Source organism: Nymphaea colorata, chromosome 6 (assembly GCF_008831285.2).
Source record: "Nymphaea colorata isolate Beijing-Zhang1983 chromosome 6, ASM883128v2, whole genome shotgun sequence".
Classification (NCBI taxonomy): Eukaryota; Viridiplantae; Streptophyta; class Magnoliopsida; order Nymphaeales; family Nymphaeaceae; genus Nymphaea; species Nymphaea colorata.
In genome coordinates this window covers 1,511,686-1,570,703 of record NC_045143.1, presented here as the reverse complement: position 1 = coordinate 1,570,703, position 59,018 = coordinate 1,511,686, and the positions used below count along the sequence as shown (strand labels likewise).

Genomic DNA, 59,018 nt, shown 5'->3' with positions numbered 1-59,018 from the left:
AACCGAGAATATGAACATGAATATCATAAAAAGTTAACCTGTGAATATAAGAAAGCAATCGACACCACCTTGTTTTCTCTATTTCAGTAAGCAAAGCCCTTATGGTAACACTTTTGCTCATTCAACGTAGTAGGAGAAACCGAAAACACTTCAGGGGAAGGGATGGGAGGTACCTTTGGTGGGACGGCTCACGAACGCCTCGGTGGCAGCTTCCTGCTCTTCGCTTGAGGTGGAAAAGGGCTTCTTCCATCGATCAACAAATGGGGAACGAATAACGGGCTCTCGGGCGCACAAATCCCTCGAAATCGCGATCCTTGCCAGCAGATTCCTTCTCCACATTGTCGATCCTGGCAGGGCGCAGGAAGAACTCGATATTTCTTCAGACGACAAATGGTTTTCAGAGGCAGAAGGGAGCGGTTCGCTGTCGTCTCGAAGGAAAAGCCTCCCGCCCGCCCCTCGCAGCCGCCACCAGCAGCTTAAAGCTGTGGAGCCACGGGGTCGACGAACTCCAGGTCGGGGTACGTACGATCCGAATCCGATTGTCCACTTCCAGATCCGACTTTAGAGTAGCGGATCACCCGATACGCCTTCGTCCTATCGACCCGCATCAGCCGATACGCATGCATCCCTCTCGCTGAGACAGGTTTCTCCAGTAATCCAGTTCCTAGAATGTAATTTAAATTTTTAATCTTTTCTAAATATTTTTAATATTAAAAATTTAAATATGATCTTGTAGGCGTAGACCGAGTGACGGATTGCTAGACATACAAATTACATGGATATATTCAATATGGTAAGGGGGTTTAATATAATTTCATGAATTAATAAGGTTCATATTTCTGAAAATTCATATAATTAGTGGCGGTTCTTGAAATGCCTAAGTTGGTAGCTTAAGAACTTGTTTTGGCCCCAATGTTCATGGAAGTCCTAAATAAATATGTTAACTGTTGGACAGTGATATATTTTGTGGGCACCTTAGAAGCTATATAGATTCGTTCCATAGGGTTAGAGGGAACATGATATCTATTGCAATTGAAAAGTTAAGCCTACGGTAATCTATGCAATGCTGCTGAACAGATTATTCTCTATTTTGCTTGAATATCTAAAATAAAATTGAAAAAAAGAAAAGCTTTTGGAAGGTCAGGAATCAACTATTCGTTAGAAGATTGGAAACTTAGCCTTCTAAGTTTGAAATTTGAAGTATGAGCATGATTTAAGCCTCAAGATTAATGAATGATAATTAGACTAAGATGGCGATTCTTGTACTCGTATTTCTACTGCTTTGAGCATTGAAGTTCATGAACTTAATCGTGCTCACGATATTGTTCAAGTATCACCATTAATACATCTTCGAGATCATTCGTCGCTACAAGTTTTGGTGAGCTTGATTTTGAAGATCTCACCCTCTTGCGCTTTATCTAGAACATGACGACATGTTCTTGTCTCATGAAAAAGGAGGCTAGATCCTTTGTCTATGCCTACATTGGATTGCCCACAGTAGCAAAGCTGAGTCGTGTTCGTAGTGGAATTTTCTTGCTATCCAGTCAAAAGCAAGGAGAGTGCGCAACATAATTAGTGCTGGTGGCAATTCCTAGGGAACATCTTGTTACAGTATGGAATAATGTTGTAGCATATTTATGTTGTGTTCACAAGACTTAGGTCACTTTCTTCACATGAGAAATCGCATTGGCGCTAGTAAGGCTTATGAGTTACACTTAAGGTGCATAAATTCACGAGACTTGGAAGAAGAGTGGTGGGCTCGTGTGGGCAGTTGCCCGCATGGACCTACATGTACAATTTGCATATTTCATTTTTAGTGCCCCTCTTTCAACATGGACTGGCACGTAATTATATTGGACAATATAGATTAAAAATTTTTTGCTATTACTTTATTAATATATCAACCGATACAAAGCTGTATTGAGCGATTTGGCTGATATTCATTCTGTCTCCATTTGATCCCGATGCTACCCTCTACATCAACTCTATGGCTACCACTATCTCTATTTCATATTTAATTTTCAACAACCATATATGGACTCATCATGGTTCATTTAGCTAAAAACTCACCATTAAATTCATTGACATCTATCTGATCTACGCTGATGGTTCCCTATAAATGTAAAAATCCCATTAAAAAAAAATCTTTCTCTTCATAGAAGGCAATTTCTTTTAAAATGGACCTTTAGAATTAATAATAAACGCGAAATCGACTGTCATAAACCGATCAATCCTTGCATTAATTCCAAATTGCATACGAAGATGTAGCATAGGTATTTGAATATGTAATGTGGACTTAGAATGATCTAATTATAGGCATGAGGCAGTGGCGGAGCCCGCAAATTTAGGGTGAGGTGCACTAATTCAAGAACTATATATGTATATATATATATATATATATTCAGAAGCCAGTGTAAAAACCAAACTTCTTAAAATTGATTGTTCAAACATTTTTTTCCACGATCCAACCATACGGATGTGATCTTAAGAATGTTTTGATAAGAAATACATATTAAGTTAATCCTTTTTTGAGTCAAATAGGTGTTTATGAACAGTTTAGATTGTTCAAATTTTGTTTAAATATGCTTTAACAACAATGATTTAGGAGGTCTGGCTTTTCTCTCTGACCCAAATAGTCTCAGATATACCAATTTTCCTACACACACGTGTGTGTGTGTGAAAGAGAACTCCAAAGAAAATTTTGAAACTATAATTCGACTCTTTTGATGAAAAATTTCTGGTTCTGTCCTCTGTCCCTGCTAGGATCTCCACCACAAGTATGACAGAAGGTTACTCTTTACAAATTTTACACAAAGCTTGCCCAGTGAACCATGAATCTAGCTCACAAGTTCGAAACCTCCATAATTAGTAGTACGTGTAAACACTATACGAAATGTGAGAAGTATGATAAGATATGCTCCAAAAAAGTCAATTAATTTCTGATTCTAGTGCAATGCATGTTGCGAAATAGTTCGCACCACTCAGCAACTGTTTCTGCTTCAATTCGAAACAGAAGTTTCTGTATGTCAATGGAGTTGCTTGACCAATACCAGTGTCGTGGTTCTTTGCTAGATTCTCTCGCTCCCTTTTCCTCAAGATCGATGAACTTTTTTTCGACAAGGAAAGAAACCTAGGGTGGTTAGGCAATCGATTCACGGCCTCAACCGTCCCTTCGCCCATCTCTTCGTTTTCATAGCCGACTGTCCAAAAAAATCTCCCCAACACCACACAGAAGAATATAGGGCCCTTCGAGAATGCATCACTATCGGTATTCCAACTATAAACATCGAGAATGCACCACTTTTGATATTTCAACTATTTGTTTAATCGATACAAATTGTGATTCAGATCTTCCGACCCATTTATATAGATTTGAAATGTGCCAGCTACCAAATATCGTCTGATGAATAAATATTTAAAAATTATAGCTAAATGCACCATAAATTATTGCTAAAATTGTCAATAAATCATCCCTATGCCATCAACTGTTGATAGTGCTTCGGTTGCATGGTGTTATTAGTGACTATATATATATATATTATCGTAACGAAAATGTATTGTTAACGAAACCCATTTTAATCTGCCAGTATATGCATGCGTAGCACATTAGTGAATGGTTGTTGGTTGATACCTCAGTTTCCCGCTTTTTATTGATAGACACAACTGAGATTATTCCTGTGAGGAAGAGCAAATAAAGTTTAAGGAAGATGAGCCGTTAACGTCATGTGGACTGTAGGATAAGAAAAGGTGAGCTTGACATTTGCCATTAATGTACAGTGATAGCCATATAATCGATGGAAAATCGCTTTTTCTTGTCTTTTTCTCCTCCTCGGCCACCTTTACAGTGGGTCAGCTCCTGTTGGCCAGGGACTGTCCATGCCTTCCCGTGCTCGGAGTTGGCCGGGGAATCCCACTTATCGATTCATCTGCATGCATGTGATTCAACATAAATCCCTTCGCAAGTGACATGCCTTGTTTTATGGAGTACTAAATATATGGTTAACAAATTTTCAATCAACTTGAATCACTAAACACATAGTTAACAAATTTTCAATTAACTTGGATCTACTGGGGTTGCACCATATAATTGAAACCAAGTCTATTCAAATGTAATATTAAAATTAATGTTTCATAGAATGAGTTCTATGAATCATACATCCCATAGAAACCCTACTTACCTCCACAGGTAGCGCATAGCAGATTAACCTTATTTGGGTTGGTGCGGAGCGGTGGAGTTTTACGTTAGTATGGTTACCCATTGGACTGGCTGATTTACCTTTAGTACCAGAAAAGCCAAAGAATTAGGAGAGTTCATGGGCTCGATCATGTTCACGTGATATTCCTAACCTTTCCTAAAGTAGCAAAATTAGCCTTTCTTTAGTGCTTTGCCGTCACGAGAGCTCTTGGTTCATCTCCCTTTGCCCCTGCACGTAAATGTTGTACATAACAATGTTCTAAATATGGGTATCTGCCTATAGCAACACCCAATTGTATTACAAGTGACCAATGTTGTATATTATATTATATATATATATCGATACTATATTGGTTTCATGCAGGAGAGACAGAAATTCTTTGCAAAGGGGTATTAGTAATAGATTTAAAATTTTTAAAGGTTATCAACATCTAAATGACAAAAAATTACCCCAAAGTGTAGACATAAAAATAGATAACTTTTTTGTGGCTTAATGTGAGCAATTGCCCACCCGTTTCCTACACCTGCCTCCGCCCCTGGTTTTAGCATATATTATCTCCCTACAGGTTGGCTTTCGGCCATGCATTATTATGTTGAAAAGAGGCTGTTACGATGCATGTTTCCCGATACTGCTATTGACCACACACTGTAAAAGATTTATCTTTCGGCCATTTTTTCACAATTATGATATGCAACTTGTGAGTTGTAAATGACCAAAATACCTTTCATTCGTCGAATTAACATCCCTCCCCTCCCCCAATTAAGGTGAAAGTTAGGATAGAAGGCGAAAGTTGAAAAAGGTAAAATCTCCAAAAAGTTTAATTTCTTTTTCACAAATAACTAAAATGTGTGTGGGGAGTGGTTTACAAACCAATACAACTGCGACCAAACTGGTTATATGCATGAGGCATCATGCATAGGCCCATGTGAGTAGGTTTGAGGAGCACATGTAAGGCTATGCACGGTGCACCCGAGCACACGTAAACCATCTCCAGCTTTACCACAACTGTGCGCTTAGGTTTATTTATTGGCCTATGCATGACCTTCACCATAAGTGATCTAATACGTGATCCATATGAGATCCAATACCCTGATCCAAAAGAGTAAGATGACAAATATCCAAACCAGGCCATCCGATTATGACCGGCAGGACCACACGCCACGTCGACACATGGGGGCCATAGTCAAACAGCGCCCCTTCCAGATGACGTGGCCCAATGGGAGCTCGCAGAACTGTAAGTCAAACACCTTCGAGCGACGTCATGAACCTGTGGATGACGTCATCGTCCCCTTCGACGTCCCTCTCTCCCCCTGCTCGTGCATAAATGCCTGGAGCAGCCATGGGTGGGGGTGGGGGACCTCCGACACAGCCCGAGAAGAACGATGGCACGCTCCCCGTACAGTTCCCCCTCAAGGCGTACGAAAGCTCGGCAGCTGCTTGTGCCGGATATGCAGAACCACTTGCCGGAGCTGGTACAGGCGCCGCCACCGGCAACCAATGCTCTCTGGGCTGCAGCTGCAGCGCCGCCGGAGGGTCCCGGCCAGCTGGATGGGTTGATCGCTCCGTCTGCCTTCCTGACCTTCTCCGGCCATGCGGAGACAGAAAATGCACCGGCAATGAATGTGCGTCGCTCCGGGCAAGAAGGATTAGCCGAACTGCAGCGATCCTCTGCGTTCCAGAGGAGCCTGAGCAGCCAGTCGCTGGAGCAGCTGAGCGTTCCACTCCTGCGACACAAGAGTGCGCCATTTCAACCCTTCCTTCGTTCTCCGTCGGAGAATTCCGCATTCAACTCTGAATTATCTAGCATCCAATCTGATACGCCGTCGATGAGAAGGGTCTTTAGTGCTGGTGATTTGCGGGTGAGTTCAGATCGCTTCTGTTCTCTGTTCTTGAACGTGCCAGTCTGGTATGTCGTCTGGCTTGTGGGCTAGAATCAGTTTGGTCCTTTGTTGGCCACAAGATGCATAGTTTACACTTGCTTTCTCATAATATAGCTGTGAATTTTTGTTTCTAGATGATGTATTCAGGACATGAATCCGGAAGCTCACTAGGACTCGAAAATTTCGTCAACGGAGCGCAGAAGGTCGCTCGGTATAACGCAGAAGAGAAGAAAGAAAGGATAGAAAGATACAGGAGCAAAAGGAACCAGAGGAATTTCAACAAGAAAATCACGGTAAGAAGGAGCGCCAGTATGTAAACTGATTTTGGAGACTTAGAAACTCTTCGACAGACTCAAATTGACCAAGTTTCAGTTTTAATTTCTGAACCTACTTCACCTGCTTGCTTTGTCCAGTACGCATGCCGCAAGACGTTAGCGGACAGCAGACCTCGAGTGCGCGGTCGATTTGCCAGGAACGAAGAACAAGGGGAGAACTCTACCCAGATGCAATGGAACCAGATTGAAGATGACGACGACGATGAAAATTGGATTCACCTCTTCGATGGGAACTACACACAAGTTCCTTGATAAGGAAAACTAGCGTCATGGCGGCAAATCATCTTATGCTTCCGCAGAAGATTCCTTAGCCCTGCTATAGTTAATTGACAATGGGTGCTGTATTAACTGTTGGGTAATCATATGGAAGTTGAGACTCAAATATTTTTAAGTAAACATTTCATTCTCTTGTAATTTTTCTAGATTTTTATGAAGATCTTTCTCTAGACTGCATGTTCTATATTTCCTTTTAATTCTTTTTTATTCTGTCAAGTAAATCCTCAATCGCAATTACACAGACACGCACACACACTCTCTCTCTCTTTCCATGAAAAGGGCCAATCATCTCTTATGTGTTGCTTCCATTCATTTGGACCCATATCTTGAGGAAGCCTCAAAGTTTCAACTACTGAGCAGTGTTCTTCAGGTCTTGTAATAGATACTTGCCACGAGGAAGTCAGAGAACTAATGAAGAGAGAGAAAAGAGCTCATACTAAATTTAATAAAGAAAAAGGTAAAAGAAGACGGCAGCATCTTCATGAAGTGATATCTGGGCATCAACTGTAGCATCTTTGTTTCTGGCGTGCTTGTTTCTTTTTCCCTCTAATGAAATCAATCATTTGTTTGGCACACATTAAAGACGAAAGCGAGGGAAAAGACAACAGAGCATGCACCTCATATAGTAGAAAAGCTTTCATGGTTTCACATACCATGGCTTTTCAAATATAAAATCAGCTGCACCGAAGCTCATGGCTGCCACTGCAGTTTGTCTTGGAAAGCAAGCAAGTTCGCACTGCACTAGAGCATAAAGGGGGACACGAGATAGTCCCAAGTAGGCACTCTAAGACCCTTTTCTTCAGAACCTAGCTAGTTGACGGTACCCATTAATTATGTATTCTAAGATGCCCTACAACTCTAATGGAGGAACAATGGTTTTTAAATGAAACTAGAGGAGAATCTGGGGAGCCACTTGCCCGAAGAGGCTGTGACCTTACAGTGAGGATCTAAGAGCCGAGAAGCTCCCTAGAGGCAGGAGAATTGGCATTCTAGATCTAGCAAAGATTACTTTAACTTCCATGAAGACACGGAGAATATTGATGTTGGAAAAGGTAATGTTTTTCTATGCCGCCATTGCTCGTAACTAGTTCTGCTGTTCTCTGTAAAGCTATAAAAAATGCAGAAGGAACCGCCCGGTGTTGGCAAAGGATGAGAACGACCTAGCATAAATGATACTTCTTGTTCATAGTACCTTAACTATCTTTCTTTTACGGGTGAATTGGAAAGCTTTCTCTTTCTTCACTGAAATAAAGTTCTGTTTTTCCCTGGAGCAGCTTTTTTCAACCTCTAGAGAGATGAACACAAGTGAAGGAATGAGAAATGAGATTTAATGTTGCTGTCTACTTTCTTTGTCTCTTTAGCTGCATCTCTAGCTTGATCCTTTCAGGACTGCTTTTGTTTAAGATAGACCAGATATATGGGACTGAATGGCACAACTTCTGCAAAGAAAGTAGATGTGTTCTGGAATAGCCAATGCGGTGTACAAATCAAAGCTTCGATCCATATATAGAAGATACGCTAATAACCGCGACCAGCTTGGATAAATGTCTCAGATAAATTTTCATATGTATAATATGATTTCATGATTGAGTTGGTTTTGATATTTTAGGCCTCAGTTTATGATATTTCCAGCTTCAAATTTATAAGTGTGAGCAGCAAACTGAAAAATCTAGGCCCACAAACTTTATAAAATAGTAGGGACTTAATAAGAATAGGCTGTTAAGAGTAAATAAGCAAAACGTAAATAAGAACGTGCTGAAGATCAAGGAAATCACTGAAGACGTTGAGGATCTTGATATCAATGGAAAGACAGACGAGAATTAAGGAAGACGTTGAGGATCTTGATATCAATAGAAAGACGAAAATTAAGGAAGGCGTTGGGTAGATTGATAAAATTGAAAGGGAGACACAACAGATTTGTTCCGATATAATCTTCCTTGTAATCCTTCATCCACTCCAAAAATAGTGGATCTTGTAAATCTCTTCTATATATATACTTGTAATAGCTCATTGTAAATGAAAAGTGAGAAATATGCTTTAGTGCTCTCATTTTTCACATGATATCATAGCAATACGATTCTATGGCATCACAAAGCTCGCAAACTGCCTCCATCAAATATCTATATCCTTTCAACCTGAACGTCGCCAATTTTGTTTCCATCAAATTGACCCAGTCCAATTTCCTTCTATGGCAGACGCAAGTGCTAGGACTAATTGAAAGTCAAGATATGACAAGCTTTGTCCATGGAGAAGCTCCCATGCCTGGTTGATATCTTCCTAACAGCAGCCATAATGGAGGTGATGTCACTGCAGCTGAACAAGTTTTGAATCCAGATTTCAACGCTTGGCAAAGATCAGATCGATTGCTGCATGGATGGATTACAGGAACTCTATCTGAAAAAATATTGGGGTTAGTCGTCGGCCTAAAAACCTCCAAACAGGTATGGGATACTCTAAACCACAAATTTGGTTATGAGTCGCATGAGCGAGAAATGCTCCTTATGCAAAGACTTCAGATGAATCGGAAAGACAATCTAAGTATTGCTGAATACACAAGAAATTTCAAAATTATATGTGATGAACTTGTTGTCATTGGAAAACCAGTTTCAGATCAATCTAAAGTTTTTTGGTTGTTGACTAGTCTCAGCCCAAAATATGAGTCTTTTAGAACAACCTATATGCGTCCTCTAACTCCACCATACTTGGAAGTCATTCCCCTGCTTGAAAGTCATGAGACGGTAAGAACTATTTATGGAGACATTTCAGGTACTTAGGTGGCTTTTATGAATCAACGAGTTCAAAATCAGAAATATAAGGGATATAAAAATTAGTCGTTCAATTCTAAAGGACGTGCGTTTCATCAAGCCAGCCAAGGTACTTCATTCAACAGCGACAAAAGAGAAAATAATAACTAGTCCAATGCCTCTCAGAAGGGAGTCATGTGCCAAATCTGCCATAGAAGAAACCATTCCGCACTTAAGTTGGCATCACTTCAAGCAAACGTTCCAGCCCAAACAAGTTCCTTAGGCATTAGCTGCAATGAAGATTGCGGATGGTCAAGATCAACAATGGTTCCCAGATACTGGAGCATCTGCTAACATCACATCGGAAGCAGGTAATCTTAAGATCTCAACTAAATATCATGGTTCAGAAAAAATAATGGTAGGCAATGGTCAGAAACTTGACATCACACATGTGGGAAATGCTACTGTTAATGATGGGCAAAATTCCATTATTCTCAAGAATGTTTTGGTGGTTTCATAAATAAAAAAGAATTTAATTTCAGTCAATCAATTAACAGTAGACATGCCATATATTTTTGAATTCTTAGATAATAGTTTTCTTGTAAAGGACAAGAGGAATCAGCAGAATGTGGTGTCCGGAACTAGACGTGATGGTCTTTACATGCTGGAAAATATAAAAGCAACGCCAAAATTTCAAGGAGATCACAAGGCTTTTTTCACAGTTAGATTTCGAGCAGCAAATAGAGAAGTGTGGCATCATCTTAGCCACATCAATCAGGAGATAGTAGAGTTTTTGGTTAATAAAAAGGCCATCAAAATTCTTGGTTCATCTAGTAGCAGAATTTTATGTTCCAACTGTCAATTAGCTAAGTCATGTCGAACATTGTGATGAATTTCTTGGGCATGTGAACTGTGATCTATGGGGACCTGCTCCCATCATCGGCTCTCAACAATATAAGTATTATGCAATTTTTGTGGACGAATCTACTCGTTTCATTTGGTTTTATCCAATGCGGTTCAAGTCAGAATTTTGTGAGATTTTAAAAATTTTTCACAAATTTGTGAAAAATCAGTTTAGGAAAGAAATAAAAAATTTTCAAACTGATGAAGGTGGAGAATTTAATAGTAATGCCCTTGCTTTATTTCTGCGTGAATGTGGTATCCAACACTTAAAGGCATGTCCTAAAACCCCTCCTCAGAATGAAATGATTGAACGTCAACATCGAACCATAGTGGAACTTGGACTTGCTATGATGTTTTATGCTAGCATGCCAACAAAATTTTGGGTTGAAACGTTCTCTACAGCTGTGTGGTTAATAAATCGACTGCCCACACCTACTCTCAATATTAACTGTCCATTTCAGCTTGTTTTCAACAAGGGGCCCGGATGCATGAGAGTCTTTGGAAGCCGATGTTTCCCTTATCTTCGAGATTATGCCAAGAACAAGTTGGAGCCTAGATCCTTACCCTTGCGGTTTTATAGGGTATAACTCAGCACATAAAGGATATAAATGCTTATACCCACCAACGAATTAGATTTTCATATCCAGAAATGTTTTTTTTTTATGAAAATGTATTCCCTTTTCACCAATCTCTCATTCTCAAGAAGGCATCACCTGCAAGGCATGGCTTGATGACAACCAATCAGTTGAAGAAGTTTCTAAGTTTGGCTCTAACGATGAACTTGAAACTGACTCCATTAGGACTCGTCTTCAAGTAGCAATGTCCCAATTGCTATGGGTGAAAACTCTTCTCACGTTGATACAGATTCTAGCTCTTCTCAAGAGGTCATCACTGATTTCATGTCACATCCTTAATCGGGTCCACAACTATCATTTCTTACCAATTCTCACTCCATGGTCACTAGGGCAAAAGATGGCATCGTTAAACCAAATCCAAAGTACTTCATTGCCCTTCTGGTTCCTTTGGAACCTAAAACAATCAAGGAGGCACTCAAGCATTCAGGATGGGTAAAAGCAATGGAGAAAGAAATAAAAGCATTGAATTTGTGCAAAACATGAACTCTAATAGCCCGAACCGGCGATATGAATGTCATCTCCACTAGATGGGTCTTCAAAACTAAGCTGAAAAGCAACGGAACCTTGGATCGTATAAAGGCTCAACTAGTTGCTCGTGGGTTCAATCAAATTCCTGGAATTGACTTTATGGAAACTTTTTCACCAGTCATCAAACCAGTCACAATTCGCATTGTATTGACTATCGCCTTATCTCGAAATTGGGATAATAGGCTACTTGATGTCAAAAATGCCTTTTTACATGGAGAGCTACAAGAAACTGTTTACATAGAACAGCCACAAGGATTTGAAAATCTTACCAAACCAGACCATGTATGACGACTTTATAAAACTCTCTACCGACTTCGACAAGCTCCAAGGGCATGGTATGATAGGTTTGGATTTTTTCTACTCTCCAAAGGTTTCTTTTGAAGCATTTCAGATTCTTCTCTCTATATTTGTCATCATAAAAAGGGAACCATCATTCTATTATTGTATGTGGATGATATTATCTTGACCGGCAACAATAATCTTTTTATTCAAGAATTCATCATTGAACTTAATAATGAGTTCTTGATGAAGAATTTATGAAGCTTGCATCACTTAGTATTGAGGTTCTCAAAACATCTGAAGGTCTTTTTCTCAATCAAAAGCGGTATGCTTACAGCCTCTTATAACTAACAACTTGTAAACAAGATGTAACCCCTCTAGTTCAGAATTTTCGGCCACCTTCTAAAGATCCACTGTTTGTCAATCCTACACTCTATCTTAGCTTAGTAGACAGATTGCAATATCTCACGTTCACCCGTCCTGACATCACCTATAGTGTCAACTATGTCAGCCAATATATGTAGCAGCTTACTCAAAGTCAGTTTATGCTTGTTAAAAGAACTCGGCTGTATAATTTCACCTCAGTCAATTTTTCGCTTGCATGCTTACTCTGATTCAGATTGGGCTGGTGTCAAGAAACACGACATCCACAACTGGTTTTTGCACATTCATTGGCACAAATGCTATCTCCTGGACAGCTAAAAAACAACCAACAATGGCTCGATCTACAACTGAAGCAGAATATAGATCGATGGCCTTTGCAACAGCCAAGTTAACGTGGCTTTCCTTCATTCTCAAAGATATCGGCATTCATATTACTGATCCCCCGTAGCTATACTGTGACAGTATGTTTGCCTTACAAGTCAGCATTAAACCAGTGTTTCATTCAAGAATGAAACATGTTGCCATTGGTTATCATTTTTTACGAGAGAAAGTGGCGTTGGGGACCTTAGTTACTCAATATGTTCCTTCATCTCAGTAGGTTGCCGATATTTTTACAAAAGCCTTCTCTAGATCTGCCACCGAAAATCTCAGAGGCAAATTGGGTGTCGTTCACCCACCACCCAGTTTGAGGGGGCATGATAAGAGTAAATCAACAAAACGTGATTTTAGGGATATTAAAAAAAAGAATGTGCTGAAGATCAAGGAAATCACTGAAGACGTTGAGGATCTTGATATCAATGGAAAGACGAGAATTAAGTAAGAAGTTGAGGATCTTGATATCAATAGTAAGTCGAAAATTAAGGAAGGTGTTGGGGAGATTGATAAAATTGAAATTACTGAAATTACTTAAAAGGAAGACATGGCAAATTTGTTCTGATATAATCTTCCTTGTAATCTTTCATCCACTCCAAATCGTGGATCTTGTAAATCTCTTCTGTATATATTCTTGTAATAGCTCAATGTAAATGAAACGTGAGAAATATTCTTTAGTGCTCTCATTTTTCACATAGGCTGCTGGTGTCCTCATCTCAAAGGAAATTGGTAGCTCCATGGCTGCAGATTTACTTGAGTTGGAGGCCTGTCTTGAAGGATCAGCCCATGTTATAATAGTTGTGCCCTTGGAGCTGACCCTTTTCTCTATATGCAATCTTTGGGTTATTAAAGAGTAATATGCCTTCAAAGAAGGATCTCTGATCATGTTGGTAGTCCAATCAAACCAAGAATTAGCACTGGGGACTTGGTCTGGATCGGTCACGAAACAATCTGAATACCTTCGACCCCACAAGTACCACTGATCAGCTTTGTTTTGAAGAAGATTTAATCAACTTAACAAAGTGCAGATCTGGATTTTTTGATTGTGAAAAATCAAACTCATACATTTAGTGAAAAAATCACCGCGTTGGCATCATGGTCGATTGATCAAGTTCCCATCTTCGTAACAGGACCTTGAACCTCTGGTACTAGAACCGAGGGTTGGTTATCTCTTTGCTTTCTTAATGCTGCGACTATCAAATTTCCTTCCCCTTGCGATTCAGGAGTAAGCGTTGAACCTAAATAATTTCCTAGTATTTTAGCTTAATCAGCCAAGCTGTAAATAAATCGTAGAACACAAAGTTACAGTAATCTGACTGATGGAAAATACGTTACTTTAAAACTACAAAACTTAAAATTTTATTCATTTGTAAAATCGACTTGGCACCGACTTTTTATTATAAAACATAGTCGTCGCGCGAAGCTCGGAAATCCGATCTTCTTTTCGTTAGTATTTATTCAGAAGTTCGATGGCATGAACGTCCATGGTCAAGCTTTTTAATCATTATCTAAAGGCTCTCTCGCCTTCTTTTTTTTTTTTTTGTGTTTCTTGATGTGGTTCTACTCTCGGTCTCTCGCTAATGGGTGCAAAATAAGGAGTATGCCTGTTAGTCCATCATTTCCAGTTAAAATCTAATCGAGTGACGAGATAAGAACTTTTTACTGAAGAAATCGCTTTCCCGAAAGAATAATCTAAAGAAATGGGTTACATTATTGAAAATGACCGACTTTTCTTTCCCCGGAAAATGACCGACTTTATCAGAAGCTCTTGCTGAGTAACTACTGTAAAAACTGAAGCGCGATGTCCCATATAGAGGAACTCGGAAAGATAAGGTTCTGTTTTGGGATTATGGTCAAACCTCCAAATTTCTCTCTTCCGATTCTCTCTCTCTTTTATGTTCACTGTTTTGGTGGAGCCATCGTTGCGTTTCAATCACCATCCTCCGTCAGAATGACCCTTTTCCTCCTTTGTGCATCAGGAATCACCCTCCTCAGATGAAACTTGCCAACCTCCACTCCCAACTAGGGGAGGCTGTTTCCTTGATAGAAGAATCCCCTGAAAAGGGAGGGTGGGGGGAGAGGGAGGAGAAGGGGAGAGGAGGAGCTATTGACGACGGCCTCCTTATAGAGGAATTAAGGGAGAAGTATTCTCAAGGAGTTGGGAGATTCCTGGAACTCGAACTGAGCGATGGAAGCGGTATGGATGGAGTTCCTCAAGGGAATGGTGAAACCAGTGGCCGCCACCACGGTGGTCCTCATGGCAGTGGTTCTATCTTTTATTCAGAAACTGGACCTCGAGAAGGAGATGATATATTCCATTGCTCGGGCGTTCCTCCAGCTCTCTGTCATTGGCTTCGTCCTCCAATTCATCTTCAGTCAGAAGAATAGCGGTTGGATCGTCCTGGCTTACCTTTTCATGGTGAAACATCTCTTTCTTCTTTATTTCCTTCATGCTTTCTTCTTTAATTTTCACAACTTTTTTCGCCCTTTGGTATTATTTCTTACCAGCAATCCGACTCATCGTCGTTTTCTTGTTCTTTTATATCCTCTATTATCGTGGTTTCTTGTTCAATATCTCGTACTTACTTCCTGCAATAATTGCTGGGTACTTGCAAATTCTGGGCACTTCATTCTCTAATCTTGTTGTGCAGAAGGAATTGATATTAGGGGATGGTTATCAGTGGAATGGTGGTGCTGATCCAGCATCCATATTCGGATTATTATTGTTTTCTTGCTGCCCGAGTATGTTCTTTTTTTGTCCGTTCTTAGTTCTTGATGTTTATTTATCGTAAATGCACTTTGAATCTGAAGGAATCATTTTATGTTGACGTAGACGCGCATGGAGAGAAGCCACTTAGTTTCAAATAATTGGGATTATTTGAATGCCATAAGTTAGATGATTCTAGAAAAAGAATTTCCACCTCAACTTTGACAGAGATAAGTGTGAAATTTGATACGAATACTATTATGGTGACAGGCATCTGCTCAGCACAGTGTGATACCACGCTAGCACCAATCCACAAGCCTGGTCTACTGAGGACCATGAACCCAATCATTATTTTACGATTTCTTTTGAATTATATATTAGGTTGTTCAAGTTCAAAGTAGCTAACCTAATGCCCGCACGGACACTGTCAACTAGATGCAAATTAATTGAGTTTTGGATGACTTTGTTTCTTTTTCCCCTTTGCATGAGAAGCATGCAACGATTCCATACTTTGAAACCATTAGTTGATTAAACTATAAAATCTCCATATGAATGTGTAGGACTCATCCAAGTATTATACGCATAAGATCAAGAAAAGAAGTCGATTGTCATGGTATGTATCTGAAAACCTTATTATAAGTATGTGTTCCGTAAACAGAAATTGCATTGAAAGAAGACTGGGAAAAATGTGCAAAGGAGAGTGTCGAAAATGTATTCCTTTCTATTCATGAATAAACAACCTGTTCTTAGACCATGCAAGAGATATGTAGTCCATTCAGTCATCACTGGAATTTGCTTATTTTGCCTCTACCCACATGTTTCACCTACCTCACAACTCGCCTTTTATGGTTTGCAGTAAGTTTCAAACAAAAACTTTCCAAATATCAAGCAAGATCAATTCAAGCTAGGTGTAGTATGAACGATCAGATGGGAGGCCAAAAGTTCATGTTAAAGTATACTAAGCCTTACAATGTCATATGACTTTGATACATAGTGCGTACCAATGCTATTAAGGCAATCCTTCTGAATATTTAAGATCCTAATGTTATGTTATCTTTTATGATGGCATCCTAAAATTTTGTGCCCAAATCCCAAGGGTTTGGTTAGGACCGAAACTTACAAGATAAACATTATGCATTGAGTATAAACTTCTGTGAAATATCAAGTGTATTTTCTTGCATTAGTTAAGAGAAGTTTTTTGAGCGGTCACAGTTTTCTGACAAGTAGATAGTTGGATTCTTCTCAGAGTTTGCTGCTGAAAACGTTTAATCATGTTTTATGTTGGCTATAATGAACCTTTCTCTGTATCATCAATCATGTATCTAACTTTTATGATCTTTAAGTAATTCGAAATTTTGAAGGAATAATTATTTTTTGGGTTTGTATGCTGTATCATTTGTTTCCAATTTTTATTTCTTTTCCAGATACTTGGGCTATGCACAAGTCTGAGTGATTGTAAGGCTGCTAATATGGCTTGAGAACGACTGCCAAATTGGCCTCTAGGCATGCACTGTTATATGATTGTTCCTCTGCTGCTGTCATCGATGTCACTTTCTTTTCTTCCCATTTTTTGGCCAGGAAAATTTTCTCCTTAACACAAGTATTTTTCTCCTTTCATCTTTTCAGGTTTCTGTTGCTGGTTATACAGCAGGTCAACGGGCTAAACATGTTCCTCATGGGAAATATATTGCTGCAACATCCATTTTAGTTGGAACCTCCATAACCATGTTCTTGCTTGTCGTATTAAATGTTTTCCCATTCACGCCGCGGTACATCATTCCTGTTGCTGGGATGATGGTTGGGAATTCGATGACTGTGACTGGGGTTGCTATGAAGCGGCTTAGAGATGATGTCAAGACACAAAAGAACCTGGTATGTGCTAAAAATTACTACTTGGCAATGTCACAGGGTTATTATTCTCTTTTGGATCTTCCATTGCTTGCAAGTCTCCAGTGCTACTCTGTCATGGTCAGCGAGTAAATCATGCAGCTCGCTGTATCTGCTTAGTGATTGTAATCTACTGCATTTGCATGCCTGACTTAGTTTACGTTGTTTACTAACATACAAAATCAATGCCTGTAACTAATGAACCAAGAATTCTTTTTCCATGGCAGGCCGGTGAGCAAATGATTGTTTTTCTGTTATGAAATCCATTTCATCAGTTCTCTGCTCAATAATGATCTTATGTGCAGGTAGAGACAGCATTGGCACTTGGTGCAACACCACGTCAGGCAACACTACAGCAGGTGAAGCGGGCCTTGATTTTAGCTCTTTCGCCAGTACTGGATAATGCAAAGACTGTGGGGCTAATCTCCCTTCCCGGTGCGATGACTGGTCTCATTATGGGAGGGGCTTCACCTCTAGAAGCGATTCAGTTGCAAATAGTTGTAATGAACATGCTTATTGGGGCATCTACGGTCAGCAGTATCATGTCCACGTATCTATGTTGGCCTGCCTTTTTCACCAAAGGTTACCAGTTGCAAACCAAAGTCTTTGCAGCAGAGTAGAAGCTTGTATTTTGCCCTTAACATGGATCTCTCCCGTGCCCCGCTAGGAACCATCAAAGGAAATAACTTTCAGCAGCTTGATTTGCAGTTCACGATGCATATTGTCTGTTCCAGAGTGCTTTTTAGTAGCTTTTTAACATATTCATGTTAGTAAATGTACCTTGGTACGATGGTGTAGCCTCTCCTTGTAGATCTTAATTAATTTCAATTTTTGGAGCAACTGAGACAATCAGCAAAATCCAACTGTAGCGAGAATGTGGAAAGGTTCTCATTTGAAGCACATACAAATCGCTGTCGTCATTGAGCTTTGTGTATTTCATGGAGGCTGATCAGTTCCATGTTCCTATTACGGATGCATGTATCTCCGCGTGTCAATGCATGGAGTCTCGTTTTTTTCTTGATTTCTTCCAATTGGAGTGAAAAATGGTCTTCAAAAGAGCATAGCCTACATGGCCCAAGAACTGATGTTTCGCGACACTAGCAAACTAACAAGTTTTCATTAGTTAGTCTATTGTCCGTAATGAGCTTGTGTCGTGCATGTTGGAATTTGATGGAAGATTCCTCCCCTGGATGTTCAGTCAGAAGTTCTTTTTGTATTTACAAAAGCACTATTATTATCCTTTTTTTTCCCAGTTATTTGTCACGATGTGACGGCTGGTTAACACATTTTTCTTCCTAAATTGACTGAAGTCAGACTTGACAAGAGTGAGCAATTCCATCGTCACCATTGTTGTTGATTGCAGGTTCATTGGTTCATACACACACACACACAATCACGTTCACTCAACAGCTGGTTTTAAATCATATAGATCAACTTCAAAATCATGTTTCCTTAAGAGTGTGTCCCAGATTTTACCAAATTTGTCAGCACTTTCTTGGCGTTTTTATAAAAATTTTGACTATCAAGTGTTTCGCTTATGGTCGAACTCAAGAAACAAGACATTTGAGACAAATTGTATGTTCTAAAACGTTGATGAATACATGGACGCATTTAGGGGGAAAAAAGGAATCGTTAGTGTTAATATTGATTTAGATTGGTTCTAATGTGAAGGGCCAAAGCTTTAAGAAGGCATGTATCGAGAACTATAGTTATACTTCCTTGTTTCTAGTTTCGACCTAAGTCTAGAACTACGCATTGAAAATCCGACCTTACTTTGTACATAGTTCTGTTTGGCATCTTACTTTTGCTTCGCAATCAGTCCCCTTGGGCTCTAAACTCCATCTTTTCGTACTCGGCGCACCGAAAGGAGTGTATCCTCCATAATCAAGAATAACTCTCTCTCTCACCCCCACAACACACACACACTGATGTGCACAATACGCATATATAAATGTTCAACTCATAAATCTTTATGACTAGAATATCAAACATGAGTAGACACAAGCAAGAAGAAAGATCACAATGTACAATCTCTAAGCAATCACCACCACTGTCTGATTAAAAAGAGATTTCAAAAGGACCATTATTGGATATGCCACTTGATAATATGTAGGAGATATTTTTAAGAACATCACTTCCACTTCTTGAACTTGCCATGCTTTCCAAACTTCCCGTGCTTCCCATGCTTGAACTTGCCGTGCTTGAATTTACCATGGCCATACCCACCATGGCCATACCCACCATGGCTCATAATTCCACCATGCCCAGAGTGAGAACCATGACCCAGTTGGTGAGCTCCATAAGCTGCTGCTGCAGCTGCTGCACCTCCTGCTAGCATTACACCCATGCCGGGAGAGATGCCATGCCCTCCTGAACCATGCCCTCCTGCAACAGTTCTACGTTAGATTAAAGGATCTGACACTTTTTCCGGTCCTATACACTTCAGTACAGCCACAAGTACGTTTCTGCAAATTAATGCCATTCGCATGCACATAGTTTAAGCCCAACTTACCACACCAAACTCCAAGACCAACATCAGCCATCCTTTTCAGTCACCAAATGGACCTCAACATTGAATTCATAAAAGGCATCGTTCAACAACCAACACCAGTATGTCTCTAATGGCAATCCTCAATTATAAACTATTGGTTATCTGAAGTCCAGACATTCAGAGATCCATGTGGACACATAGGGACAGTCAATGGAGTAATAGAGATAAGCTCTCTTGACCCTATGAGGGCTCCTAAACCACATGCTAATGCAAAGCAGAGGTAGTAGTTTTCTTCTCATTCTGACCCTAATCATCAAGAGCAGCCATTAGCATCTCTCTGCAAGATTTAGCGTAAAATCCCCTGAGCTAGTAGCAGAAAACAAGATACCATGCTCAAATGCCATAACTCAATGCATGTGAGCATTCACAGAGTTTAATAAAAAGCATGCAATCAGTGGGTTCATGCAATTACATATAGGTGTCATCCTATTTTAGAGAGTTTGGCAAGTGATATACTACGAGTCCCACCTCCAACTGAACACCCTTACCGTCAAGAGGTGCATGTTAGTCATGCTACTGTTATGTTCAACCAAACTCTGAACTTGAAAAATGGATGGCTAATACTGCCATATACAGAAAAATGATGAAAAATATGAGACAAAAACTTCCACATAAGTGAAACCTCTCCCAATATACTCTGATTTACCGAGAGAATTTTTTTTTGCAAAGGACTCCATCATCAAAAGGAAATTAGAAATGAAACAAAAATTTTCCTTGATAGTGGAATTGCAGAAGAGACCAAAGAAACACAAAGTTACACGAGTGTGAGGTGCAGCAAGGGTATATATGTGCTTGTATGTGTGAATGCATGTACAAGAAGCTTATTTGTACATGTAGAGAAGAATTACATGTAATTGAACTAAAGTACATGGTCTATACACAGAGTCAGATCCAACATCTGGCTTATGATGAGCAACGACCGACCCTGAAAGTTCAGATTTAATTGGTACAGGAAAGTCTACATTAAGATTGCCCTACAGTTTAGGAGTGCCCCGTAAACTTTTTGAATTTTATTGTTTTGCTTCAAAAACAAAATTTTCAAATTCAATTCATGAAAACACAAACAAAAGGGCATGGATGTCATTTAGTTCTTTACAGAAAAGGCAGCAATAAATGCATAGGTGCATATAAATATACCTACACAGAGAAACACAAAACACACATTATGCAATGGTATTGATTTGTGCTAATTATATGTTAGTGTGCCCCAAACAAAATTTCTAGCTTTGACATTGTAAAATGACATCATGCATGAACAGCCACAGCTTTGCACCGCACCAGCAGCTAAGTCAACTTGAGTAGAACCCTTTGCTGTGTGTTTTAAGTTTTAACTGATTGTAAGCCCAAAAGGATCAAACAAACAAAAAAAATCTGATAACAAAGCCAACATTCACAAAACTCGTATATAGTTCATACTAGCTGTGCATTCAATCTGTTGAAACTTAATGTAACTTCTTAGAAACTTCTAATTTTAAAATTAAACAAGTGTCATTGGATTAAGTAATTGCAGTTACTGAATAGTCTCTCAATATGCAGTATGTTGTCATTCTGGACGTATCAGCCCAACCAAAACATGTTTATGGAAGTCAACAGCCTCATATACACACATAAAGACGTGCAAAAACAATGATTAATAAAGGCAACTACAGGGATAAAATGGATTAAGCTAGATTAACCGTTAAAAAAAAAGCAATTAGCAACAATATCGGGCTTATGAGAAATAACTTGAGATGCTTTATGTGGCACCAAGGAGATGTGGCACAGTGGCAAGCATGAATGCTGAACAAAAATAGCTTTCTCACTAGAACCCAACACTGCCCAGAAAAGACTACATGGAGAATAAATTAATCTCGTATTCAGGCCATACCATGCTGTGGGTAAGGTGGAGCTCCTGGATATGGATTGGGAGGATATGCACCAGGCGGGGGATAACCAGCTGGAGGGTATCCTTGTGGGGGGTATCCTTGTGGGGGGTAGCCTTGTGGAGGATAACCCTGAGGGGGGTACCCCCCTTGAGGAGGGTATCCCTGTGGAGGATATGCACCAGATGGGGGGTACCCATGCCCAATTCCATGAGCGAGGTTTGAGAACAGACCCTTGTCACTAGTATCTGAACCATCAGGCTTATCTTTTCCACCACCCATTTTGCATTACAGTGGACCTGAAATAAAAGCCAAAAACAGCCAGTATTAACTCCGCTTAGTAAGAAAGCAAGACAGATCTAGCATATAGGTCGACATCAACCCAAATAACCCAATAGCAGTGACTGCTAAAAATAGCATGACTGTTGTGCACGAAGTTGCAGTATCTATACAATTAATTTTAGAGAGTCATACAGACAAGTTCAGGATGTTAAACTATCTCAACACCCATACAGAAACTACCCAAGACACTTTTTTTCTAGACACCAGAAGCAATCTTTATACTGTTTGCATTTTTAGACTGTTGAGGCTATACCTAAGATCTATGTGACACGGATAAGTCATTTTTGCCCAGGTACCCATGTTGGTATGTGGGTACGGCGACACGGGTACGTGGGTACGGCTGCATTTAAAACATGTAAAATTATATTTTCAAACTTCATTTTTTCTCTAATTTTGATTTTCCCTTTTTTATATTTCCCTTCCACTAAGATTCTATATTTTCCTCCCATTTTTCTTTAATTTTGAGAATTTTTGTGGATTATAAGTCTATTAATGCTTTTTTTCATTTTATCATTTTTGAGAATATAAAATTCGCCGTACCCGCGTACCCACAAATTTCAAAATTGCCATGTCCAAATCCATACCGCTGTACCCGAACCCGTACCGTACCCTCACCCATGTGACATAGTCTAAGATACACCACCAACACTTGATCATTATCCCTTTAAAAAAAGCTTTACTTTCCAAAACCCAAAAATGGTTCTTCAATTTGCAAATTCTGACGGCAAAAGGAAAGAATGACCTCCAAACAGTCAATCTAAAACAAAAACAGCTACAAGCAAAGCCACCCATGATAAAGCTAGATAAGGGGAAATAGAAAGAACAGAAAGCATAATACAAAAAAACTAGAAGCAGCAAAGTCTACTAGGAATATCAACAAAATTAGCAGACTTGCATAATTGTAATTGCTATTCACAGAGCATAAATTATTAATTAAGCATAAAATTATTAACCACTTTATAGTTTATAGTTGCATGTGAGACCAGCAAGTGTGCACCACAGTTTCTCTTTGAGAATGTTATATGTAGCATTCATTGCTTTAAATTATGAATCCTAACAATCTTAAACTACTATACTCACGATACAAAGCAGTTTTATCAAATCTATCTCATTCTTATTAGCACTCTGAGATATGACCTAGCTTTAGATCTCAGAGATGGAACTCAAACCTTTTGGAAACACTTGAACTTTGAGATTTGCACATAGATAGTTCAGACCACAGGAAATGCGTCTTTAAAAAATGATAAAAAATGTTATTTTTTCAAAACTAAAAAATGATTTTTTTGGGCTTTTATTGCATTTTTATTATTTTTTTATTTTAGTTTTACTTTAAAACTTAAGTTAAATTATTTATCTTCAAACATAATTTCGATCATTTTATCTATTCTTTTTTGTGTTTTCTTGTTAGTTTTTCAATTATATTACTTTTTCCTAATTTTTAGGATTTTTTTTTCTAAAAAATTGTCAAACTTTTGGTGAGACTTTCAGCTTTGTGGACAAACTATACGAGAGAAACCTTGCCCTTTGAAGACGCGTTGGCCATATTTATGACTATGGTTCACACTCTGTACGAAGAAAACCTTAACAAAAGAAATGGAACAGTTCAAAATAAGAACTTAAAGAAAGGCCGGCAAGAAGAAGCGTCCTTTTTCCTGCTTCTTAATCCACACAAAGATATTCGTGCAAGGAAAGTGGAGAATAAAAGAAATGTCATATACCACTGTTTACATTCGGACTAGCGAAAATTTTTCCAGGGAACGTTGAACAGCCACCAGATAAAAAGCAGCCATATTTGCAGAACAAGATACATTCTTGACATAAGATGCACACAAGCAGAACCACACATGCATTCCGAGAACAAAATTGTTGTGGCCACCAGACTTTCATGCATCGACTAGCTCCAAGATGATGTTTAAGTTGTCCTCACAAGCTCCTTGCCGCTCTCTTACTAACATAAAACAATCTAATTTATGCACTAGAAATGATTTGAACTTACTAATTTAAGGAAACGACGAAATTGATACACGAATACGCTAGATCCAATACGTGGCGACCAAATGTACAAAAAGCTGTACATGCAACCGTACTCTAAGTTTCTAATCATGCGTCAAGAACACCGACAGACGCACAAACAAAAGGAAAGGCAAAGGAATTGTGAAACTTTCACTTGCAAACGAATGAAGATTACAAAGAAAGCACAAAAACTCCTGCCAAATTTTCAGCAACGTTTCCTGCTAAATCTATCGTCAAACGCCGCAGGTCCTCCCAAGCGGAGAAAGAGAGAGAGCAGAATAGCAACTCCCACAATAAAGAAATTACAGTTTCAAAGTTATTTTTGGCTGCAATTAATCAAATCGCGTCAATTCAAGAACGCCGACTACACGCATCAATACATCCCGACTTGCAACGTCCTTCCAAGATATTTGCCTCTCCCTGATCAAAACTTCATTCTTATGACCCAGAGATGCAGGAAGTCGAATTCTATAATTTCATCGAACAGAGAAACCGGAAGAAGGACCCCAGATCGATCATCACATGCAACGGAAACAACAACAGCAACACAAGCAAATGGAAAAGGAAAAAGGCATACCCCACGCCGACCAAATAGAAGCTCAAATGAAGATGGAGAATTCTCAGAAAAAGAGAGAGAGAGAGACAGATGCGCAGAGACCTAACCCGTCGGTCCTCCCTTCCTCCTCGGCGGAAACGAACCCCTGAACTTGGGGAAACTCTGATTTTTCCTCAGCCGCCGGAGAGCGGTGGCTCTTATACATTTTCGGAGGGAAAGGGAGAGGAGAGCCCACGCATTCTACGCGTTAGTCGCACGCGACAGTTAGGAAAGTTGGGGTCCAGTTCGCTCTAAATCGATCCGTTTTCTTCTCAAGATTTTATTTTTCTTTCATGGGCTTATAACCTTACTGAATTTTGAATCTTAGAAACCAATTCTTGCTAGATCTTTCCTCAAAGTTGTTATTTAATTGGTATGAATTTATCCACTCTAGATCTTAGCAGTCTTAATCACGGACCAATTTAAAAATGAAAATGATATCTCTGCTCCATCGACCAACATGATTTGTCAAAGAAGTTCTGCCAAAACTTTTGGCATCTCTTCTAATTGTTTCGTGCAAAGAAAACAAATTTTTTTACTCTTCGTATGGTCAATTAACAGGCGGAGATGTCAAACCGCATTAAGCAATTGACTTTGAGGAAAAGTTGCAGGAACCCACCAACTCTCCCCCTCTCCCCATTAACAGTCACCGCTTCCCTCACGCCACCAATTCAAGTTACTCGTTGGAACTTGAAAAGTGGATTTGCTTGAGAAGAAAAGCTCTGCCGTTCAATTATCCGGCCGACATTTGATGCTTCCTTTTTTTTTACGACCATTAATTTTATAGCGTTTGAAAATGTTCCCACGATCGACTCATTTCACAGGCAACCGCGTCCACGACGAGTGGTCGTGCAGCTCTCGCTCATTCACAATCCACGATCTTTCAACTTATCCGGCAAATCTTTAAAATCCATCGTCAAATGGTGGGACAGTGGGACACTTGAATTGAAAAATGCATCTTAGATCTACCGAACCTTCCAAGCAAGTTATAGGAGAAGCTTCGAAACTAAGGAACTGCAAGATTAACAGGGCTAAGGGGCCAACAAAATAAATTCGCCAACGCCATCCTTAATTGTAGCAACTGCAGCGATATTCATTAATTTTTTGAAGAATCTTAGTGGAAAATAATTAAATCATCAGAAACAGGTGAAAGAAAACTAGTGGCCATCCATATTATCTTATCTTGTTGTGCGACTAAGACGTGCATGATCACCGGTGGGAGCCGAATAGCACCAAAAAATTCTTTATAAAGGTCCCATGTCCTGTGAGACTATTATATTATACTCTCTCTCTATATATATATATAATATGAAAATTGATGCTATCGTATGTTGGATAGCTGCAGAATAGCTCAAATGTAAAAATTCATTGCTAAAAAAGAGCTATAAATCATAGTTAAAGCTATAATAAACTATTGCCGTATTATAAACCATGGTTCATGCCAATTTAGTGACTGTTTTATAGTGACAACTTTCTAAATTTTATCAATCTGACAACCTTTGTCGCACTGCAGCATTGAACTGCACACTAAAGTAAATTGCACTTTCCACATTACGTGCCATTGATTTGCTTAGAGATTTCAACCACCAAAGAGAAGTAAAGCTAGTATTTAAAACTCTGATTAGTGTGTGTGTTGTGTGTGAGCGAGCGAGAGAGAGAGAGAGGAGTCATTATAATAGGAGAATAATGGTTTGAGATGAAGTTAAAGGAAAACATTGATAATCCTTTCAAGGAGCCAAAATGATGTAATGGACATCTGGAGATAGTCGTGCTACGTAATAACAAAGGAAAAGAGCGGCAACGAACAATCGTGAAACTTTGGTGCCGAGGAAGAAAGGGGAGAGAGATTAATAGTACAAGAAGTAAAATGAACGGACAAAACACATTATTGGTGAAGGGTAAAATGGCATTTGCTTTTTAAACTATAACAGTCCATCTATTGCAGTAGTTCCTTGTTGAAGACTTGCTGAATGTAAGCGGTTAAATGAAAGAACTCAAAGCTAGCGTGGATGGTCGAGCCCAAGCCAAACTTAGTGAGAAACGAGGAGCAAAGCCTTCCCTGTTCTCCTTCCTTTCAAGGTGTAGAGCTACTTAGGTTAGTATAATGCTTCGCTTTTTTCATGTTGAAAATTTTAAGAGATCTTTAATGACTTATAAAAGGAGTTGTTAAGTGATTGATTGTTTTGGTTTGTTAGAAAGACATTGCCTTGTCAAAATAAGCCAAATCAATCTTCTTGTTAAGGAATCTTAGCCAAGATTAGTTGTTCCTTGATCTTAGGCAAGATTGAAGGTTTCAAACGAATATCGCTAAAGGCAGAGATTATATGTATCATGAGTTGACAATATCTTCTCTCGTTTTTCCTCTCTCTCACTCTCTGGTTCTCTCCTTCCACTGAATTTTAACTTGGTATAAGAGAATGGTTAAAGATGAGCAATAACCTGTGATGCCTATGCAGCAATTTTCAATTTGACAGACCAAGGAGACACATAGTGAATCTCCAACGATAATTCTTTCAACCTTCAGGCAGCACCTTTGAAGTGTGGCGATTCTAACGAGCCCAAGCTCGCCCCTGGAGGTAATCCCTACAGGCCAGAATCATTGGATTTCCAGCCATCCCTCTTTCAGCCAAAGAAATCCCGACGCCCGTTTTTTAGATCACCGTCACCAGCACCGGCATCCATTCACCGCGATATTACTCAGGCTGCATCTCTGGTCTGTTATGGTTTCAACGAGCCCAAGCTCAACCAGAACCGAGGATTGAGCCGACCGAAATCTACAAAACTCTCGCCGCCTCTTTGCTGTTCCTATGGCATTAAACGCAGACTTCCGCTCCTCCGTTCTTCTACACAGCGCTGTCACCACCAATATCCATTCACCGAGATATTACTTAGACAACATCTCCGGTTTGTTACGATTCCAACGAGCCCAAGCTCGACCGGAACCGATGTTTGAAACAGCCGGAATCAACAAATGTTCGGCTGCCTGTCTACTGTTCATGTGGCATCAAATGCAGACTTCCGCCCCTCTGTTCTTTTGCACGGCGCTGTCACCACCGGCGACCATTCACCGCAATATTAATCAGACAACATCTCCACGTGTCCTAGTTACAATGAGTTCAACCTGAGTGGTGGTCAGAGTCGGCTGGAATCGTGAGATTTCTGGCCACATGTCCTACTGTCCCCTGTTTTGGGCACAAAGAGTTGCAGTGCCGCCTCCCCTCTCACCCGCACACAACAGATGATCAATCTTGTCGATTGATCTTAGTCTGGTAATCGAATTTGCATCACTGCCTTCAATATTCCATGTTTATTTCTAGGTTGTGACCTCTGCTTTTTGTGGTGGTGTCTGTTGAGTCGTGCGAGGAGGAGACTGCGCAGTCGCCTCTTGTTGCTGCGAACATACAGCTGCGTTCTGTGCAGACAGAGGTTGGAGTTTGCATATGGGTGCATTATTGGCATCCTAAAGCAGGGGCAGGTCTTGGACAAGTGTCTGCTGAAGCTATAAGTGCCACAGATAGGCTAACTGGTGTTGGGTATCCTTTTGCCTTCAAATGCCCTGTTGTACCACTTGCTACAGGTGCCCCCATTACTCCGAAGGTCACAAGAGCAGACATCCACGATTGCAACTGCAGAGCAAGGTTAACTGAGAAGATGGCAGAAAGGAGAGAGGCTATCCTAAAGGAACCCAATCTTATGGACGACTTCATGGACTAGGTACCCCTTTAGTCTCTAATGTCATGAGATAACTGTATGATGTAGAGAAAGATAATGACAATGGCTCTTTCTGCCAAAAGCAAGCTAGTATTTATTGACGGATCAATTGCCAAACCTGACAGCCCCATTTTCCTCAAAGCTACATGGGAAAAATGCAACCACCTCGTTCAGTCTTGGATTTTAAACTCTAACCACAATGATCTATTGACTGATGTAATTCATGCAAAACTGCTGCCCAAGTTTGAAGCGATCTTAAGGCTTCTTTTTTTCAAGCCAATAGCCCAAGAATTTACCAAATACAATTTCAGATAATGAACTGCAAGCAAAATCAATACTTTATTGCAGTTCTTTACACAAGAATGAATGGATTATGGAATGAGTTAGCTCTCTATGTCAATATCCCAGATTGTTTGTGTGGTTCTATGAAAGCTCTGGTTCTTCCTTTACCATTCAATGATTACGTCTTAGGTGAACATGAGTTTCTTTTAAACCCAAGCAAACCTCATGTCAATCCTGAAAACGATAATAGTCAGTTTGAACTTTTAAACAATACCCAATCTAATCTAGATGATGAGACCAACCTTGGTTTCATTCCTCAATCAATCGAGCCTACTCATGGTGATTCTCAGTACACACCCTAAGCATATACACACCCTAAGCATATACTGACTCATCTTAAGGACTACAAATGCTTCTCAGTCTTGCCCAATTTCAGCTATTCGTTGAAGAGTGGTGACCCAAGCCCTACAAAAGGTACTCATTACCCGATTGCAAAAGGTATTCATTACCCGATTGCACAATGTCTTGATGTCACTAACTTCAATCCAACCTGCAAGTATTTCATGTCTACCCTTCTTGAGCAATGTGAACCTTCTTCCTTTGCCCAAGCCACCTTCTTCCTTTGCCCAAGCCATGCAGGACCCTAAATTGCATGATGTTATAAAGGCTGAAATTGATGCATTAGAAGCCAATCATACTTGGATTGCCACGAAGATTCCTCCCGCCAAAGCTCCCATCGACTGCAAATGGGTATTCAAAATCAAATACCAATCTATTGCAGCTATTTAAAAGTGACACTTTTTCAACAACGCCTTTATACATGGTGATTTAGAGGAATAAGTTTATATGCAGTTACCTCTTAGATTCAGCTCACAAGGGGAGGAATGAATGACATGTCTAAATAAGACTATCTAGGGGTTTAAGCAGTCATCTCAAAATTGATTTTTTAAACTTGCTAGTTTTCTCAAAGACATGGGCTATATTCAATCCAAAGCAGATTCCTCATTATTTTCTAAAATTGGTACTATAGTAAGTACATTTGTTGTAGTGTATATGGATGACATCATCATTGCAGATGACGACTTGAATGCAATCAATTCTCTATAACACATGATGAATGAAAAGTTTGAAAGACTTAGGCAGACTCATATATTCTTGACATAGAATTAGCTACTTCAAAGGCTTGTATCTTCTTATCTCAAAAGAAATATCTTCTCAACATACTCCATGAGACATGACACGTGGGAGCAAAACTGTTTCACACACCTGGAAACAACACATAAAGCTTGACATGAAAAAGGAGACATAATCAAAATCCAAATCATTATAGGAAGATAATTGGAAAACTAATATATCTGGCCATAACGATGCAAGACATTGTTCGCATAGTTCACATCTTGTTGCAATGCATATTGCAGCCAATCCAATGTTTCATGAGAGGATAAAACACATCGAGATTGATTGTCATATAGTTAGAGACAAGATTCAAAATGGAGACATCCAAACTCAATTCCTTCCCACAACTAAGCAAGTTGCGGACATGTTTACCAAACCCTTGGGACGAGAAGCATTCCACAATATAAGAAGCAAGTTGGCACTTGGCAACCCAGGACATCAACTTGAAGGGGAGTGTTAAAAACTAAAGCCAAAGAGATTATATGTATCATAAGTTTACAATCAATATATATATATATATATATATATATATATATATATATCTATCTGGTTCTTTCCTTCTAGTTTACAATCAATAAAATATCTTCTTCTCTCGTTTTCCCTCTCTTTCTATCTCTGGTTCTCTCCTTCCACAGAATTTTGACATGGTTCATAACTTCTTTGAGTTGGTCAGAACAAGGACCCTAGCCTGGTATGGGTAGTGTAGGAGTCAGCTGGGAATGGAATCAAAGACTCACTTTTTACCAATCGTTGGTCTGACCAGCAACGCCAAACCCATTGGAGCAACTAAGCTTATTTACTCTCGAATTATTTACTAGGATACAACGCGCATTATACTCAAACTAGTGTGGTGTTGGTCAAGGATGTTGGTGAAAGCCTAAGCACGTGCATGGAGAATGTTTCACATATGTTATCAAAATCAGTAGTCTAAACCTTTTGATGTAATTTGTGTATAGTTACTTGGATAGCTTAGCAGCGCCCATGTGAACCATTTGCACTTGGTTACTGTTTTTTTTTTTTTTCGAAGCAGGAGCGAAGTCGAGATTTTTTTAGGAACGAACCAAACAATACAACCTCTGGATTCGAGTATGTCCAAACTGAATTTGAATATAAATAATATAATACATTAAGCACTAAAAATTTTTAATTTTTGCAATGTAATTTTTTTCTTTTTAAAAATGTAATTTTTTTCTTTTTAAAATTGGCAGTAGCGCCATGGCCGAGGTAGCCTTCCTCCTCCCTCCGCCCCTGCCTCGGAGTAATTCCATGGTTAGGAACTTAAGACGATAGAGAAAGGTGGGGGTTACTGCATTGTTTCCTGGAAGTGATTCCATGGTTAGGACGTTAGAGAAGGGTGAGGGCTTGCACTTTTAATCAGGGGTAGGATGAAAATGCTCGTCCTGCTCTCTCGAAAGCTAACATAAATCATAAGAAACCTGAGATTTCTATTCTCAGTTTCCATGCTGCTTGACCCTTTGTCCAGCTGAGGAGAGTCAGCCGCTCATATTGTAAGCACAAATAAACAATGCCCTAGTATCAAGATTGGAAGAGCTTACAGTTGCAAGATTTGCATACATGATACATCAAACCTCCAGATATGGTACGTTTCCATTTTGCTGGATTCACATGGACCTATTTTGGACGATTTAACAAAGAAAACGAACGAAGGAATCGTAATTGTCTCATGTAACAGTGAGGATTTTCAGCCAAAGAGGAATATCCAACACAATCAAGAGAAAGAGGGAGCATTATATCACATAAGAACGATGGTTCAATACCAGCAAGTGGGACGATTATGGCAGAAAGAGGAAACAAATGGCACAGGAGCAGAAGAAGAATGCCGTCAAACTAGGCCGCACCTGAATCCTTTTTTTGCGGCCAAATGCTGATCTTCTCCTTCTCATACTTGATAAACAGAGCACCCGCCGCAGCGACCGTGTAAACCTGGAGAAAGAGCACCGGCGGCGAGTGGTAACTGATGAGGCTCTTCCCGGAGCCAAGCTCCACCAGCAGCAGCGCCGCCAGGCCCAGGGCTGCCAGTCGGCCGTTTAGCCGCTCCGTGTAGGGGCTGAACCCGAAATCCACCTTAAGGCCGCTGGAAACGGGCTCCTTGAGCGGGATGGCGGGGAGGAAGAGGCTGCCCTTCTTCGACGAGGCCCCGTCAGCCCCGGACTTGCGGGATTTCCTCTTCTCGGCCTTCTTGCCGGTGCCGCTCCGGTACTTCAGCCGTACTTGCGCCAACCGGGAGTCGAAATCATCGGACTCCGGCGTCGAGGCGGGAGAGTCGTCTGAAGTCTCACCGACATCGCTGGGCTCCGCTTGTGGGCGCCTCGGGAAGGGAATGCTGGTGGTGGCGGACTTGGTGGTGGCGGAAGAGGTGCGCGGCGAGACGGTCGCAGGGAAGGGGTGAGAAAGCTGCAAGGAGAGCAGCGCCATCGATAAGTTAGGAAGCTCTTGGCCCGAGATTTTGGAGATAAGGCGAGGGAGGGCGAGAGCGAGAGTTTGTCAAACTAGTATCCTTGACCCCTATGGTGAGTTTGAAAAGCAAGCCTTTTAATCACAGCCGCAATCCTGGCGTGATTGATGGCAAATTTGGCTCTTCGCCAACTTTTTTGTCTACGTGCCAACGGAAAAAACCAAGTACTTGATTTTGATGTTCGAAAGTGGTTGTGATTCATATTGGGCTTTAATCTGCAAACCATGTAGAAGTGTTGGGGAATTTTTGTTTTTTCTTTCTTTTTTTTTTCTTCAGAAATTTAAGTAATAAAAAGTCCGGCCATTTTATGTCACGAAATTTTTTTCAGCTATCTTTGTGGGATTAATTAGTTTTCGATTTTTTTTTCAAAATCAACTGTTAATAGATAATCTGCGATTTAATTATTTATTTCGCTTTTTCCAGTTCCAACTCTTTATAGAAAACTACTTTTCATGTGGGTCTGAATGATACCAAAAAGATAAGTTTTGCCAAAATTCATTTTTTGACAAAGTCTGTTTTTAAAAGGGGAGTTAACAACCTTGCATCCCCATGTCATTCACTAAGACACATGTTTTGGCCCTATTACTCAAACACGCAACTCAATTTAATTTTCAAAGCGGATTGAAATAATTAAATATTTTATAAAACCAATTTGTTAGGATATCATCCAAACGCCACCTTAGATTTTATGTCACATGCTTAGAGCGAAAGATGTACACTAAAACCCATACAATTCATTCAAACCAAGGAAACCGAAGATCCACATGAACATGTGCCAACTTGTGAAGCAAAGTGCGTGGGGGCGCCGCCATCCTTGTTTTCTGGGCTGGGGCCATGTGAAACGGCTCGGAGTCCGCGTCGCTTCTAGGCTCAGGCCAACTTTGGCTTCTTCCTCCCATTGGAAGTTTGAAACTCTAATTTGATGACCAAGAACTGAACCTAAATCATGCCATCTTATTTATTTTCTCTACCAAATACGATTGGCATTGATATCTTCTTCTTACGAATGTTGCCAAAATGGTGGGCGCTGAAAAGGCGTGGAACGAAAGTTAGTTGGGCAAATTAACATTGTTAGAGACGCGTGGAGGAGGAAGCTGACATTGAAGACATAGTTTAAGTATGTCATAAATATATGAAGCACCACATTATTGGTTTGAAACTCCCATCCTGGTAGCCATGAATGCATGGTTATAATGGGGCGTCAACTCCATTGAAGAATTTTTTGAACCCGTAGACTCAAAGTAGGATGTTTCTAGGCTGCCATTAGACCTTAGGCATGCAAATAGTAATGTTGGCAGTCAAAATTATAAACTTATGGATAACTAATTAAGTTTGTGTTTGGATGATAGCGTTAACAAGCTAGGTTTTTGAGATCCAGTTTGTGAGTTTGGATAACAAGATCGATCTTTTCTATGAAAAACTTACATCACGGACTAGTTTATTCAAAACATTGAAAGTTGGTTTGCCACAAACTTAATCACTGTCATTACCCAAACACAGTTTAAGCTTTTATTTTAAAGACAAAAACCATGTTTTGCTTCCAAACCCAACATTTATTGTAAGGGGTTTACGATAATTGTTTTATGAATCTGCTCAAAAAAAAATTAAGACCGACTCATAAGAGACACTCGCAAAGTGTCCCCAGCCTCTAAATGACACTATTTAGGACTTTGTTTTTGAAATAAAACCACCTTATCCCTTGCCCCATAAGCTACATGAAGCACAGGGCTGTGGGAGATAGAGCTAACTTGACTTGAGCACCAGAGAGAATGACGATGGAATTAGAAAATGTTGGTGACCAGTCGCCACCAAAACAAAAGAGGAACTTGTCATAATCAACGACACTAGGACTAGCTTTTTAAATATTATGTCCTGCATGGACACTAAATTCAATTCTTTTTTTTTTTCTTTATTTCATAAGATTTCCCTCTCACGGTAGGGGGACGGTGCTCTACCCTCTACCTGCTTGTTTACGCCTCACATTACCCCACTCACAATTTATCTCTTGCAAAAACTGTTAGTTCGATGACCAAGAAAAGTGGTGAGTTTGAATTTGATTTGCAGAGTTCCAAATTTAATATGGTCTGTGGTTGAAGCTGAGAACGACGTTTTGGATCCGATACGGATCCGGATTCAAACTCGTTTGAGATTCAGCCGGTTGCCCGTGCTCGGACGTTTTCTTCCTTGTCTTCGTTAACGGACACATAAATAGAGGTTGTGTTTAGGGCTTCAAGCTGCCGTAGTCCACGGAGTCGGTCTTCCCACCACCCAGAAAGAACCACCGTGACTATCAGATGCTGCTTCACAGCACTCCACCCTCCTACGGCAGGAGCCCGTCGGTCTCCGACCACCGTTCCGGCGAGGATAGTCACCGCCGGAATGGCTCCCTCCGTCGCGGCAGCCGGACTCTGGGGGAGCTCCTGCAGTTCGTCGTCGGGGACCCTCGGTCCCGCGACGCGCCGGACTGTACTCCCGACCATGCGTTGTTGGAATTGCAGGCCATGAGCCCGCCGCGCGACTCGTCGCTACCCTTCGTCCTGAGCTTCACCAACCTCACATACAGCGTCCGGACCCGCCGGACGATGCCGATCCCTGGGTCGTTCGCCCGCCGGAGGGCCGCCGCGCTGTCGAGGACGGACTCCAGCGAGAACATCGGCAAGTTTTCTGAGACGAAGACGCTGCTGAACCGGATTTCGGGGGAGGCGAGGGATGGCGAGATACTGGCTGTGCTGGGGGCGAGCGGGTCGGGGAAGTCGACGCTGATCGACGCGCTGGCGAGCCGAATCGCGAAGGGGAGCCTGAAGGGGACGGTGACTCTCAACGGCGAGCCGCTCGACGGGCGGTTGATGAAGTCCATCTCCGCGTACGTCATGCAGGACGACCTCCTCTTCCCGATGCTCACCGTGGAGGAGACCCTCTCGTTCGCTGCCGAATTCCGGCTGCCGCGCACCCTTACCAAGGCTCAGAAGCTGGAGCGAGTCCAGACCTTGATCGAACAGCTGGGTCTGCGGCACGCGGCAAAGACCATCATAGGCGACGAGGGCCACCGCGGCGTCTCCGGCGGGGAGAGGCGGCGCGTCTCCATCGGCATCGACATCATCCATGATCCCATCATCTTGTTTCTCGACGAGCCCACCTCAGGACTCGATTCAACCAGCGCTTTCCTAGTCGTCAGGGTGCTCCAGAGGATCGCCCGCACTGGCAGCGTCGTCATCATGTCCGTCCACCAGCCGAGCTCCCGAATCGTGAGCCTCCTCGACCGCACCATCTTCCTGTCTCGCGGCCACATGGTGTACAGCGGCCCGCCGTCGGGCATCCCGGCCTTCTTCTCCGAGTTCGGCCACCCGCCTCCGGAGAACGAGAACCACACGGAGTTCGCACTCGACCTCATACGCGAGCTGGAGGTGACGCCTGGAGGAATCAAGCGCCTCTCGGACTTTCACTCCTCGTGGACGACCGCCCGACCTTCCAGGTCGTCCGTCCCCAACGGGCCGAGCCTGACGCTCAGGGAGGCCATCGGAGAGAGCATCAAACGAGGGAAGCTCGTGCCGGGCCGCGCTGCGTCCGGCGGAGAGCTGGCGACCCTACCGGGAACGGACTCCGTACCGGCGTTCGCCAACCCGATGTGGAAGGAGACGGCGATCTTGTCGAAGCGGTCGATGAAGAACGCGTGGCGCATGCCGGAGCTGTTCCTGGTGCGCCTGGGGGCGGTCACGGTGACGGGGTTCATTCTGGCGACCGTGTTCTGGCGCCTGGACACGACCCCCAAGGCGCTGCAGGAGCGGCTCGGCTTCTTCGCCTTCGCCATGTCCACCATGTTCTACACCTGCGCCGAGGCGCTCCCGGCGTTCCTCCAGGAGCGGTACGTCTTCATGCGGGAGACCGCCTACAACGCCTACCGCCGCTCCTCCTACGTCCTCTCCCACTCCCTGGTCTCCATACCGGCGCTGCTGCTGCTGTCCATCGCGTTCGCGGCCATCACCTTTTGGGCCGTGGGCCTCGCCGGGGGCACCGAGGCGTTCCTCTACTTCCTAGCCGTCACCTTCGCATCCTTCTGGGCCGGCAGCGGCTTCGTCACCTTCCTTTCCGGCGTGCTCGCCCACGAGATGCTGGGCTACACTGTGGTCGTCTCCTGCCTGGCCTACTTCGTGCTGTTCAGCGGCCTGTTCATCTCCCGGAACCGCATCCCCGCCTACTGGATATGGTTCCACTACCTGTCGCTGGTGAAGTACCCGTTCGAGGGGGTGATGCAGAACGAGTTCGACGACCCCGGGCGGTGCTTCACGACGGGGATGCAGATGTTCGACAACACGCCGCTCAAGGGGCTGAGCACGGAGACGAAGACCGCGTTCCTGAACGCGCTGAGCGGCTCTCTCGGCGTGAACGTCACGGCGAAGACGTGCGTGACGACGGGGCTGGACGTGCTCAAGGCGCAGGGGATCACGCAGCTGAGCAAGTGGGAGTGCCTGTGGGCGACCCTCGCCTGGGGCTTCCTCTTCAGGGCCTTGTTCTACGTCGCCTTGATGTTCGGCAGCAAGAACAAGCGGCGGTAAGAGTCACCGCCCTCAGGCGGCCGTGCCGCCGGGAAGCCTAGCCGGCGCTGGTTTTTTCTTTTTTCTTCTTTTTTTTTTCAAAAAAAAAAAGTTACAGTTGATGGATGTTGTGTTGAATACCTTTATGTACTATGGAACTACCATGGTGTATAGCTGCTAATCTGTATTTTTTTCATCTGTTTCTATCTTTGGTTAAATGAGATGTTGGATAAAGGGAGGTCGATTATATATCGACGTCCTTGTCGAATCTTAGTTTTGGGATTCTAATGTATACAGGTGATACTTCTCCTCGTTGTCATCAATCTTTTCTAGATATATATATATATCTAGAAATTTCTGTGAGGATGACTACTTTTTATTGATGATTGTTCTTGTATTCTACGATGGAAGTCCCATCTGAAAGGAAGATGGGGGCCCGGAGTTCGTTTCTGTGATGGGTTTCTTTAAATGTGCATCAATGGCCCTGCATCTATGGCGGGCTCATAAAGTAGAGGCCTTCATGAGAAACATGAAAGGAAGCAGTTGGTGCACCAAATGTGTTTAGCTTTCAGCTGCCCATCTATCTGGCCAAGAAAGCAGCACCCAGATTTTCATATCTTTCACATGAATTTTGTTTGTTTCTCATTTTTAGGTGAACCAATTAATTGTTCACCAGGTCAATGTAACAAGCTGTATAAAATGGTAGACTGAGTAAATGATCAGGAGCTAAGATAACCTGTCAGACTTAGTTCCAACCGTGCAAGTAAACGATCAAAAGTTTAGAAGACTCCAGCGCATGCATCTGCAAGTTTCCGACCGTCCGCTTACCAGATTAGGTCAATCTGGCCACATTTACAGCGATGAATCTTGACGCTGACGGCAGTATTTCGGGCCACTCGATCCTCTGTTTCTCCTCAACGGAGATTAAATTCACATTAAAGATTAACAGACGCTATAACATATACTATTGGTCGGCTGTTTTATCACGAAGATGACAGAATTGGATCAATTAGTTCTCGCCATGTCAGGTGGTGAAAGGGTTTAAAGAAAAGCAAAAGGTGTGAAATCTATTAAGAAAGAATTTGATAATTTGACTACTAATACCTTGAAGCATCTTTATTTAATTAGCATATTTATGACGGGTAGGAGCGTATCCACCTGAAATTCGGATTAAAAAGCTGTACAAATCGACAAGAGTTTCATATTCCTGTCTACTTAAACTACACAAATCGATGAAAATGTTCGCAAGAGTTTCACATCCCTGGTTAAGTGGGTTTGGTAGAATTCTATGAGGGCGTTTGATAAGAGGTTCTAAGAACACATGGTTGAAAAGTATTATGTTTTCGATCTACAATAAGTAGAAGGATTGTAGTTACGGTTCTAGATCTAGCAATAAAACACTAATATATAAATAAGATATTCACTTATGGGGTTTAGCCGGCACTTTCAAAAAAGAAAAAAAAAACCTTAGTTTTGTTAAAACCACCTTTTGTAAAAACTTGGTTGAAACCCCAAGTTTTTAAAACCTGTTTGGACGATTGGATGGCAAGTTAAAAACTTAAAATAGGGGGAAAATTCAGTTTTGTATAAAAAAATCTAGTGGGTGGCAGTTTTTTAGGATCTTTATAGAGACCATGTTTTTGTCAAAATTGGATTTTAGCTAAAACCCAGTTTTGATGTTAAAATCAAAACCTCTGTTGAGTTGTCATCCAAGTGGCCCCAAGTGTGTTTCATAAGTTAAAAGCTAATTGGCACCAAGGTTTAACTCTTGGAATAATTTGGTAAGTCTTTCTTTAAGCCACACCTTTCAAAACATAGGAAACACAAAAATCTTCTAATAATCTATGCAAGGATTCATAGAACACTATGAACTAAGTGTCCAGAAACCCGTTTGGTTCGTAACTCTTCTTTCTTTTAAGTTATATTCATGATACGATTACATACTCTTCCGTTTATGAAACAGATCCTAAGCAACCATCTGAAGATCATCTGGGTTGTAGCTTCACTTTCACTTCAAACATATTACATTTTCTAAGCAAACAAGCTCTCCTAAATCCTTTGCCTGGCTTTGTGGTTACATTGATATATACAGCAAAGTAGTACGAATGGCACTCTTCTTGAGGTCGGGAAGGACCAGAATGATTTTTTCACTGCTGCTAACGTGACAGTTTATAAGTTGATCTTCTAGAGATCTTTCTATTGAAAATGACATGTTTCTTGGAAATTATGAAGCGCCAGACTAATAAATATCTTGGAAATTATGAAGCACCAGTACAAGTGAGGCACAGGGCTAACTCCAGTAATGCCTTTGGTTCGCTCTCGTGCAGCTCTAATTATGATAAGAAAAAGAATTTCTCATACAAAAGGTGGTTGAGGAAGATCTCCAACTTATGATCTTGCTTCTTAAGAAACACTTTCATGGAAAAAAAAGAAAAAAATGAACACCTCTTCACACAATTGAATTTTCCACATTTTCTTTCCCCCACACCCCAAAGCCCAGCAACTGGGTATTTGAAAACTCATCCTTCCGCATCGTTTCAACTAAATCGGACCAAACACGCATTCTCAGCTTGCGTAGCATTGATCATGGCGCCTCTAGCATGAATCGATGTCTTAAAAAAAATTCAACAAAAAAGATGTAGGCTTCTTTTTTTTAAAAAAAAAAAAAAATTTGATCCATATGGTATTTAGATTAAAAAAAAAAAATCATACAAGTTCGTGAATCGGACTCCTGGTATATGAAAAATGGTCGTAGCATGAGGGATCTGCATGTGCTGTTGTTGTACATTAAATGTGTAGAAACTTAAGATACAAGAAATGGGAGTGGAAAGGTCAACCTCCAATGTTGGTTTCACTCCATCTTTCATAGCTCCCCAATAAATGAGTACACACACGTATATGTATATATAATAATAAAGTTGGGTTTAGTTAGTTTAAACTTAGGTTTAGTTGTATGCCTCTGAATAAATATCAAGAGAATCTTAAATACAAAGAGGGAAAAGAAAAGGAAGAGCCTAAGATCCGAGTCGAAGCATAGCTCGGGAATCGGAAACTGCGTATCGGTCAACATTTCCGAGGAGAGTAGAGATGATGAAAGTGGTGGTGAGGGAAGATGCACCTACATGCCCGGAACTTCAACACATTCCCACCCAACGCCAACGCAACTAAAAGAACGATCAAGGACGCGTTGATTTGATCAAGTGGCCTTGGCTGTTGGCCAACCCCCACCCCTCACACACTCCCTTCCCAAGTAACTTCAAAAAAAATTAAAATACACAACATATTATTATTCTTTGTTGGGATTTTGTTCAGCATTGCATTGAAGCCAGAAGCGTCAACAATCCTGGAACTTTTACGGGGGACGTTGCCCTACCTTTTACCTACTTTCTCAAAAGTCCGTCCCACCACCTCTCAAGCAAGTTTTTTTCTTTTTTGGGGTCTTTTTTTTTTTTTTTTTTTTACTTTTCTTTTAATATAATCAGATAATAAATGGCAGTAATAAAAAGTCGCCAATTGGCTTCCTAAGCGTCGGCCGACGGCGAGAAGTTATTGCACCGTCCGCCCGTCTTTACTGAAACGGCCGGCATTTACTCGTTCTCCAAATGCTGTTACGGATAAAAGGGGTTCGAGAAGCTTGAAATGCGATGTATCTTAAGGCACAAGTCTTAAGACGTGGGTGACACGTATCGTTGTGTACCCAAAGGGCAGTGCCGTCTTTGTAAGTTGCTTTTTCCTTTCTAGAAAAAGAAGGGGTGATGAAACCGTGTCCGTGTGGCATTTAATTTTTTTAGTAGCTTTTATTCCAAGTAGTTAGGCTCGAGCGCGACCCTTTGAATTGAACCCCTCCTTTCTTGTACTCCTGGAAAAGCCATCGTAAATCTTTCCCCTTCTTTTTTTTTTTTTTTTTTTTTGTGGAAATGAGGTTGGTCGCATGAGCTAGGAAGCTGGCTCGAGCCCACCGATCGAAGTTTCGGACTCGGTCAACTGGTGGGCTCGCCGCTCCGGTCAACTCACACCTCCGCTGGTGGGTCAACGGAAGAGAATTGGCGGGGAAGCCGTTTACCGGCGGGAGTGTGAGAAGGGGACGTCACCGCGGCGCCTCCCTCCCTGCCGCAGGCGGTTGGCCACAGGAGAAAAAGAAATAGAACGTTAAACCTAACGGCCACCTGCCATACCTTTAATACTCCCGCTTCAACCCCACGTATAAATATCACACTCGTCACCTTTCTCTTCTCGTCTCTCCCCCTTTGATCACTTTCAGATGCCCACTCCATCGAACCAGATGAATCCTGCCTCTTTAGATGGCCGGAGAAACTTCCTTTCCGGTCAGAATGACGACAACGGTGACCTCGAGGTGCCCACCGGCATCGGAAGCAGCCGGCATGCCGTCCCGAAGCTGGGCGAGCTTCTTAAGCACGTTGGGGACACCGCCCGCGCCACCGAAGCCCTGTCGCAGCCTTCCCCGGATCACCGGGCCCTGCAGATGGAGGAAACCGCGAGACCCGTGCCGTTTGTTCTGTCCTTCACCGACCTCACCTACAGCGTCCGTCTGCGGCGCAAGGTGCTCGCCGGGCGCAGCTCGAAGACGCTGCCGTCGACGACCGTCGACGCTTCCTTCCCCGCCGGCAGCGTGGGCAAGTTCTCCGAGACGAAGACGCTGCTGAACCGGATTTCCGGAGAGGCCCGGGATGGCGAGATCCTGGCCGTGATGGGAGCGAGCGGGTCGGGCAAGTCCACGCTGATCGACGCGCTGGCGAACCGGATCGCGAAGGGGAGCCTGAAGGGGAACGTCACGCTCAACGGCGAGGCGCTCGATGATCGGTTGATGAGGTCCATCTCGGCTTACGTGATGCAGGACGATCTCCTTTTTCCTATGCTCACAGTCGAGGAGACACTCACCTACTCGGCAGAGTTCCGGCTTCCTCGCACCCTGTCCAAGTCGAAGAAGCGAGAGCGTGTGCAGGCGCTGATCGACCAGCTGGGCCTCCGCCGGGCGGCCAAGACGATCATAGGGGACGAGGGCCACCGCGGAGTCTCCGGCGGGGAGAGGAGGCGGGTCTCCATCGGCATCGACATCATCCACGATCCCATCCTCCTGTTTCTCGACGAGCCCACCTCGGGGCTCGACTCCACCAGCGCCTTCATGGTCGTCAAGGTCCTCCAGAGGATCGCCCGCACCGGCAGCATCGTCATCATGTCCGTCCACCAGCCCAGCTACCGTATCGTCCAGCTGCTTGACCGCATGATCATCCTCTCCCGCGGCAACACTGTTTACAGCGGCACCCCTTCGAACCTCCCCACCTTTCTGTCGGAATTCGGTCGGCCGGTGCCGGAGAACGAGAACCAGACGGAGTTCGCACTCGACCTCATCCGCGAGCTCGAGGTTAGCCCCGCAGGCATCGCGGGCTTGGTAGAGTTCCACAACAATTGGCGAGCCACCAGGTTCGTCCGCTCGCCGGGGCCAGACCAGCTGGGTCTGACGCTGAAGGACGCCATCAGCGCGAGCATTTCGAGGGGGAAGCTCGTCTCGGGCAATGCCACGGAGGGAGGGCGGAGCTCGTCCCGCTCCGGCTCCATGCCGGCGTTCGCGAACCCATTCTGGAAGGAGACGGTCATCCTCACGAAGCGGTCTGCGTCCAACACTCGGCGCACGCCGGAGCTCTTCTTCATGCGCCTGGCGGCGGTGGTGGTCACCGGCGTCATCCTGGCCACCATGTTCTGGCGACTCGACACCTCGCCTAAGGGAATCCAGGAGCGGCTCGGTTTCTTCGCGTTCGCCATGTCCACTACCTTCTACACATGCGCCGACGCGCTCCCCGTATTCCTGCAGGAGCGTTATATCTTCATGAGGGAGACCGCCTACAACGCCTACCGTCGCTCCTCCTACGTCCTCTCCAACGCCATCGTCGCTGCCCCGCCTCTTGTCCTCCTCTCCGTCGCATTCGCCGCCATCACCTTTTGGGCCGTCGGCCTCGCCGGAGGAACGCAAGGCTTCCTCTACTTCCTGGCCATAATCTTCGCCTCCTTCTGGGCCGGCAGCGGCTTCGTCACCTTCCTCTCCGGCGTCATCTCCCACGTGATGATGGGATACACCGTGGTGGTGGCCGTCCTGGCCTACTTCCTCCTCTTCAGCGGCTTTTTCATCAACCGAGACCGGATTCCACTATACTGGATATGGTTCCACTACATCTCTCTGGTGAAGTACCCATACGAGGGGGTTCTGCAGAACGAGTTCGACGATCCGGTGAGGTGCTTCTCGACGGGGGCGCAGATGTTCGACAACACGCCGCTGAAGGGTCTGGGGGCGGACACCAAGGCCGGGCTTCTCCGCGCGCTGAGCAGCTCCTTGGGCGTGAACGTAAACATGACGTCGTGCGTGATGACGGGAGTCGACATACTGAAAGAGCAGAGCATCACGCAGCTGAGCAAGTGGGAGTGCTTCTGGGCGACGCTGGCCTGGGGATTCCTGTTCAGGTTATTGTTCTACGTCGCCTTGCTCCTCGGCAGCAAGAACAAGCGCAGCTGAAGAATCGATCCCCAAAGAAGCGGACCGGCCTCAGGAGAACTCCGGCCATGGCTGCCGGACTTGGTGTTTTCTTACTTTTTTTTGGATATAGTTTTGGAATTTATTCTTCTTTTCAATTTTTTTCCCCATAAAACTCGAAACGGTGTTGGTTTTTTCGGCGGGTCCGAAATTGTGAACAGGCCCCATGGTGTAAAAACTTTGTGAAAAAACATATAACTACGTCCCCGTTAATCAGTTTCGTGAACTTTTTAAATCACTAACCAATGGAAATTGATTGCCATCTTGGCATCACCTGAAATTAATGTTAAGGAGAAAAGATCAATGGTGATTTTCCGACGGCTTAATAAATTGCGTTCCGTTTCTGAAATTTCCGGTGCACCGGAGATGGATCGGGACTTTCGCCGTCGCCGTTGACCGTAAGCAAGATTCACTCCTCAAGTTACTCGATTTCTTCCGGAATGGTGTTTTCAGGTCAAAAGGAAAGCGGCACAAGTTTCCGGTTTAGGTGCGACGACCAGCTACCCGTGTAGACCTCGATTGTCGCGCAGAACGTGAGGTGTAAGGGGACGGGGGAGCAAATTTGGTGATCGAACGAATCATCTTTCAGAGTGATGCAAGGAAGGAGGTCCTGAATCGTTCTCGATGAGTAAAAGGTCGTCCACGAAATGAGGTCGCGGCGGAGAGTTGTTTATGGGAAATTGGAAGATGCATGGCGTTTTGAACGTCCGCTTGCGAAAGATCATTGGATCTTTTCACTTTCCGTTCACTCTTCCCCGAGGAGTTGCGGAAGATATGAATGTTGATAGCGTTGACTGTCGGGCTTCCCACACGTCAATCCTGCAGTCCCCGCCCTTTATTTCCTTCATTTAAAATTAAGTGACTAACAATATTTCTATGGCATAAATGAAAGTTAATCTAAATGTATTCCATATATATAATTATACATGATCATATAATTATAAATGATTGCATGTGTGTGGGCATTCATTGTGCAACTTACTTTAATTTTCTTGGGAGCATTTTCAATGATACCTTCATCTAATCCAGTTTTTTTTAATGAAATCAAGTTTTTTTTTATAAGTAATCTAAGGCGAGTCAGGTTTATCACTCGTGATTATAAAACTAGAACTTCTTTGGTTATAAAATAGTTGGTCACATTGGCTATTGCTAATGAAAATCTATCGGTTTGATTCTTAGGCATCATGCTGCATATGCAGTTGAATCACTATATTAATTGACGTCCATAAAGTTTATACCAAGCACCAACGCTCACCTAAATCTCCAACTTATGAAGTGTTTCAATCTTTTGTTTATTACTCAAGAAGCAGTAAATGCTAAAGTTTCTGAGCCATATACTAGTAAAAAATGTAATCATCCTATAGTTCGTATCAATATTATTCATGTCGGCAGGTAAACGTTGATATAACCGTCGTATCAACGTTGCCGATGCGATTAGGGAGGCCGAGAGATATGGCTTATAATAATTTAGAATATAAGTTGTTTTCATGGTGTGGTAGAAGACAAGAAAACAAAAACTATGAACTGGACATACATTAGTGATTTTGTTTTATCTCAACTAAAATATATTTTTCACGATCCTTTTGCAGGGAATAATTATTTTTTATTTCTCTTTTAGAAAAAAACTGACCTTTAAGAACCGAGAATATGGTGGATTATAAAAAATTAGTCCTTTAAATGCTCCAACACCTTGTAAAATTATGAAAAAGTTAACAGGTGTCATTAGTAAAAGGAAAACTATTTGATCATTACTCAAAGTAGTTAAAAAGTGCTGCAATCACTTCAAAAGTTGACTGTAATTAAAAGCACTTTTATGAACTGAATCATAAGTACTCTGCATTTAATACAGTTTTTAAGAGTGTTTCACAAATGAAAAATGAAAAACTTTGTGAGTGTTTTATGAATATATTTTAAAGATTAGGACAGAATCATGAACACGTAGTTCTAATGTCCGAAGAATATGTTTCGATCTTTGGGTTAAATCCATGAATCATTGGCATAGTTTTCCAACTACCAAAAAACCCTTTAGCTTTCTTGCTAGTCCATTTGATTATTTTCTACTCGAAATTTATATCGAGCTACCTTGGGATGAATGTTCTTAAGCAAAATCTTGGTTTTCATAGTTTGGTTTTGATCCCGTCCAAATAAGACAAGAAAAACCAATTGGGTTGAAATATTTATAAATGCACTTTAAAGGTAAGGTTGCTCGGGGCCAACTAATGAATTCATTCAAATACACATGCGCCCATGGAAAGGGAATAAAAAAAAAGTATTACTCCAGCTAAGTACCCACCGAGCAAATTATTAGTAATAATAAATGCCTCTGAAGGTACAAGTTTGCTGTTGGTATTGTTCAATCTTCGTTGAGCAATCAAGCACGCAGGCAAATATTGCATGTAATTGACATATCATATACTTGATATACTGATACATATTCGTGTGCATAAGTAAATTTGTCAATTTAGAATATCTTTTTTTCTTTCAGAAGATCATCGCACATATCCGTAAAATCAAGAAATAAATGAAGCAACTAAGGGTGGTGCTTAAACTCGGATTGTTAAAGAACAAGTTTAGATTTTGACTCAAGCATGACTGGTTTATTTCAAGCTCAAGTATTTCAGATCAAAACCTTGGTCTTATTTTTTCTTTTCCTACTAGTTGGCTACTAGCTGCCAGGCTAGGATTGAAATTTACAGGGCCATTAATGGATCTTAATTGTGAAGGAATTAGGCAGGCGCTTGGATTAAATATTTCCGGTCAGATCTGCAGAAACTTCATGTAGAAGAAAGGATTCATATTAGAAATAGAAGCCAGACTTGAATTTAGGATGCAAATGGGTCGATATGATCCAATTACCAACATGAAGTTAGAACTATTTAATTGGAATCAGCAAGACAAACTAAAAAAACAATTAGAAAAAAAATGTTATAGTATCTGAATCTGAATATTATGAGGTCGAAATCTGATTACGGTCCAAACTGATCTTGCCTGCTTACGTGATCCTCATGATCTTCCATCTCCATCAATGATTTTTCTTGTCATCTCAAACAAACATTGGCCGCCATTATAAGCACCGATTGTGCGGTTCTCATGAACCTCTTTCTTGTCAAACTTGAGTAGAAGGCTCATCGTCAAACAAGATCGACGTCTCTGGGCCCTGACAGAAGCATCCCATTAAATGAAGTTGGTGAGGTAGATGCCTCGACCCTTCTGGATTAACAATGGCTACTGCATCCATCTTTATCACATCATGTTATCATATTTCAAAACTTAGCAGTCACTCTTTGCGCATGGTTGGATGAAACTCTCCTCCAGTTGCCGTCACACATGGCTGGATGCAATTCTTAGGTTTCTGGATTCTTACATCATGAAATCACACCCAGCAGTGAGACAGTTTTCACTTCCTGTTATATTCGTCTTCGGTTTGAAATCTGTCGGGTCTATGTCTTCCGGTACCTAATAAAATAAAATTGGTTGGGTTTGAAAATTTTGACATTCATTCCAGGTTTTATTCAAAATCATATGCTAAGAAACATATTATTATAATCCGACCCCCTCTTGGGTTCGGGCTCATGTCGATGGATCTCAACCCACTACCTAGCAGTTCCCATTCCTGCCCGAAAATACTATAAACAAGAACAACGATTACTTTAACAACCTTCTTTACAGGTCCCTCAATGTCGTCCACAATTTTTAAATAGTGGACTAAACTCTTGGGCTTGGGCCCTAGGTTTAAGGTGCCCAACCTACTCTTGGGCTCGGGCCCCAGGATTCCAATCCACTCTTTAGCGGTTTCAATTCAAACTCGAAAGAAAAGGTTAGAAACAAATACAACCAACCAATTTATCAACCTCATTTATAAGTCTGCCATGAGCCTCCACAATCTTTAGGTACAAGACTAAACTTTTGGAGTATACAATTTGATTAGGTAATGATGGGCGAGCTACAAGTGAATCAATGAGTAAGATGACCCCCCAGAGGCAAGTCAACCAGATGTGATAGGTGGATAATTAGAGCCTAGCGCCTTTTTTTCATAGAGAGAGTGTTGCCTACGAGCGAAGTGGACTACGCGAGCTGCGAAGCGAAGCCTAGAGAGGCAGAAGCCGCAAATGGCTTTGTCAAGCCATTAGTGGTTCTAGGCTTCTAGCTTAAGGTATGTATTTCTCAAGTATATAGGCCTATTGAATGATGGGAACATTATACATTTGCAACTCGAATTACCTCATAACCTTTCTTCATCCTCATCCTCATCCTCTTCTCCATCTGAGAACTCATTCCTGCTACTTGTTTCACGAAATGGGAATGTGCAGAACTGATAGTCCATTTCATAAGAATCTGTCTCTCCAGTTTTGAGTAAAGAGTAGCGCACTTAGTTTTAGATTCGGCGAAACCTGTCTATCAGAAAGAAGGCAGCCGATCAGTCATCGAAGGGCTTGTGTTTGTAGGACTAGACGTGTTTGGAACGAAGTTTCCTCTCTCATAAAATCAAGATCAACAAGAAGAGAAGAAGAAGAAAAAACACAAGGATTTACATGGTTCCCAAAAGCCAAGGTTAAGCGCAGCGCAGAAGAAAATACAAGGATGCCGTCACTACCAAATTGCAATTCAAGGGAAACCTATAGGCTTAGGATCAGGCTCCACACTCCAACAACCCTAAAAATGAGTGAAGAAGGTTAGATCATTCTCTCTATATATTGGCGGTGCAAAGCGACTTGTATAAAACAGGCTGTTGGTGGAAAGAACTTTACCACCGCCACTCTGTAGAGGTGAAATGGATTTGGGCACCCCCTTTATCAAACACGTACAAAACATTATTTATTGGTGGAAAAAATTTAAGCACCCCCAAATCCAAACAACATAAAGTTTTCTCACCTTGAGAATCACTACAAATCCAAATAGGGTGAAAATTTCTCCTTGAAAAAAAAAAAGTCCGTTCCAGTATGTACCCCAAGAAACTTCCCCTGCTTTTTTTTTTTTTTTTTAATGGTTCTTCTCCCCTGTTGCCTTGCTTCTTTCATCTGCCGATCTGCGATAACAAAATCTGCTAAGGTTTCCCGTGAATCAGCGAAAAAGGCTCTTAAGATCATATGCGCCACCGCCTAATGTCAACTGATTGGCTGAACCAAGAACTTGCTTCCAAGACAAATTTCCAGATATATCTTTTTCGTGTTCTTACTGAGAATTCTACATAAAGTTGCTTCCATAGCTTAATATGATGTATTACAGTTTCAGAGAACCTCTACGACTTCAGGGGAATTAAAGGAGGCAGTTGACCCTTGACTAGAAAGGAACATGTCGATCGGGAGATGTACCGCGAAGACCAAATGAGCGAGGATTTCGTTTTCTACTTGGCATCTTGATAAGCGGAAAGTTATCATTATCAGCTCTTCTACGAGTAGTTTGCATCTAATTCTTAGAATCATGTTGGAAACAAACTTCATGGTGATCATCATTATTTCCCGGACTTCTTGACATCAACCTGAGTCTTTTCGGTATTCAATTCGCTTTAGAACTTACCCACATCAGAATTGGTGCTTCTTGATCTTATCCAAATGCATATCCAGTTCACAGTTGCTGAAGTTTTGTTAGATGGTAAATTTTCTTTCTGAGAACTGATTTTAGTAGAGAAGATAAAAAAAAGAAGATAAACAGACAACATATCTGCTGATCTTCTTCAATGAACCTAAGAACATAGATGCGTCTCCGATGGGTTTCTGTCTGTTCATTAAAACCTGAATTTGAATCCAACCAGCATTATGTATAATCGGGGTATATCTTTATTGGATCCTACTTGGATATTGAACCTGAATTCATATTCAATTATGAAACGTACCGAGTCGAAATACAATTAGCAACTGAATGACTTTTTTTGACAATGGATCAAATATTGGGTCGCATTTATTGAGGGACCCAATGACCTGCCGACTCCACCCCTACAAAATGCAAACACGGAAAAATTTGTTGCACTAAGATTTGCCTAAAAGTTGCTTCCCATGCATTAGATATTCCTTGTTGCCTAAAAGTCCTTTCCAATCTCTCCCTACGTTATCAGAAGACCCTCTCTTCTTTCTTCAGCCTTTTTTTTTTTTCTCTCCTACCATCCAGCTTCCAACCTCCGGTTGCATGGAGACCAGAGCGCCGTTGAGACCAACATATCTCAACGTTTATAGGTGGCCGGAATCCGACGTCGAGTTCGTCAAGACGGTGGCGGAAAAGGGGACTGGTAGTAATGGTAGTATTTGCTCGTCTGGGAGGAGGAGGGAATACCAGAGAGTTGTGGACAGCTATTCCTGCAGGCAGATGTACCTGAGGAGCTATACTTTCTCCAGGAAGGAGACAGTCCCCGAGAAAACTAGAAAATTTGTGGGGAAGTTGAAGATGAAGGCGTTCCGATCGAGGAGGAGCGGTGGGGGATCATCAGGGTCGCTGTCCTGCGACTCGCTCGTCTCTGTCTTCCTCAGAGTCCTGTCATGCACCACCAAACTCGACGTGGTGGATCCGTCCAAGTGAATCGATCCCATTGTTAGTTCTTAGTTGGTCAGAACATCTTGGTTGTCCTTGAACATGGGCATTGTGATTATTAGTTTCTAGTTAGACGTTTCTTTCTGCACTTTTGCTTCAGATTGTTGCCTTTCCCCAGTGAAATTGTTAGGAGACTTGAAATTTTCTTCTGGCTTTTATCACTGTGAGCTTGAAGCTTTTAGGCTAAAACCGGCCAAACAGCCCTGATCGGCAGGTCCATAGTGTTGTTGTTTTATGAATTTGGAAGTTCATCCCTATGATGAACCAGTTTCCCCAATCTCTCTTTAACGTTCTGTTGCTCTTCATCGTAGGTTCTTTAACCCTTGATGACAGAAAAATCAGAATAATATTTTATGCAGTTGCAATTCAAACATACTTCTTTTATGTTCATGTTTCAGCATCACGTTTCCAAGTAAGTCTCTACGAATCTGCACGTCAACTCTTACAGCCTACAAAGCTTGTAGGTTTTAGATGATTGAATCTTTTGCCTCCCTGTAAAATTCTATTCGAATCCCAGCGAGAGCAATTTAATCCAGAAAAAGAGGGAGAGGACCTGATGTTCTCTGGCTCTTCTTAATCCTTATTACTTGAACATAAAATTGGTTAGCAGTAATAATGCTTTCCACCCTGATGTGAGAGACTACATGTGCCCCGAGGTAATAATGCTTTCCACCATAGCGGAGTCTCGCCAATGAAGAAAAGCGGTTCTGCTTGCTTCCAGAGAAGGGATCATATTTGGACTTGGGGACATTAATCGAGCACAGCAATCATGAAAAAGTTTACAATTTTAATTAGGGTCAGGCTTTGCGTGCGATAGAAACGGGTATGGTCCGGGTCCACACCATATGTGCATGATCATTCACAACACCACTACCACAAATGGTTACACAGTTCTCGAGCTTTTGGATCCATAATTGAAACCACCTTACTGATTCTCTCTCTCTCTTTCTCGCAAGGTCGAAATAGCAAGCCCTCAGAATGCTTTTCCCAGAAAGTTTTCTCCTCCATTCATGTTTGAAAGAAGAAAGGTCCCACGGTTTTCTCAAAAGGAACGCCAGTAAATAAGACTTTCATGACTCCATTTGCGATCGCATACATCCAACATGCTTACTAGATCTGTGGCTCCCAGAACAACGATATCGATTTGTCTTCCTTCAATATTGAAGTTCATTGTAACACTCGGGCTCAGACCTGACTATGGACCCGTAAAAATGTCATCGTTCTCTCGGGAATATCACATTCTTCTTCAGAAACGACTCCTACTTTGTTCTGAAGATCTTACTTTTGAAGAACTCCTCGAGGTTACCAGGACCGTATGTATTTAAAAGTCAGATTTAGATTCATATGTGGAAATAAAAGTTAGACTCAGATCAGATTCAGACTGAATTTGTAAATCAAATGATATGTCATGGGCTTTCTTCATTTGTAGTCAAGTCCAAATTCAAATCTGAATATATGATCATCCAATAAATCAGTTATGATAAAGGGCACATCTGGTTCCAATTTGACATTTCTAACTGCAATTTGAGCTCTGATTCTTCAACTTCCTCAGATTCTTGTGCTTCTTCGTCGGAAGCAAGGAAACCACGTTCACAGGTTCCCCAAGACTGAATCATTAAAACTTTTTTCAGTCGAGAACAAATCTTATCTGAAAAAAAAAATATATATTTAATTAAAATAAACTATCATATCAAAACAGAAATGGACCTTTCCCGTCTTCGACAAACCCGATCCGGACCGCATCTAGCACTGTAATAGTAATAATAAATAGCCATCCCCATTCAGAGAAGACGCTTTTCTTTTTGAGTCGAGCTCAAGCAAGATTCAGTCCATATAAAAAGACTTGGATTAATTGAGTCAATTGAATGGATCGATTTAATATGAAGTCACTGATGTCCTAAGCTCTGGTGTGAGGTGGCTGGTTGCTTAGAATATTATAACTTGGATGGACCACTACAACTTCTTCTTCCTTTTTTCCTTCTTCTAATGATCAAGAAGAGGAAGAACTCCTAGAAGAGAACAGTGCATGCTATGATGTAAAACACTACATTTGTTTAACTTCAAAAGCAAAAACTTCTTGGCATAAATCTCAGTTTGTCGATTACAAAACAAGTATTTCCTCTAATTGGCTTGGTGGTATCTTTCTGATCTTGCTTTTGCATAATTAGTTTTCTGCAATTTATGAGATTGCATGAGATTCTCCTTTTCTTGAAGGAAAAGTTGTTTCTCAAGTTAAGCAAACTAATATCCAAGTATTACAAATTAATTCAATGCCAAGAAGAGAGTCACGCAAGCTAATCTGGGATGTTCAAGAAATCACCAATAATTCATTAGTCTGAGTCACAAGTGGGTTGCTTAATATAATCACACAAGACTACCTAACCTTAGCTTACTGATAATATATAAAATTTAGGGAATATTGGAGACCGGAAGGTTAGCGGCCTTCGCTTGTTCTTTTCTTGTATTGTAATTGATTTTTGCATCCTACCAAGAAAGACCCACGGATGATGAAACATTTAATATTTTTCTTTGGATGGAAATTACCTCTAAAACTGTAATCTTCATGTATATTTCAAAAATGCCATGTTGGATGTGATTCTGATTTATTTAACATTCACATATTCGGATTCAGATATAAATATAAAATAAGAAGAGCCCATACCATATCCGAATTTGACTTTGAATTCTCGATCAAATGTGACCTACCATCCACTTTTAAATTCATCCATAAAACCAAATCCACATATCATAAGAATCAACTCTAAAACTGTGGATATTGGACATAGAAAAGTTTAACTGGCCATATTGATAATTACTAATTATTTAAAACCAAGTCCATATCAAATGGGATTTCTTAAACTCGAAGCTAATTCAATATCTTAATTGGATTTTAATTTTTCTTCATTTCTAATCTCTTTAAAGCAGTTTGGTCATGAAGAATTAGGGATTAGAGACTGATCTTTCTTCAGTTGGAGAGCGGTGAATCCGATTTTGCGTGTACTTGGCAAATTCAAATCCGATTCTCACCTTGCAGAGGCTGAACTGTGGCGCGAACCGTGTCGTCCCTTAGCCAAAGAGAACTGCCCATAATAATTTTTCTTATTTAAAGAAATGTTATTTAGAAGTAGCAACAAAATAACCCACTTCCCATGATTCCATGTATCCGATACGTTTAAAACTTGTGTATCGGTTCATAAAGCGAGTCACTTCGCGTGACGCGGTAAAAGGGAAGGGAAAGAAAAAAAAAGGACGAGACGAGACGGCAGATTGAGATTGCCTCCAAAAGCCCGAAAATGGGCGCCAGATGGACCCGCGCGAAAAGAAGTGGCACGGCGGTAAATGTGAGAAACACCATGGACTTTTACGAAGAAATATTATAAATTAGGGCAGGAGGCGGCTGGGTTCGATCCCATTTTTCTACTTTTCTTGCGAACTGGGTTACAGGGAGAGGGAGGGATCTGATCGAGAAGGAAAGCGCCATCTCCAAAATTCCCTCTCTCTGAGAGTGATGATGATCGACAGTGGCGGCCATTTATGTGAATTTAGAAGATTTTAAGGTATTTCTCTAAGATCCTATCTTTGAGGGATTTGGAGGACTCACTTATTGATCCTATTGATCCCTTTCTTTGTTTTTTATTTTATTCAGTCTTTTCTCTTGTTCCTGTCCTTCAATTGGATTTAGGATTTAGTCCTCGCTGCGGGGCTGCAATCGAATTTAATTGTCACGTTTTTGTCTATCAGGTAGTGTACAGGATCACGAACTTAGGTCCTCCGTATCTGTTGCACTTTGGTTGTCTTTAGTTTGAGCGGAAAACGTTTGAATTATCTTTTTCCTTTTTGAATTTTCCGGAATTATGATTTTTATGCGCGGTTAAGTTGGCAGTTTTAAGGATGGAAGTAAATTACGGTTTGGTTCCTTTTACTTCGTTCTTTATTCCGCTTATTGGAATTGCTTCTTCATTGTAGAAGTTCTTTCCTGTCAATTGGACGAATTGGTTAACCAAACGATTGTTGAAGAAAAATTTCTTCATTGCCTCCTTTCTTTGTGTAAATTCTGGTGTACTATTGAATTCTAGCGTCACGTGTTTTTTTGGTGTTACTGTCATTCATTTTTGTTGCTATTTCGCTTTTTGTTTACTTTGATCACTTTAGTTGTTGTTCTTGTAATGGGAAACGATTGGAATTTCAAATGTTTTTGGTTGTTCTTATAATCAACTGCAGTAAGCCGTCATGGGGAGTGGTTGCAGCGGCACGTGCTTCTGAAGACGATCACTATACCTTGAAAATATTGTGGGTTGCTTAGTGGGAGTTTGTTCTTTTTTGGAGGATGAGATTGAACAATAGTTGCTGGAAGAAGTCGTCCAACATGGGGTCAAGATATGTGTTTGTCAAAGAATGCTACTTAACGTTGGCTCCATGCCCTGTTGTATCTGTCTGGGATTGTACGGTGAGGAGGACTAAATACTCTTTCATACCTGAATGGGCATAGGGCGTTAGGCACTTCTTCACTGCCTTCAACTTGGTTGTTGCCTTTTTCACACAATAACTAGCTCAAGCTACATCTTGCTGGTATTTGATTTTAGCCTGGAAGTGAGGATTGAAGAATTTGAAGAGTTTGATTGTTTCTCTCATCTGCTCAGATCCGGAGTACGATGGTGAAGTTAGATTTTTCTTTGTTTGTGGGCTTTACTTTCTTCCTCTGTTAGAAATTGTAGTTTGAAAGTGTGCTGCTCGAAAATTTGATTCTGTGGTAAGTTCGACAAGAAGGTCAGATAATCATGGGTGATGTGAAGTTTCCTAAGGGATCACCGGTAATGGGTCCTCTCATGCGGAAGCAAAGGAAAAAACAAGTTAAAGATGAACTGGACCGTCTAAAGTTAGCTGAGAAGAAGAAGCGACGCTTAGAGAAGGCGCTTGCAGCATCAGCTGCTATTCGTTCTGAACTTGAAAAGAAGAAACAGAAAAAGAAAGAAGAACAGCAACGGCTGGATGAAGAAGGTGCAGCTATTGCAGAGGCGGTAGCTCTCCATGTTCTGATGGAAGAAAAATCTGAAGATTCATGTCTTTCGGATAAGGAGGAACCTTTTCTTGTTCAGAAGTCTCCTAGTGTTTCCGCCAGCGTCTTTCCTGCACCCTGCAATGCAAGTTCTAGTACCAATTGCTGGGACAATGTATATTGCATGGGTGGCAGCTTGGTTTCTGAATCGTTCAGGTCTGCATTAGGAGAGGATGGTTGGTCTCTGATCCATTCTCTCCCTCATAGATTTTCAGACCATGGTTTTTCTCTGTCTGACAGGGACTTGCATCTATATGGAAGAATTTCTGGCGCTCCTGAGAATTGCCTGTGGAATCCTACCTCATACTGTGACATCTTCCAGGTTGCAGAAATCTCTGGAATTGTTGCATCACAAGCTATTGCCTCACTAAAAATTGCTGAGGATGTTTGTTCTGCAAGTCTAACTGCCCCAGACACAGTCAAGAAGAATCGTTGTTTGTGGTGATTCAAAAGTGGCATTCACATCACCAAGGTTTTCATAATTTGCTTGGTACTTTTTCGTGATTGGAATTTTTTATGTAGCAATTTTGTCTTTAGAACAAATATAGTTTATGAGCTGTCAAGGTTGTGAAGTCTTAGTTTTATTTTTCTTGAGACTAAAGGTCAGACCAACTCATGCTTGTTAGCTATGGACCTTTAGTTTGTCTACACCGTTAACTATGTTGCAGTACTACTGGCCATTGGTCAAGCATGAATTCCCATAGATAAATTATATTAGAAGCTTCCTTTGCAATTTAAGTGATTCAAAAAACATTTGGTATCCATGCTAGCACGAATGGTTTGATAGGGATAACCTCCTCTACAGATTTTCTTCTCTTTTCCATGAGTATGCATGATATCTTACGGGGATACATAATGCTTCGGGTTATGTCATATGATCACACAAACTTTTGTGATCCCAAGATTCAGCACTCTGGCACATAGAAGCTTATACAAAAACCTTTCACATGGATGCAGGAAAACGTGTGCATGTCATGCAATGCTTATCTTGCATATGTTTTGTTGGGCAAGCATGACAATGATACGACCTTGAGATGTCATTTCACGAACAGTAAACTCCTTGTCTGTGGTTTTTTATGATTTCTTACTTTCTACCTTCCACAGCTTAGTTATTTTTTACATATCAGTGCCAATATTTTCTGTGCTTTCATTTCTGATTTCCTATAAACTCATCATTGGTCCTGTTATTAGCCGATTTCTTCATGCGAGGAATGGCATATCATAATTTCCAGTTCATCCCCCATGTTCACTGTCAGTACAATCGCCTGTTATCGGTGCGGCTTGAGAGTTACTGGAGTCCCCACATTATATGTCAGTTTAATGCTTCTTGTTTTTCATACCTTTTGGAGCCTTGTGGAGGTGAGCCTTTGCAAGATTAATATGCTTGTCAGTCCAAATTGAAGAGCTGCAGGGTTCTTGTTACTTGTCTAGTTGGCTACCAAGAAATGATTGTGATTGTTCTTTTCTGACTCTAAAATAACAATCCATTGCCTGATGTGAATCTGAATTTCTCTGTTTTGAGAACGTGCTCTTCTTTGATCAAGAGTTCAATTTGTGCATAATCTACTAGCGGCATTGGTCATTGTTTTTTCTCTTTCTGGATGTTGTATTGATGATTAAAAACGCAGTATTGGTGCTTTTCGTGCAGGGCGCAGCTGAAGCATTAGTTGATGATACTGAAAATCTATTGTTATCAGGAAGTTCCGGTGACCCGATATGGCAGGCTAAAGTATCGTGCAACTTGGTTGTATATTTGGCTTGTAAGTTCAAAGAAGCTCCTGGTTTGTGTATGTTCACCGTGTATATATATATCTCATAAACCAAGTGAGATACAGTAAATAAAAGTTGGCTGCTGATGCCTAGTTATTAACGTATATGGTTAGCATTAGAACTAAGCCATATTTGTTTATCTTGGTAGTCTTGTGATATTCAAAGGTTTATTATCGTAGCCAACAAGATCTTAGTCCACTGGTCTAGGGTTTTGACTCGAGACCGTCAAGTTGAAAAACGTCAAGCGTTCAACACCCACTGCATCTTTTATTGGCTGATCTGCTGGGGGCTTGGAAAAAGAGAAGAAAAAGAGAATGGTTTGTTTTATGTAGATTAGTTTGGGAAAAGACAAGCAAAGGAAGTGAGTCTGAGGGGCTTCTTATTTCCTAGAATCGGCATTGTCATGAAAATGTCTACAAGATTTTGAAACCACGGCGCAGTTGACAACGAAGTCTGGTAGGTGGTAGTTGCCTGATGTCTTGGATTAAAATTAGCTACGGTGACTAGTACTGAATGAATATTTTTTTTTTTCCCAAGAAGAAAAAAAGGTCAGCGTTTTGGCTACGCAGACCCCTCCCAGACTTTCTATGTATCATTGAACTCTTGGCTTTCTTTCGCTTGAAAGTTTTAACTCGCAGTCCCGTATTAAGTTTTACTCGCACTCATCGTTCGCAAATGCAATATCTGTTTATAGGCTGGGTAACGACACCACAAGCATGATAAAGAGTCGATTGCTTTAACCTCAAGAGTTCACTAATGATCCGATCAGAGACTATAGAGAAAAGAGTGTTTAATCTAATGACAACAGCAATTGTGATATGAAGATGAGTTTGTTTGAGCAGCTCGGAGATGGACGGGAGGGAAGGCCCTGGAAATATGAAGAGGTTAGGGGAGGCAATAAGAATCTCTATGAAATAGTAACAAGGAAAAGGCCAAAAGGGCGATGCAATTCAATAATATGTAAACGTTGACTTCAAGAACCTTTATGCTTCTTAACTAAAATACCTCGTTTTACAAACTCAGTCCAGTTTATGTCAAGAGAAACATCCTCAATATACTGAAATTTTTGCTACTGGTAATACTGATTAGAACCAAGCGTTTAGTCCGACCTCGACAGTTCTTAAGTGGATCCTGCTATTGGTAATGCTGATTCATATTCAAATGAAGCTAATTCCGCATCCATACCTATAGAATACATGAAACTGAAAGTGAACTTGCTCCTTCTTTGGGGCAGATTCGAGGTTTGGCATGATTAGGTAAGAATCGATAAACCACATTTTCAAGTCCTTTGACATTTGAAGAAGCTCCCAACCTTGAGTTCCCGCCCTCGAACTGAAACTCCTCTAGTTCAGTAGAATCAGCATCAGGTTCCACGTGAAAATGAGATGGCCAAATTCTGCTTCAGTTGCTTCAGGTGGCGGAAGGTCATCATCCTCATTACTCGAACATTGTCTTTCTGTGGACTGAGCACCCTCTGTTGGATGACGCTCGCCTCCTCTCACTGCGACATACTTCCGGCGACTGTTCTAAGATTTATAATCGCCATCGTGTCGAATATCAAGTTCTCACCGAGGAAAAGGGTGCTGCCTGTTCAGCCCCTTTCTCTCATTTGTGCCTTTTTCTTTGTCAAATCAGACTCTACTTGATCGTGGTGATCCTGTCATTTGAGGATTATGGAATTCAGGGACGAGAAGGAGAAAGATGCCGTTTATATATGCACCAGTTTAGGTTCATAGAGTACACTGACTTCCGTAGATGTCTGTACTTTATTAAAGATTCTGAAGTCGGCAAATGCACTGTCCACTCTGTTCCAAGCGTCGCTTTACAAATCGATTATCACCAGACCTTGGTTTCACGTTCTCGTTGGTACGTGCCACATTTAAAGAAACGAGAAAACAGAAGCGTCAGATCTGAGAATGGAATCTCCTTTTTCTCTTTCTCAAATTACTGTATGACTGTATGCGATATCCTCGTGATCTCGGGAAGGCTGTTTTAAAGAAAACAAGAGAGAAAACGAAAGGTGTCAGGTCTGAGGATGGAATCTCCATCCTATCTATTTCCGGATTAACTGTATTTGAGATCCTCGTGATCTCGGACGGCTGCCAAACACAGTCTTCCTGTTCCAGAAGGATTTTATTGTTCATCTTTCTGACTGCAAGTACCTTTTTTCTTGGTGGGATATGAAGGCAGGCTGATGCAGACTTCCGAACTAACAGACTCTGAGGTTTCGTTTTGCAACATGGCAGATAAATTAATCAGGTAATCACATAAGTTTAATTAAGCAGTCAATTGTGAGTTAAAAATGGGCAAGTGAACGTTCATTTTCCATAACTGCAGTGGGGCAATATTGGATTTCGTTCGGTTTATTTGGATTTGCTAAAGAAAACTAGATTTGGTGTACTGTTGGATTCAAATTGGGTACGTAGCTTCACAACCAAATCTGAATCCATGTCTGATATT

At 41.6% G+C, this 59,018-nt stretch overlaps 9 protein-coding genes across 17 annotated transcripts in view; 6 read left to right on the top strand and 3 right to left on the bottom strand.

Annotated features, from left to right (window-relative positions):
- LOC116255653 (uncharacterized) overlaps positions 1-469 on the bottom strand; it is a 3,746-nt gene extending 3,277 nt beyond the window's left edge. For all 3 annotated transcript variants that reach the window (XM_031631540.2, XM_031631541.2, XM_031631542.2), the window contains exon 1: positions 174-469. In XM_031631540.2, coding sequence (XP_031487400.1) covers positions 174-339 — 166 coding nt within the window. In that variant the 5' untranslated portion in view covers positions 340-469. The remainder of the gene's footprint in view (positions 1-173) is intronic.
- Positions 470-5,576: 5,107 nt separating this feature from the next.
- LOC116256727 (uncharacterized) lies at positions 5,577-6,780 on the top strand. The gene is made up of 3 exons (XM_031633186.1): positions 5,577-6,055; positions 6,211-6,369; positions 6,490-6,780. Exons 1-3 carry the CDS (start codon positions 5,579-5,581, stop codon positions 6,661-6,663), a joined length of 810 nt encoding a protein of 269 aa, XP_031489046.1. The 5' UTR covers positions 5,577-5,578; the 3' UTR covers positions 6,664-6,780.
- Positions 6,781-14,377: 7,597 nt separating this feature from the next.
- LOC116255372 (protein ALUMINUM SENSITIVE 3) lies at positions 14,378-17,966 on the top strand. The gene is made up of 3 exons (XM_031631159.2): positions 14,378-14,951; positions 16,866-17,111; positions 17,432-17,966. Exons 1-3 carry the CDS (start codon positions 14,721-14,723, stop codon positions 17,744-17,746), a joined length of 792 nt encoding a protein of 263 aa, XP_031487019.1. The 5' UTR covers positions 14,378-14,720; the 3' UTR covers positions 17,747-17,966.
- Positions 17,967-19,070: 1,104 nt separating this feature from the next.
- LOC116256077 (glycine-rich protein A3) lies at positions 19,071-24,714 on the bottom strand. 3 transcript variants are annotated; one of them, XM_031632236.2, is made up of 3 exons: positions 24,558-24,714; positions 21,545-21,838; positions 19,071-19,511 (listed from the first exon to the last, which is right to left on the bottom strand). In XM_031632236.2, the coding sequence occupies exons 2-3, from the start codon at positions 21,819-21,821 to the stop codon at positions 19,258-19,260; spliced, it is 531 nt and encodes a 176-aa protein (XP_031488096.1). In that variant the 5' UTR covers positions 21,822-21,838; positions 24,558-24,714; the 3' UTR covers positions 19,071-19,257. The 3 variants fall into 3 exon arrangements, with proteins under 3 accessions (XP_031488096.1, XP_031488095.1, XP_031488094.1); XM_031632235.2 differs by having other exon boundaries at positions 24,553-24,710; XM_031632234.2 differs by having other exon boundaries at positions 24,472-24,691.
- Positions 24,715-28,774: 4,060 nt separating this feature from the next.
- LOC116256759 (uncharacterized) lies at positions 28,775-32,113 on the bottom strand. 2 transcript variants are annotated; one of them, XM_031633239.2, is made up of 2 exons: positions 31,518-32,113; positions 28,775-29,222 (listed from the first exon to the last, which is right to left on the bottom strand). In XM_031633239.2, the coding sequence occupies exons 1-2, from the start codon at positions 32,092-32,094 to the stop codon at positions 29,164-29,166; spliced, it is 636 nt and encodes a 211-aa protein (XP_031489099.1). In that variant the 5' UTR covers positions 32,095-32,113; the 3' UTR covers positions 28,775-29,163. The 2 variants fall into 2 exon arrangements, with proteins under 2 accessions (XP_031489099.1, XP_031489100.1); XM_031633240.2 differs by lacking the exon at positions 28,775-29,222 and adding an exon at positions 29,461-29,748.
- Positions 32,114-34,362: 2,249 nt separating this feature from the next.
- LOC116256567 (ABC transporter G family member 16-like) lies at positions 34,363-36,939 on the top strand. Its single transcript, XM_031632967.2, has one exon. It carries the CDS (start codon positions 34,429-34,431, stop codon positions 36,685-36,687), a length of 2,259 nt encoding a protein of 752 aa, XP_031488827.1. The 5' UTR covers positions 34,363-34,428; the 3' UTR covers positions 36,688-36,939.
- A 4,024-nt stretch (positions 36,940-40,963) lies between these two features.
- LOC116256799 (ABC transporter G family member 6-like) lies at positions 40,964-43,423 on the top strand. The gene has a single exon (XM_031633288.2). The coding sequence runs from the start codon at positions 41,150-41,152 to the stop codon at positions 43,190-43,192; it is 2,043 nt and encodes a 680-aa protein (XP_031489148.2). The 5' UTR covers positions 40,964-41,149; the 3' UTR covers positions 43,193-43,423.
- Positions 43,424-49,211: 5,788 nt separating this feature from the next.
- Positions 49,212-49,929, top strand: LOC116256771 (uncharacterized). The gene has a single exon (XM_031633250.2). The coding sequence runs from the start codon at positions 49,334-49,336 to the stop codon at positions 49,718-49,720; it is 387 nt and encodes a 128-aa protein (XP_031489110.1). The 5' UTR covers positions 49,212-49,333; the 3' UTR covers positions 49,721-49,929.
- A 3,201-nt stretch (positions 49,930-53,130) lies between these two features.
- On the top strand, positions 53,131-56,662 carry LOC116256697 (uncharacterized). 4 transcript variants are annotated; one of them, XM_031633114.2, is made up of 4 exons: positions 53,131-53,289; positions 53,954-54,944; positions 55,029-55,260; positions 56,437-56,662. In XM_031633114.2, the coding sequence occupies exons 2-3, from the start codon at positions 54,511-54,513 to the stop codon at positions 55,231-55,233; spliced, it is 639 nt and encodes a 212-aa protein (XP_031488974.1). In that variant the 5' UTR covers positions 53,131-53,289; positions 53,954-54,510; the 3' UTR covers positions 55,234-55,260; positions 56,437-56,662. The 4 variants fall into 4 exon arrangements, with proteins under 4 accessions (XP_031488974.1, XP_031488972.1, XP_031488973.1 ...); XM_031633112.2 differs by having other exon boundaries at positions 53,954-55,260; XM_031633113.2 differs by having other exon boundaries at positions 53,954-55,278.
- The last annotated feature ends 2,356 nt before the right edge of the window (positions 56,663-59,018 follow it).

Bases quoted from the DNA above. Each gene is read 5' to 3' on its own strand.
- LOC116256727 (XM_031633186.1), top strand. From the start codon at position 5,579: ATGGCACGCTCCCCGTACAGTTCCCCCTCAAGGCGTACGAAAGCTCGG. The intron at 6,056-6,210 runs GTGAGTTCAGAT...TTTTGTTTCTAG, and splicing joins TTAGTGCTGGTGATTTGCGG to ATGATGTATTCAGGACATGA. The intron at 6,370-6,489 runs GTAAGAAGGAGC...TGCTTTGTCCAG, and splicing joins ATTTCAACAAGAAAATCACG to TACGCATGCCGCAAGACGTT.
- LOC116255372 (XM_031631159.2), top strand. From the start codon at position 14,721: ATGGAAGCGGTATGGATGGAGTTCCTCAAGGGAATGGTGAAACCAGTG. The intron at 14,952-16,865 runs GTGAAACATCTC...TCATCTTTTCAG, and splicing joins TCCTGGCTTACCTTTTCATG to GTTTCTGTTGCTGGTTATAC. The intron at 17,112-17,431 runs GTATGTGCTAAA...TCTTATGTGCAG, and splicing joins TCAAGACACAAAAGAACCTG to GTAGAGACAGCATTGGCACT.
- LOC116256077 (XM_031632236.2), bottom strand. From the start codon at position 21,821: ATGGGTGGTGGAAAAGATAAGCCTGATGGTTCAGATACTAGTGACAAG. The intron at 19,512-21,544 runs GTATGGCCTGAA...GAACTGTTGCAG, and splicing joins TCCACCTTACCCACAGCATG to GAGGGCATGGTTCAGGAGGG.
- LOC116256759 (XM_031633239.2), bottom strand. From the start codon at position 32,094: ATGGCGCTGCTCTCCTTGCAGCTTTCTCACCCCTTCCCTGCGACCGTC. The intron at 29,223-31,517 runs GTGCGGCCTAGT...ACCCATTTGCAG, and splicing joins GCCGCAAAAAAAGGATTCAG to TCGATGGGAGCTTTGGCGGG.
- LOC116256567 (XM_031632967.2), top strand. From the start codon at position 34,429: ATGCTGCTTCACAGCACTCCACCCTCCTACGGCAGGAGCCCGTCGGTC.
- LOC116256799 (XM_031633288.2), top strand. From the start codon at position 41,150: ATGGAGGAAACCGCGAGACCCGTGCCGTTTGTTCTGTCCTTCACCGAC.
- LOC116256771 (XM_031633250.2), top strand. From the start codon at position 49,334: ATGGAGACCAGAGCGCCGTTGAGACCAACATATCTCAACGTTTATAGG.
- LOC116256697 (XM_031633112.2), top strand. From the start codon at position 54,511: ATGGGTGATGTGAAGTTTCCTAAGGGATCACCGGTAATGGGTCCTCTC.